The sequence below is a fragment of the Dermacentor variabilis genome, chromosome 1, assembly GCF_050947875.1.
Source record: "Dermacentor variabilis isolate Ectoservices chromosome 1, ASM5094787v1, whole genome shotgun sequence".
NCBI classification, from domain to species: domain Eukaryota; kingdom Metazoa; phylum Arthropoda; class Arachnida; order Ixodida; family Ixodidae; genus Dermacentor; species Dermacentor variabilis.
In genome coordinates this window covers 167,405,898-167,477,986 of record NC_134568.1, presented here as the reverse complement: position 1 = coordinate 167,477,986, position 72,089 = coordinate 167,405,898, and positions in this window count along the sequence as shown.

The window sequence follows — 72,089 nt, the reverse complement described above, 5'->3', positions numbered from 1 at the left end:
GGGTTCCAATTAACATCGGCGATTTTACTAATAAATGAAGTTTTGTCGATATGTTTTCTTTTAACATGCATGACCTGAATATTCAAATTGCAATTTATACGCGCGAATATTGGATAATGAAGAGTTAATGAAACTTCAATGACACCAGATCCAAGAGTGATCATGAGGTTCGACAATGCGTGGTCAATTAGTGTATTCGGACCATTAATATCCCACCGAGTAGGCACAGTTACAAGTGATTTGAGGCCATGCCCGTTCAAGGTATCTGTATAAGCAGTGTATGATGAACTGTGAACATCTAAAAGGCCAATATTGATGTCACCCATAATAATGATGCTTTTACGTTCTAGCGATAGCCGGTGCAAAACATGGTTTAGTTCTAAACAAAAATCATTATTGAATGACGAAGGCGATCGATAAATAGAACGAACCATCAAATCTTTGGCGTCAATATCGAGAAATGATGCATTCAGCTCAATCCACACTGATTCTCAATTTATTTTATTAATTGTAAACTCCCGATGTCTGGAATATTCTAACTCTGATGAAATGAAAACACCTGCGCCGCCATGACTGCTGTCACTCCGGTGACAGTGTTCTGGTGTATAAGATGAAAAAGAGTACGAGTTGTTATCGGCTTCGCTGAGCCAGGTTTCACTAACACATATGATCGAGAAGTGGTGTTGACACGATGATAGGAAATTATAAATGTCATCAAAATGTTTCGGTAAGCTGCGTGCATTATACGAGGAATCGACAAGGAGGTTTAAGATAAGAATGTAGTTCGGAAGGTGTAAAGTATGAAGCCCTAAGGGGTCTGTTGAGTATTGATTGATATTATAGACGGGATTCAGGTTCAGAGATAACAGAGAGGTCTGCTTCACAGTTAATGCGGTCAACTTGGCTGTCTTCGGACTTGCGTGCATTGATACGCCTATTCTTAGTCCAGAGGAAGCGCCATCCTTTTTCTTTGTTGAGCGCTAAGGCCTGCGCAAACAGCCTCTTGTTGTCAGGCGTAAGGTGTTCGTTAAGGAAGATGGCCCCCGCGTTCTCTCTAGTGAAACCAAGACTGCCGGTATCCATCCTGGTCTTGCGAGCCATTGCCAGAAAATTGTTTTGTTTTAGCGCGAAAGCGAAACCTGGCAATTGTATTTTGATGACCTGATTTAGTGGGCACCACGATGGCCTATCTCGATCTCTACCGGAGCAAGAGATAATGCCGCCTTATCGGCAATGGCAGTTACAATAGAAATGCAGTCTTCATCCTTTCTAAATAGTATTCCTTTGATCTCAACATTATTGAATGTGTAATATTGTTCCATCTCGGCTAGCCTTGTTTTGAGGGCTTCATTTTCTGATTTCAGAGCCTTGTTTGGTGCCGATAACTCAGCTTGCTGGGTACGCGTGTTGTCGACAATTTCATTTAGCATAGCCAGACTGCCATCCATGCCAGAAACTTGGGTACTCAGGGGGCTGTTATCCAGTCCAGCTTCCTTCAGCTTCCCTTTCACTTTGGGAACAAGTTTCTCGACCAGCTTTTGTAGTCTATCTTGAAATTGTGCCTCGAGATCATCGAGTCGCTTGGCCAACTCAGCATTGGTAGGCATAACGGAAGAGCAACTTGGAAAACGATAGAGTAAGAAACGCCAATACAGCAGCAGCAGTTGCGCTCACAAATACTCATATGCTATCTCCAGGGGAAAATTAGTACCAACCCGTGAAACGTGGAAGAATGGTTTAGCAAGCGCCCGCTTGGACCGCAACCGCTGCCGCTTTGATGCCGGTGTCCATCCGACGGAAGCTTTTACGGCCACAAATGGTCTGGCGCAGGCGCTCTGGATGCGATCCCGTCGCCACGTAGCGGAGCTTGGCCACACCTGCAGGAGCAGCGTTCACATCCAGGTGCGGTATGGCTTAACAAACAGCTTCGCCAGCAGATGATAGCCCAGGGCTGTAGAATTTCTGTGAAACGTGGAAGAATGGTTTAGCAAGCGCACACTTGGACCGCAACCGCTGCCGCTTTGCCCAACTTAACGAATGCAGTGAAGGGCATCCCGTGCTGTACCTCAGTCGAAAAGTGACACCGCGAGAAGAGGTGTTTAACACCGCGGGGAAATAGTGTTTGTGCATAGTACAGGCCACTCAAATGCTAGGATGCTATATTCAAGGCACGAAATTCACGGTCGAGAGCGACCATTGCCCTCTTGCATGGCTGAAGGAAATGTCAGAAAAAAACGGGAGACTGCTGAGATGAGTCCAGGTTTGTAAGAATACAACTTCGAGGTCAAGTGTAGGAAAGGGAGCCAGAATGAGGAGGCAGACGGTCTCAGCAGGGGATTTTAAGCAACGAGTCCAGGTTATTTTTAACGTGTTTTGTACGTATCGCTAGCGATGTTTTTTTTAGATACGCAACTTATTTCTGTCTTGCTGAGAGCTGACCACGACAAAAAAAAGAGAGAGCGACAGAGAGAGGGTTAGACCTTTGAAAAGCGATGCGAAGATAATAGCGTCCGGTAGGTGTGTCACTGGGGCATGCCGACCGGTGTGTGTATGTGTGTCTGTGTATTCCCAAGTAGAAGGACACAACGAAGCGAGGGTTGGGCCCTGAAGCTGCAGTGTGACACCAGCCATCACTCCTGTAATAATCCGCAAGGTCGCGACCGAATATCGACGCTTCGGGCTACCGGACAGCTGGCCACCTTCATGTCGACTCACTTGGCGGTGGAGGAGTCTGTTACGTCTCAACACGGCCAAGGGAATTAAGTAGTCGTTTGCCGTGACGCAACCCCACCCAAACATTAGTGCCTACGAAGAAGTCAACGCAGCGTTGGCACCGACTACTCACGGCTCCACAAAAGCTCCCCCCCCCCTCGTCCTACCGCTACTGACAGCCTGAATGAATTATAAGAAGACCAACGTCGAACGCTACCGTGGGAACTGTTTAGACCTTGGATTTTCATGTTGCTATACGGAGAGGCAAAGCAGAAGAGTGGGTCTAAAAATTAATATGCAGAAAACTAAAGTAATGCTTAACAGTCTCGGGAGAGAACAGCAATTTACAATAGGCAGCGAGGCACTGGAAGTCGTATGGGAATACATCTACTTAGGGCAGGTAGTGACGGCGGATCCGGATCATGAGACGGAAATAATCAGAAGAATAAGAATGGGCTGGAGTGCGTTTGGCAGGCATTCCCAAATCATGAACAGCAGGTTGCCGTTATCCCTCAAGAGAAAAGTATATAATAGCTGTGTCTTACCAGTACTCACTTACGGGGCAGAAACCTGGAGGCTTACGAAAAGGGTTCTACTCAAATTGAGGACGACACAACGAGCTATGGAAAGAAGAATGATAGGTGTAACGTTAAGGGATAAGAAAAGAGCAGATTGGGTGAGGGAACAAACGGGAGTTAATGACATCTTAGTTGAAATCAAGAAAAAGAAATGGGCATGGGCAGGACATGTAATGAGGAGGAAAGATAACCGATGGTCATTAAGGGTTACGGACTGGATCCCAAGGGAAGGGAAGCGTAGCAGGGGGCGACAGAAAGTCAGGTGGGCGGATGAGATTAAGAAGTTTGCAGGGACGGCATGGCCACAATTAGTACATGACCGGGGTTGTTGGAGAAGTATGGGAGAGGCCTTTGCCCTGCAGTGGGCGTAACCAGGCTGATGATGATGATACGGTCACCTATTCTATTGGAGGTGGGAGTGCTGCGGAACGATGCAATATCATGGCGGGGTATTGTAACCGATTCGGCGATTGTGATTGGCCACGATACAGTCATCAGATTCCTTAGTCGAGTCGCCTAGGGAAGACGAGGGTATTAAAGGCGGAGACATTTGTGCAGTGGGGCTGACACGTCTTGATGTGAAATCAGACGTTTAACATGCTCCTGCATAGGGTAGGCTTCTGTAACTGGAGCCGTGTCCATAATGTAAAATAAACCCTTTTTTCCTTCATTCCTACTATTGGACGTATTCGTCGGTGGGTTTGGTGGATTCCTACCTCTAACTCGGAAAAACACTTTTATGTAGCATGTATTGAGCAACGGGAAGCTGTAGCAGAAGTTTTTCATGCTGCTCTACAATTTTCCCATTGGTACTTCTAGCCCACCCACAATATTTGAGAAGTTGATTAATTAATGAAGAGGAATTACCTAATTAAGCGGAATGAAAAAAAAATATTTTGAGTTTCTACAAGTGACGGCAAACAACATTACCTTGGTTCCGTTCATCTACGTAGCCTGCGCCTACCTAAATTAGCTGGGAGTGCCTTTATATATATATATATATATATATATATATATATATATATATATATATATATATATATATATATATATATATATATATATATATATATATAAAGGCACTCCCAGCTAATTTTAGCCAGAGTTGAAAGGTAGGCGTAGGCCACGTAGCTGAACGGAACCAAGGTAACGTTGTGCTATATATATATATATATATATACAAACATACATACACACACACCAACGGTGCAACCTCACTTACCAGCACAACGGCCGCTTTCGTCATTCCAGCGAAGCAGAGTACAGTTAAAAATGTCATACATGACTGCATCTACAGCGTCACAACTTGCAGCCATTTGTGCCGGCATAAATCACCTTTTCTGGAGGGCCCGTTTTCTGGAGTTCTCCAAGTGCCTTTGATTGCCGAGTGCATAGGCTGAACCACTTGCAACGGCTACATCTGCCGTCTAGCTTTCCCTGCGGCGAAGCAACGCTACTGGGTCGCTTGTGGCTTGGGGTGACATTTACGAATGGTCACTCCTATATCGTATGCGAATAGCCGATAGACCGACGTGCGACTCCTGTAGGTGCGAGGAAACAATCAAACACTTATTGCGTATCTGTCCTCGCTACAACGTCCACAGCCTCTTTCTCCGGACAACTTCAAACCGACTAGACTCGCAACCGTTCTCTGAGTCAAAGATACTTGGACCGTGGGCACATTCATCACTGGAACAAAAAGCGATTCGCGCACTAGCACACTACTTGAACTGTACCGGTTTGAGAGACCGCTTATAATGCTCCTTTGAATCTTCCCACGTGCACTGAGCGCTCACTCTCCCTATTGCCCTTTTTACTCTTCCGCAGTGTGGGATAGCAGTCCAGATGCTCGTCTTGTTAACCTCCCTGCATTTCCTCTCGTTGCTTGCTTTCACTCTCTCTCTCTCTCAAATAAATACAACCAATAACTTCCCCTATGCTTTCAGACGTTCTATTTTCTGTTTCCTCGTGCAGATATCACGAAACAGGTAAATATAACAGGCTTGACAAACTAATGACCGGCCGGGTAAATCTAGATTCTAATTTTTGACAATGGCACAACGGGAATGGTTTAAAATGAAACCTACAGAGGAACTTAACATGGCTTGAGTACTAATAGACAGTGAATGAGTGTTGCGGCCTCACGTTGATGAAGCATGTTCTAATTTAAACCAAAGAAGTATTTCATACAACAATAATTTTGAATCAGCTGAGAACAATAGCAGTCTATTGTACAGTTAGCGTTATTTGTGATATACTGAAGATGAATTTTCCAAGAAATGCTTACTGATATGCAGAGACCAAGGTATTATATGAAAATGATCACTTTTGTTAGGTAAACATTGTTCAGAGCGTAAATATATGGTATGGCATGTGAATTGTGAAGGGTAGTTCTCATTGCTTTTCATGTGGTAATATTTACTTTCCTCGAGCAGTTGTCACACAAAGAGCGACAGAGAGACAGAAATAGAAAGGCATGGAGGTTAACCAGGTCGCACCTGGTCCGCTGCCCTACACTGCGAGAGGAGGAAGAAAAGAACGAAAGAAAGGGAAATTAAAGGATTAAAACAACGAATAACACTTAATGTGCACCGCTGTGTGCACACATAACAACATTCACCACGCAGTCAATGGCGGTCGCAGATAGCGGTCGTCTTCACGAAGTTCCACCAAGAGTAGATGTTAAAATGAAACTGAGGAGCGGACTGGTCCATGGGCGTCAGAATTTCCGGGCCGATGACACATTCGTTAACGACTAGAGTAAACTAATTTTCTGAGTTAAGTGGTTAATGTAAAGCTGAAAAAAATTACTCGCCATCCCGGCCCTGCGAAAGTGCATGTTCAGCGAAGCTGTTAAAAACAGATACTACAACTGCTGAGGGGGGTATGAAATGCTTGCGCTCGGCTTCTCTAGTGCGGGCAGCCTCATCCTGCCGGGTTCGTCGCTTGTGGTGAGACTCTACAGCAAGACCATTCGTGTCCTCCCTGACTTGGTGTTTCCACTGAACCTCTTGATAACGAAGTCAATCAATTTTGGCAGCATGCCACCGCTGGTCGCATTGCTGTTTCTTTTCCCTTGGTCGCTCCTCGTATTCACGCTGCTCCTCGAAAGTCCTAACTAAGCGTTGCCTACCCATGGCGGTGCTGCAACAACAATGAAATCAGTCGCTGGGCTAGTTCTTTGATATATGATAGGCTAGTGACGTCACTTCCCACGTCGCAAGCTGCCGTCGCCTCGGCAGCTTGCGCAACCATAAAGGCGCGCATATGGTCCGGCGTTTTTGCCACGCGAGCAAGCGTCGCTTGCGGCCAGTCACGCTACGCCGCTTGAAGTGCGCCAGCCAAAGTGCCATCCCCTCTAACTTCGACGCACGCGCTGTCGGCTGCTCTCTTCGGAGTATGCACAAAACGACCCCGAACCAGCGGACCGCTTTGAACAGCGAACGAGCACAGTGAGGAAGAGCGAATGCGAGCGAATGCGGAGCTTTGCGGGCGATGAAAGACGTCCCCGAATCCGCGTCAGCCGCGGTGCCGGTCGAGTGGGGGAAAGAAAAAACCCAGAAAGCTCGGCTCCTTCCGTGGCAGCGGCGGCGCCGGCCGAGTGAGGGAGGAAAACACAAAAGCCAGAAAGCTCGACTTCGCGCATAGCGTTCGCTGCAAGCGTTTCCCAGTAAAGATTACGGTTGCGTAAGCTGCACTTATCCAGCTTTTATGGACACGAGGGTTGAGCGCGCGTGAGTGCCACCACGTGGCGTACTGACCTTAAACTTTTCAAACTTCCCGCGGTGACGCTGTGTTGATGCCAACAAAACAAAAATTAAATAATTAAAATCTATCCCTGCGTATTGAACTTTGCCACAATGCTTGTCCCGCCGGCGTTATGACTGTTCTTGATGAAGCGTAGCCACTCGTCACCTGGAAATGACTTGTTATCCTAAGAATGTTTAGTCGAAACGAGTGATGATTGATTCTGGGCTGTTGTTGCGGTTCTTCTTTTTTCTTTTCCTTTTTTTCCTTTTTGATGCTACGAAGTAAACAAGCTAGGGTAACTGTCAGAAGCACTCCGTGGCAGCCTTTCTTCAGTCGGCGCACATTCTTAAGGTCCGAACATCGCAGAGCGTCTACGAAAGACGTCGTCGTGGACGGCTTTTGATTTTGACCTATCGATTTCGTTAAGGTGCCCCCAATCATTTCCCTAGCGGCTTTGCTATCCGCATTCATGGGCTACCGCAGCAGCTCCGAATCGAGATGTACTTAAGCATTAAGACATATACATGGATATGTTGGTTTTGCACCTTGACGCAAAAGTCACGACACAAGAATTGTGCAAACTGTCTCTGTATCATCGTCCGTTAGCATGCTATGGCCTAAGCTGCTCGCAATATTACGTCACATTTACTGGCCACCGTGCCAGCTACATCCTTGCGTATGACATATGCAGTACTTGCAGTTAATTCCCAAAGCAGTCGTCTCCTGTCACGGTTATCCCCGTGCGTGAAGGAAGACTGCAATTTAAAACTATTGTGCAGTAATATATGTGAGATTTGCCTGTTTTCCATATTGTCTACCATGTTGCCGTTTCGATTTCATATATATAGCCGCAATGTAGACTAGCAAGCGTCGAACGCCATAAACGCTACCCACATACTCAAAGACCTAGCGCTGTTGCGACGCCTGTTATTCGAACCTCGACCGGCGTTACTGTGGGTAGCGTGGCGTTGTTGGCAGGCTGCAGGCGTCTGGCCGACCATGGCGACCAGGCAGGGGCGAGACGATTCCTAGTGCGAAACTTGCACTGTTTCTTCTATGGTTCTATGGACATAAAAGAAGAGAATAATCATCAAAATACATTGCGGGGCCGCTCAAATAGGCCCACTGAAATCGTAGGCGGGATTTTGCTAACGTCAATGTCACGTGACATGTACTTAGTCTGGTCGTTGATGGGCGACTGCTCCCTCTCTCCTAGGCGACGTTGCACGTGCTTACCTCGGCTAGCGGCAACCCGTAGGTCCAGTTTGGTTCGCGGAAAGGAGTCTCCCCTTGAGTCGCACAGTTCGCGGAAGGCGGCCCTCCCTCCTGTCACGCACACACAAAAAGGGCCCGAAATCACTGCGGTGAGCCCGCCACACCGACAACCACTCGAGACACCCATAGCAAAATAGCAAAATAGGGATCCATCCTCCGTTTCGATTAGACATGGTCTTTCGATCATTCTTTTTGCACGGGGTGTTACACGCCAACCGTAACAGCGCACATCTCCTGACACTTACTTGTATGCAAGAGTTGTGCGACTGCCAAGACATCCTTAACAAATGGTACATGATAAATTATGGGGTTTTATGTGCCAAAATCACGATCTCAATGTGAGGTACGCCGTAGTGGGGAATTCCGGAACAGTTTGGACCTCTTGGGGTTCTTTAACGTGCGCCTAATCCTAAGTACACAGGCGTTTTCGCATTTCACCTCCATCGAAATAAGGCTGCTGTGGCTGCGATTCGATCCCGCGACCTCGCGATTAACAGTCGAACTCCATGAAAACTAAGCAACGACGGCGGGTAAGGAATGTTGGCAGTTTGAGGAAGGTGACAGTCGGCACGTGAGACAATGTGTTCTCAACCTCGTTGCCCGAGAATCGAAGAATGACACCGTAGCATGCACTGTATTTATAGTGATGGAGTGCCCGTCCAGTATTTCAGACCCGACTCACCCTGTAACGACTGACGACCAGGCATCTCGCTTATACGTGCCGTCGCCTGACAGCTGCCGGGCGTTGGCGTCTGCCGCAGGACCTATGTACTTGACCTGTCCTCTACACTTTCCGACATTTTCGCCTCATTTCGGAACATCGGGTTTCAGCTCAACTGGCTCAACTGCTTCAACAGCCAATTTATTTGTGCCAAAATGTGGCCATTCTGTCAACGTTATGGTTTCTCATTTTTAGGTCTTCTTTTACATTTAAGGTAATGCTGTCCTGAGATTTACAGAGGTTTCACCTTTCAAAATGCCCGCATTTTGTCGGCCTAGCTCTGTTAATATTTTGGAGAATTTTTAATAGACGTTGAAACCATCGCGCGGCCCCCTTACCACGCTGCACAAAAAGTTAATTTATTTTCCTGATGTCTTGTGCAAGCTTCTGCCTTCTTGCCGTTCTTCAACCTCCTGATTTCCCTGTCACTTGTATCCCATTTTGACGACTACGATTCTACGGAAGTTGGCGATGATGTAATGGCCGTGGTATTGAAGCCGTTTAGGTCAATTCTACCATGGACACAACAGACACTTTTGCTGACTGCGAATGAAAATATTGCATTAATGAGCGCATTCTGAAGCATATGAATTCATAATCTAAAAAATTATGTGCGGATCCTACACACTGCGCGAATCTATGTGGGCCAAGCTTTTTGTGTTGTTTGTGTTGATTGACGTTATATTAGCGGTAATGCTGGCTACGAATATATGATTTCTTCAGCGTATAGGGCAATACGAGAGTAGTGAGTTGATGGCAAAATGTTACGTTTTGTGCACTACTGCTCTTTGTTTGTGTATTACACACATACAGCGAGCCCTGTTTGCTTGGGGCGGTGTTACGCGCCGTTGTTTGTAAGCGGTGAAAGGGTTGAGCATTGTCACTTCTTCAAATGGCACATTGGATAGAGGCAGACGTATTGGCAGAATTATGGTGCTCCACGTGCCAAAACACTGTCGGATTATGAGGCACGCCGTAGTGGCGTACTCCGGATTAACTTAGATACCCTGGTGTTCTTTAACGTGCCCCTTAATCAAAGTGTACGACCGTTTTTGTATTTCGCTCACTTATAAATTCGGCTCCCAGCGGCGGGGATCGAACTCGTCAGCTCGAGCAATGACATAGCCATAAAGCTACCACGGTGGGCCCGTAAGTGTTGATTTGATGTGCGACCACTTCAGTAGTGTTACCTATACCCAACGGTAATTGATTGCGGCTTTGCGTCTGCGCGCCAAGCGTCAGTAGTCCACATGACAAATTTGCATGGTGTTTATTTTTTAGAAATAGCAGCAACGTAGAGCACAGTGCCTTCCCTTTGTCTGCAACAGCTGTCGTGTCTATAGTAGTAGAGTTTCGTAATCGTCTCACGTCGCATTTTTCCTCTACCGTCCTTCCCCCCTCTATGAGAACTGCGAGCGAAGAATGGTAAGGCTGTTATTCACTCGTTTCGCAAATAGCCCAGTTCTACTCTCCGCCTCTTCTCCCTGCTCCCTCTATACCATTCTGTCTGTCCTCTCTTCAGGATTTTCATGCTAGAATAAGGGTAAGCGCTGCAGTTTCTGAAGTGCTTTTTGCGGTGTTCACAGATAATTACAGCTCTCAAGAGGCTAATGTCACGACGCCCAGGGAGTTTCAGAGGGCACTGTGCACTGGTCATGTGATAGAAAGGTCCAAACGAGTTTCTTGCATGGCCTTGCCACTTTTCCACTCTCCTTCCATGTATATGCACGCTCTGATCCCTCCCGACACGGCGTGCAAGACAACAGCACTAGTGGAAAAGTCGAAGGAAGAAGGAAAGAAAGATTCACTTTAACAAAGTTGTCTTTATTTGTTGGCGTACAGTGGCGTGTCGTCGTGGCGTCAATGCGTCCTTTGCGGGATGTCTAAGCAGCGAGATCCAGCTGGCCGACCTGCCCATTAGAATTTCTGGCTTCAGGAGCAACCTTAGCCTGTTAAGACGCGAATGGTACATCCAGTTTGCTACAGACATGCAGAACTGTTCTTTTAGCTTGTTCATTATTTGCACGCTCCACAGCTATACTGTGGGAGTACTTCCTTTTCACTACACTGCATTGGCAAGTGAAATTGTTTTCGAATTATATTCTCTAATAATGTTGTATTCTTCTTATTATTGCCATACGTAATCTACACAGAGTACTCAGGCATCCTATAATGAAATGCTTCCAATTTTTGCCTGATTACGCCCACCATTGTAATGTTAGCAATATTTCTAGCAATATATTGCTAGCGATTCCTCTACCAATATCGCCGCCAATGGCTTCACGCGCTCCCTTAGGCGCCGGCGGGGACTGGCACTCGAGAAGTTTAAGTATATAACCTCCTTGCATAAAAACGACAGCATGGTTGCTAATATATTGTTGGCTTGGATATGTTTGGCCCCAGGCCCAAGACGGCACGCTGTCTTCTAACGCATTCTTATGTTTGCGTTCGCGTCTCATTCTTGAAGGGAAGCGCACCGTAACATGCTGCAATGGTTCTTGCGTTGAGCGTATGTAAGGCGAGAAACGCTCTTCTAAAATGTCTGTTCTCTAAGTTGTGCAGTATTCCCTCTATAACCAGAGACACGAGTATGGCAACCGTTACCGCAAGCGTGACGGTATGGTCGTAACCTGTCGCAACAGCGCAGTTGTAATCCACAGACCCTGCCACTACGGAATACGCGGCAAGGTATGACCGATGAATAAGTAATTGCCAAAATTGGTATACAGTAAATGTTTGAATTGCTACAAAGGAAACCCATACGGGTTACAGTAAACGTAGGAATTGCTACAAAGGAAACCCATACGGGTTTCTCGAAAGAAAAGCCTCAGCGTTTAAGAAAAATTCATCCTGGTCCGGGACTCGAACCCGGGACCACCGCCTTTTCGGGGCAGCCGCTCTACCATCTGAGCTAACCAGGCGGCTAGCAGATGGCAGGGCGAAGTCGAATTTGTCGACAACACGAAGCAAAGGCAATGACAAAGCAATGACAAAGCAATGACAAAGCAATGACAAAGCAATGACAATGACAAGCAACCACAACGGGTTTCCTTTGTAGCAATTGCTACGAACGGGTGGATGTCTGATTTTCCCTTTATTCATTACTTCTCTCCACCTTGCGGGTTTCCGCAGAACTGCTACGTCAAACATTTGCCTTTGCTTCGTGTTGTCGACAAATTCGACTGAAGGCGCAATGTCCAGAATTCCTGAGTTTGTCAAGGCTATAAGGCACTATAGTATTTTTGTGTGACGTAACACAAGGACATGCGCATGCTTGTTATCATGTTGTCCAAGAAATAAAATCTGTTAATAAAAGCGATGACTTCAAAAATAAGCAACCCATTAGTACGTTTTAGGAAGCAAAAACGGACAATATAGTATTTGAAGAACACTCCTGAAAAGACCAAAACTGAAACCAAATCTTCTGTTTCGGCCATCTGGCGGGGGACTGCCGAACCGAGTCGTACGTGGCGTTAAGAGAAAGAGAGCTATCCCGCAGCACAGCATCGAACCGCTGCCAGCATGACGCGCAGCGATAGGTGGGAGCGATTAAACAACTTGGCCCCCGCTTCCAACGTTTCTACAAGTGATACGCGTGGGTTTTTATAGATACCACGTTAACTTGCGCGACTGTATTTCAAAAATCGCTTTTGGGAACAGTGTTACGCCAGGTGTAGAGAGTCGAGATAGACATTAATCGAAAGCTGAATCCTCGGACTACATACGCTGCAGCGACTTTTACGATAAACGCCGTAGTTTTATCACACGTGCTGTTTGTGTCTCAAAAATCGAGCACAAATTTTGGTCGTTTCCATAGGCTTCCATTGCTGAATGTTTAACCGCTCTAGGAACAGAATTCTTGCCACAGCGTGATCACTGCATTTGGCTCGTGCGGATTGTCTTCAGGAACATGTCTGTCACCTTCCTTTTTCAATAATCGACCTGCAGCTTTTGTTATTCGCGAAAATCCGCTCGTTCTATTGAAAACGCGCTAGCTTCGTGCCGGGGTCGCTTGGGGGGCTAGTTGTCCAGAAAATGTGGATATAGTTGGCCGGGAAGCGGCAACTGTGTGGCCAGTCTACATGGTATAGCGCCGCACGTCGCGGCTCTGCCAGCCGGTGCGGTCATCGATGCGATGCCTCAATATACCGCGAAATGAGAACACGTGTAAACTGTGCTGAAATTTCGCATTAGGCAGTATTGCAACTGTGAGTAAATTTTTTATTCGCGCAATGCATTGTGGGTCGGCTAGGTTGGCGCGACCAACACACGAATGGAGCAAAAGCCATCTCGACGTCGGGCACGTCGGAGTGCTATTCTCGGCAGCGCGATGTAGCGTTTTTGCGTGCGCATTGCATTGCGCGACGAGAAAAATGCCCGCCGATTACTATACTCCCTAATGTGAAATTTGAGTGCAGTTCTATGCGTGAAAGAATAATGCATGTCATAATTTTTTATTATAATCATATAGGTAGACGGTTTACATTAGGAAGAGAATGGTGTGGGTAAAGCGTGGCTGGCACAGACAAAATGTATTGTGCAGCAAGTTGCAAACGGAGCGATATACGGCGCGACTGCCTCGCTAAACGGAAGACCGCGAGAGCCAGCCCGTAGGTGACGTGCGGGCGCGATTTAAAACCAGCCGCCGCCGAGAGACCTCCGCTCAGGAAGCGCTTTGTTTCCATATATCGTATCGGCGGCCGCGCTCACCGGATGCCTTATCGATGGCCCCATCGGTGAACAGACGACGGTGCGCTACTCTGGCGCGATGTCGTAGCGGTCGTCGCTGAAAGCCCGTGTTGCGCAGCACTACGCTTTTCTTCTAACACTTTCGCCGCACCCTCCTTCTCCGCTTTCCGACTCTAGCTCTCTTCGCTGTAACTGTCTTTCATAATCCGCTGCGCCCCGGGTTCGCTCTTTCATCCTTCGCTGTGCTCGTTCGCTCGGTTACGCCGAGGGACGCCGACGCTCAAAGCAGGAATGGGTGCCTAAGAGCTGCGCTCTAAAACATGTATGACACACCTGATTAAATCAGGCCGGCTAGGTGGCTGTTTGTCACCGTCCCGTTTCAAAGGGGATGCCAATAAATCCTCCTCCTCTTCTTCATCATGATTTTCATTAGCACCGTAGCGAGCCACTTGTCTTCCGGTGTGATTCGCGCCGTGTACCGTCGATACGTGTACACTGTATTGCAGTTGCATATTATTACACCAGGTGGCATGCTATGTAGCAGTTACATAGGTAGTGGTACAATGCAAATAAGGAAAGCTTGAGGAAGAAGAATAAACAGATTTATGCACAAATGCTAGGATGTAAAACATATATAGCATACCTGATTTAATCGAGCAGACTAGGTGACTGTTTGTCACCGCCCCGTTTCAAATGGAATGCCAATAAATCATTACCATCACCATTAGCATCGAACCATGCCACTTGTCACATTATGTGACCTGCGCACCACGTAGCGTCGATACGTGCGAGCTTTGCATTATAGCTGCGTTATATTATATCATGTGTCCTGACGTGTTGCAGTCGCATGGAGTAGTTTCATGCTACATGTAGAGGGCCGTTTTTTTTCAACCTCCGATCGCTCCGTGCAGGCGCTACGCGGGCAGCAGAAAGCGGACATCCGCTGTAGACAACTGCGCAGCTCTCGCACTACACACTCCGCCATTGTTGACATTCAGGCGCCAGTCGGCATTGTGCTACAGCCACGTAAACATGGCTGCCATTATTGTTGCTCCCGCCAAGTGTGAATTGCGAAGTGTTACTCGTTTTCTACAGGCTGAAGGCCTTGGTGCTGCAGAAATCCATCGGAGAATGAGTCGAGTGTATGGAGAGAACTTCATGAGTGATGGTGTTGTGCGTGAATGTGCGAAATTTTAAAACTGGACGTAATGATGTGCATGATGAAGGGGGCCAAGGACGCAAATCTGTCGTTTCAGATGACCTGGTTCAACGAGTTGACAGAATGGTTAAAGAAAACCGCAGATTCACCATTACTGCTTTATCTACGGAATTTCCCGAAGTTTCAAGGCCTGTTTTGTGCTCTATTGTTACTGAACGGTTACGCTACAAAAAACTTTGTGCGCGTTGGGTCCCAAAAATGTTGACGGACGGCCACAAAACTCGACGAATGGCGTCAGCTTTGGAGTTCCTTGAGCGTTATCAGGATGAAGGAGACAACCTTTTGAAATCAATCGTGACTGGGGATGAAACCTGGATTCAATACGACACACCGGAAACAAAACGACAATCACAAGAATGGATGCATTCAAATTCACCAAACAAACCAAAGAAATTCAAAAAAACCTTCAACAACAGAAAGACCATGGCTACTGTGTTTTGGGATCAACAAGGTGTGTTGCTAGTGGAGTTTATGGAGCCCGGAACCACAATCACTGCAGCTGTTTATTGTGAAACTTTACGACGTTTGCGTAGAGCCATTCAGAACAAACGAAGAGGAAAGCTGACCGCTGGAGTTGTTCTGATCCATGACAATGCCCGTCCACACACTCCTGGTTGACAATGCTGTCCACACACTCAACGGCTTCTCGAACAATTTGGATGGGACATTTTCGATCATCCGCCATACAGTCCAGACTTAGCACCCTGTGACTTTCATCTTTTTCCTGGACTGAAGACGTGGCTTGGTGGGAAGCGCTTTCAAACCAATGGCGACCTTCAAACCAACGTCAAGGACTACTTGAATTCATTGGCGGCAACTTTTTTTGAACAGGATATTGCAAAGCTTGTCCACAGACATGACAAATGCCTCAATCTCTTCGGTGATTATGTCGAAAAGTAGCCGTAACTGTACTAATATTTTGGTAATAAAATTATTGTTTTAGATGAACTTGTCTTTTATTTATAGCCTATCGGAGGTTGCAAGAAAAACGGCCCTGAACCTGGTTAATTCAAGCAGGCTAGGCGACCATCTGTCAGCGCTCGGTTTCAAAGGGTATGTCAATAAATTATGATCATCAACAACAACAGCACCGCATCGTGCCACTGGTAAAGGGATGTGACGTGCGCACCGCGTAGACTGGATAGGTGTGTTACTCCGGTACACTTTAGGCGCCTCCTCGCAAGGTACGAACCGCTGCTGAAGAAGCGAATCGTAGACTTACAAGCGCGGCTGCAACCAGGCAACGTCCGGCTCAGGAGACCGCTGTGCAGAGAGCGGCACACAGCACAGCTTGTAGTCGACGGCGGGAGGACAGTTCCGATTGTTCTCGTGAAAACCACGCGAAGAGTTTTCGCCGCGAAGACTCTCTAGTGCATGCTGCCGAAAACTCAGCTCCTATGGAGCCACTGCTCCAGGTTGCGCTGTGACTGTACTGTGTGTACCACGCAGCCCTGTGACTTTTTTTATTTATGTGTATCTACAAAAGCTATTGCGACTTCGCAGCAATTTTCCTTTCCCGTCCTGATAAACCTACCTGGGACCTTCTCTGTGATATTTTAGTGGTATCTAGCTGACTTCCTTCAATATATCATTTTCAGGGAGTCAAATATTGCACGCTGAAGTTTCACTTCTTCTTGGATGAGCCATTTGAGGTCAGGACATTCAACCAGGCTGTCCTCCAAATTTGCGACTTCCGTCTTGAGAAATAAGTATCTCTTTAAAGTTAGGTTTGGAGTACGTCCTTTCGCATATGTATATAAATGTACGGAACTTATACGTGCGATCGCTGCAGACATGAGGAGATTATCGATCATATATTTTGAGCCACAGCCCACTGCAAGGTGGAAAGACACAGTCGCTGTCGACAGTGCTCAACATTTTGGTCCTACGTAGGCACAGAACATTTTACAACACCGGCCCAACCATCGCCAAATGACAATTAAGGCAACGGAAGCGCTGGTTCACATAGTGCTGCGAAGCAGCCAGTTTGTGGGGCTACAAACACGCCCTAAAGACGCGGATACAGTCCGGCGCAATACGGACGCGTGCCATGCGCGGTACAGTTATAGGCTACGCCGGAGCAAAGTGGACGCCTGTACAGTCTAACATCACCGCGCAACCAGCGTGACTGGCGCCATTCGGCGTGCATCGGCATGGCCAACGCGGCAATTGAGCATTTCCTATGTCACGCCAGAGCCGCTAGACCAGAGTGCACCAAGCGCTAGTTTGGCGCAACGAGGTTATATATACTAAGGGTTCTGAAGTTGGAAGCCGCTGCGGTCGCCTACGGCAGCGAGTGTAGCCACTGGCGGCCATATTGCAGGGGGCAAAAGAGGACGGGCCAGCCATATAAGTGGAGTACGGCGGAAGACGGGCGGCGTTCCAGTGCGCTTCGGTTCCACGATCAAAAACCGCACAACAAAATTTGTTTATCTTTCATAAGACGGAGGAAGAAGAACAAAAAAAAAGCCACAATGGTTTGTCGGCATCGGCTACCATATTTTGGGGAAGTTTCCGAATGGATTTTTTGCTTATGGATGCCCAATTTCATCGCCGACGGATGTGTGAAGTGAGCTACAACTGGATACCAGACTGTTGCCAGTGAGTGGACTTTCTCAAATTTTACGGCTTTTTTTTTACGTGGACAATGCCCCTGGTGAACCATTAATGTTTGTGGCGGGAAATCGCTCTTCCCTCTTCCCATGGCATACACTGTGTAAGGGGAGGAACTCCTCCCCCCAACAATTTTCTATGTGATTCGGGCTGGCAATTAGCGGGGCAAAGGCGCCATTTGACCAAATCGTTGAAAGACAGCCACAGCAATGGTGCTCACCCTACGACTAGGCCTAGCGCGGCGCCCGGGCAGAACAATCGTGGCAGGACCGGAGCAGGTGTCAGGAGCCACATTAAGGCTGCTTCACATGCTGCGACTGTAACGACGAAAATCGGTGCAATCGCCCCCGTCGCAATGAAATTTTTAGAGGGCCCATTTCACATTATTGCGATTTCAACAATGCGACTGGTGCGACGCCCAGGGTTGCTTACTGCCAGGTTTCGGGGCTTATTGTAATAAATAAGACGTTTACATTATATTATTGTGGACTTTTATTTATTAGGAGCAAGTAATATGCGTGTTTTATGATTCTAAAACGTGTTGAAGTTAAGATTTGGTTCGGAGTGCGCAACAGTGGTTTCTGAAGTTCGGTGCGACATGGTGCACGTAAACAGCTGTTCGCAGCTGGTTCAGCTTCAGTTTCTACACGTGTTCTGTGGTTCAGCCATGGTTCAGAGCTATGTGTTGTCTTATCTGCCTTCTATGACCCTCTCGTTCTGCCTGCGCTACAACAATCTAGAACATGACCTATCGGCAAGTTCATATAGCTACCCTCACCGCATATGCAGTATTCGGAATTCGGCTGCCACGAAGTCGTCGTGACAGCTCAACAAGATTCTCGCGCTACCCCTGCTTGGCGTCAGGTTCTGGATAAAGGATGTGTGCATATTGATCGTGATTACACGTATGCGGTGCCTGCTCCTAGCCATATTCTTGCGCCAAACGACACAACAAGCACGAACCCGAAAGCCCGCGTGTGCCCCTGAACGAAGCCGCAAATGGTCGATGTGATTACTGGACGTGGAATGAAAATTGTGTTGTGAAATTCAACCTTAGCGTCTGGTTCGTCCATCGCCGCGCGTGGGCTGTGCATATATATATGGGAGTCCTCTCTAAATATCTTAAAAGGCGCAAAAGCGGATGCATCAAATGTTTTGGATGCATCAAATGTTTTGAGCAGTTACCGTCACTTTTGTAGAAACCTGTACGTTGTAACATAGCATTCTAAAAGATACGCTTCTCATCTACTTTGTTGTTCTGTGTCTCCCGCTGGTAGTATACTCTGAACTTTTAACAAGAATACCATATCAATACGCGCGATCAATAATGCCAGATCGTAGGCGCACGGCAGGCGCACTTGCCGTAGGGTTTTTCACCTTTCTGCTCAGCCTTGCACGCCGCTCACGGTTAGCCCGTTTTGTGGAAAAAAATATTATTATATTATTAATGTTATGAGATATTGTAGTTTCTTCACTGTAATTTAGAGCAATCTATATTTCTTAAGCTAGTCATGCATTTTACCTGTATTAGGTCAACATTGTTAGGAAATGCTTGTGGGAGTCATTTCAAACTAGATTGCTCAGCCAGAGAAAGCACGAATGAAAGTCTCAATGTTTATTCCAGTTTGGTATCCCTAAACAGATTATAGTGGCAGAATTTTATGCCTGCTTGCATTGTCTGCAATTCAATGTTCAGAGCTGGAACAACTGATTCCTTTTCTTGCTGTCGAAAAGCTGCTTCAATGTCGATAGCAAGCTATAATTATTCATTTCGAAAGCCTTTAGCAATGACTATATCTCTAAGCTTATCAATGTGTTTTTGTTCCACTAACACAATTCAGTATTCTTTCTCCCTCTCATTGACAGCCATGGCATGAAACTGTTCACTTTCATAAATATCAGGATGCAAACATTCCGGAGCTTGTCCTGAGCATTTGTCTGCATCCTATAGTGTGCATGTTTGTATCAAGTTCTGGTGTTGCAATCGCAGTGATCTAAGCATATTTTTATATTGCAACAAACGAACTTATTCAACATTGTTTTCAAATCTACAATGTGGCCATGCAGTAACGACCACAATAATAAGCAAAACAAAACTGCAAATTCAATGTACGTGTCGGAATCTATGCGAAGTGAAGTTTTTGTGAAGTCGTCAATTAAATGCTGTTAAAGTACCTGCGATATATAAAGTTTGCCTTATTTTCAACAATCCAACATGTCATCTTTGCAAGGTTTGCTTATGCACCGCGTAGGTCACAACCTTAATGTCGTGTAATCTTAATGCACTATACTGTTCACAAATTATACCGAAATGCAAACGGCAGTTAATGTAGATGCACACGGCGACACATCAACACAGTGACGTTTGTTGAGCAAGGAATGGTGCGAGGTGTATGCAGATGAATGAATGACATGTGCTTATGTACATATTTGTTTATATACCTCGCAGGCTGCAAGGGTGGAGTATATGCGAGGCGGAATAAAAAAGTAATTACAAAAGGAAGAAGGGCACGACATTAAGAAAAAACCACCAAAAAAAGCAGTGCCAATACAATGCACCAACTAGCCCAACGTGTTTTACTGGCACAACATTGCACAATGCTTAACAAACAATACACAAAAAATGACTGCCTGTGCACCCTGTGCAGATGGTAAAGAAGCGAAACTGAAACGTTCGGCCCCTGTGTTTATCACTGGGTTTTTCTAACCCTTTCTATATTATTGGTTATGTCTGTGTTTCTTAATGAGGTTACGCACACATTTGGCTTGGGTTTATCACATTGTTTATTTGGAAAGCAACACATCGCACTTTGCAAGATCACCTTCCTAGAAAGTACAATGAGTGGTTCATTGTGTTAATCCAGCGGGTCCATCAAAGTCTCTCTGAATTATGTTACGCATTTGTGTTTTGTAATGCGTTAATCATAGTATTTATGACTCGGTTATGCACTGTGCTTACCTAGTGACACACCGGGGCTGCACATTTCATTTAATTAAATACAGGGACACATTCTTGAACCTATTGGGAAGTCGGAGAGATACTGCTGCACGTGCGCTCTGCTGCTAGAGGGAAGCAACGTCACTATCTGTCTAGCCAATGACCCTTACACCTTTGCTGCGAGGTAATTATGACATCATGATCTTGTCTTAGCCCCCTCCCCCTCTGTGTCCCTTCCCTGCAATAATACGTAGATAAATGCATGTTTTAAATGCATAAGCATTTCTATGTCTACCCAACAAGAAATTTCTCTGTCCATGATGCAAGACGAATGCAATGGCTCACATGCCCATAAACAATGGCTCATACCCCTACACTAGGGCTTTTTTGATCGGACCATGAGTGTTTTGACTAGGCATATACAGCTTCACTGTAAAAACAATGAACAGCTTTCTGCTAGAGACCAAGACGATCATTTGGCGTACTCACAAATGAAAGTTTTTTGAACATGCCGAGTAAATGCTGGTTGACAAGCAATAAATCGCAGTTACACAAAAAGCAGAAGAAGAAAAAACTGATGTGTGTCCATACAGATCCCAACAGAAAACGCATCCATCTCTGAAAGTGTAACACAGGCCATGCTGACAAAATTCTTCCAGCGTCTTTGTATCTACAGCTTCCATAATTTCTCTAGGTAGCCGATCTCCGCAGAATGCTAGCTTCTTCCTTGTACATTGCACTCTCGACATCTGAGCGTGCATTGTAGACGGAGAAGCTAGGATTCTGTGCAGATCGGCTGCCTAGAGAAATTACGGAAGCTGTAGATCTCAAAATGCTGGGAGAATCTTGTCAGCATGGCCTCCGTTAGAAATGCATGCATTTCCTGTCAGGAAACACACATTAATTTTTTCTTCTCCTTTTTGTGCATGTTTGGTTTATTGCTTGTCAGCAAGCATTTACTCGGTGTGTACATTAAATCTTGGTTGTTATGTCATCTCGGTTTTCTTGTTCGGCCCGTGTTCTCTGGTGCCATTTGCAGCCAGGCTATTCATGGTGTTTTTTTAGAATGCAACAAGTCATTTTAATGGCCCTTATGATGCTTCTGTGTACCTTATACAATCCTTTATTAGGCCAATGTAGCAAGAATGTATAGTGTGAAGCAGTAAGAACAGGGTACGCTAACTTATAATTAAAAGGGTTATTGTGAAGATGCAGTGATCTATAAAGGTACAGCAACAAAACCTGACAAAAATTAGTACTTCATGAAAGCAAACATAACAGTGAGAAAGGGAGAAAATACATATAAATATACAAGTCCAGGGAAGAAAACGTTGTGATCACCAAGTGCGCATGTGGCTACCTTTCAAGAAACTTTTTTTTAATGGCATGGAACTGGAAGAATGTGCTTGCATAAACAAGCTGTCAGTCTGTCAATTGGAATAACAACAGTGTTTCTTGAAAGGTGCTGGCATGCAGGATAGGAAATTGTAATGATTATTTTCCTGCACTTGAAATTTTTTTCTATTTTCTTTCTGTAGCATTTTTATTTATGTTTAGCTGCATCAAGCATCAATTTTGATCTAGCCTTCAAAGATGTCTTTCTTTTGCTGGGGAAAACACGGGGAAGGCGGGAGATGGAAATTCAAGACGATGAGCAAAACGAGAACAAGGAGAAAGCAGGAGACAACGTTTCGATAAGTGGACCTTGAAGAAGACAAGTCCACTTGTCGAAACGTTGGCTCCTGCTTTCACCTTGTGCTCGTTTTGCTCATCGTCTCTTTTTTTTCTGGTAATTTGTATAACTCGCCATATTTTTACAATGAACCTCAGTTGAAAGTTAGTCCTCATACATCTCTAGTTTCAGCCTGTTGATACTGCTTCATGCTATGCCCCCTTGCAACATTTGTTTGTGTGTGTGTGTGTGTGTGTGTGTGTGTGTGTGTGTGTGTGTGTGTGTGTGTGTGTGTGTGTGTGTGTGTGTGTGTGTGTGTGTGTGTGTGTGTGTGTGTGTGTGTGTGTGTGTGTGTGTGTGTGTGCGTGTGCGCGCACATGTGGGTTTGGATGTGAAGTCGGGCCTTTGGGCGGAGGGATCACTCTTCTCCTGTGCAGCCTCATGAATTCATTAAGTATAGTGCAACAGAAATACGATGGACAAGAACGAAGTGAACACACGTACGGAGCGCTTCGTTCTTGTCCGTTGTCGATCTGTTGCGCTTTAGTTAATAATGAATACACACCAACCCGTCCAGTCTTCAGTTATAATGTCGGGCTTATAAGCTCGCTTGTGTCCTGGAATATCTTCATAGCTATGTATCCTGTAATTTAATTTCTGGCCATGCGCTTGCAAGTCACGTGTCAATCTCCTGATTTTCCCGACAATCTCGTGTGATGTGCAGGCCCAGACAGTTTCTGGAGAATCCGTGCAGGTGTGCGGGGTGTTGTTCAGGGTATAATCTGCACTACAAGTTCTGCTTTGATTGCTTTCAGTTCAGCTTTTCTAGGAGTATGATGACCTGAAATGGTACTCACTTATATGGGTGCCTGATGTTTGCTTGCATCTTCATGATTAGCAACCTCCTCTATGTATTTGGCAGTTGCATATAGTCCCCTGGCCTAATTGTTTGCCCCCATATTGCACGGTATGGGCCTGTTGTGTTTCAAGTTCAGGTGCTCCCGAGGTTGTTTCTGAAGGGAGAGGTAGTCGCCTTTGCATCTCATATGCTAGCTGGTATAGTATCTTGGGACCAGGTTCTGAGCTCTTGAGGTGGAGCTCGGAGCTCTTGAGTTGCAGGCTGCAACTCTACTCTGTCTATAGGTGCTTGTTCGTTTGCTCTTTCTCATAGAGGTCTTCAAGCATGGTAAAGTCACGAAGACCTGTTATTACCCACTGCCTGTATTCGATGAGTTGTCTTTTTTGTGTGCTGCTGGCAATTTATACCGTACAATACATTGGAAACAAGTACAGCATCTGCGCTTTTCCATAGTATCCACTCGCCCACACCCCATGATTTCAAGATTATTCTTTTCACTAAGTGTAGAATGTGCGTCCAGGCATGACATAATTGTTTCACCAACGTGCTGGATCTGCCGTCATGGTCTTACACTAGCTGAGGATTTGTGGACGTTCACTTGCGGAAATGTTTCTCCAGCTATTGGGATCACAATGTGCAATCTGGAGTAGTTCTTCAGTGTAGTCTTTTTTCCGACGTCGATGTAAGCTGACTTATGAGAAAGCGAGAGGCCAGACTGGCCAAGAAAGTGTGCAGTGTTGTCGAGGGCTTGTTGCATCGTTCTTGATTTCTGTATAATGCAGCTTTCCCATATATTGTAGTACACCATAGGCTGTAGTATTTCTTGTAGTATGTCTGTGTTGTTGGTGTAGGTGGGCCAAATGTACCTCCAACTCTCACCTGGAATTTTTTGCCTTTCAAAAAGTTACTGTTTAACTTAAGTGCTCTACCAGAAATTTTTTGCTCATCGTTCCTCTTATTAGAGTAGCATGAGGTACTGCTGTTAAAAGCCTCTTCACGGTCTTTATTCTTTCATAAGTGGTATTACACAATGCCCTGCAATAAAGTTTCTGCTGCTTATGGCCCGCTCATATCTGCCAGAAGGGACAACTCTTGAAAGAGGTTTTCTTTGTGCTATGTGTACGACGTAGTATGAGCATTCATGTCTTGACATTTATACATCTCTAGAACCAGCTTCCTCACACAGTACTTGGTATACCTGATTATGCTTATTTGTGCAGTGCTGTTGAACAATACATATTGATACAATGAATGTTAAGACACTCGAATTACCATGAAAGATTGTTGTTTTACAATTGTGCCCTTTGCTTTCGATTGGTGTAAGATTTTGCATAAGCATGCCCTTCTATGCAATAGTATATGGAAGCTTAAGGGTTCAATAAAGGTGATGAACTAAATCCAAGTGCAAGAGCTTTGTTTTACCTATGACTCCAATCGAAATGTAACTTCCATGGCTGGCAACTCAACCCCTCGCCTTGTGCTAGCAGCTGAATAGTATAGCCACAGTGGCAGGTGAATAAATTGAAGAACAATATTTTTGTCCATAGATATTTTTGTTGCCTGTATGCAAGTAAAATTGTGAATAAATTTGTCATTGCAAAAAGCAGTTTGTGGTCCTTTATTGAATAAACCACATATTGTGTATAGTTGAAATGCAGAAATTTGTTCTGAAATCGTCGGGTGATACGTTCTTGCAAGTGGCATGGTATTTCATTACTTATATAGTAATCACAGCCGATATCGTTATATGGGTTTACACACTAATATATGTGATCACAAACTTATTAGAAATATGTAAGGCATGAATGTTTCTGCACACTTGATCAGCTGTGAACGTGCAAGAACTGCTTGTACTTAAATGATTCAAAGTTTCACAGGAAGGGGGATGCAACTGACTGACTTCACTGCACAGTTTTGATTTACTTTTCTTTAACGTGTCGTTTTCTACTGTTTTATCCCCACAAGAACAGGCTGCTTGCCTGCTTTTCGCATTGTTGCACGAGTTTACAAGACGGTGCAGGAGGGTACGTTGTCACTGTTCCACTATAGCAAGCGAATAATTTACTTAATTTACTAGCTGTAGAGTTAATTACCTTTCAAAGCACATGTTAATACAGGTACTGTAAGGATACAAAGTCCGCAACAGAGTCAACGTTTATTGCTTTCTATGCAAGAAAAAGAAATTCTGCAGACAACAGGTGCAAATTAACGTGCATGTAATATTCGAAAACAAATTACCGACGCTGTTTATTCAAGCCACGGATTTAAAGCTATTGTACAAAATTCATTACGATAGCCTACACTTCTGCCCTGTCAAATTTAATAAGTGAGGTAAGATAACCTTTCAAGATGCATCGGGAAATTCACGCTTGAAAACCAAAAATGCTACTGAACGGTACCGCGTTCAGCACAACGTTGAAACTTCGGGTACTTTGCTGTCTTGTCATTTGCCTTTACCAATAGTGAAATAATTCAAGCTGCTCCGTAAGCTCGATTTTCGCATGCTACTCGAGAAAAGAAAATTGTGACGACCTCGTCGTGTGGTGGGGATCGAACACCTACTGACATAGTGCTGACAACTCGCAAAGGCGCACGAAGCAAACGTAAAAATGCACTTCATTTACTGTGTGTCGTGTCAACAAACACATAGATGTCAGAGAATGGAATCCGCTGTACAAGTATTTTTTTATTCTCTCTTCGCGTACGTACCGAATTCGGCAATCTACGTCTCCGCGCATTGCACTTGTGGTGCGAGACGCCATGTTCCATAACAAACCGGCGAAATAGCTCCATGATATCTGTCCGCGCAATTTCGACGAAAACTTGCACCGATCGCTGTGACGGTGTGACTCTGCGACCAACCGGTTGGTCGCAGCCGAAAACCGGAGGGTCGGCACTGCGACTGCGGTTTTCATCGCAAACTACGAAATCGCTCTTCCGGTGCGACGAAAATTGCATCATGTGAAACAGGCTTTGTTCGTGATGGAATAATGTTACCGCTTCCCAGGGAGGTCATCAAGATTGTGGTTACAGTGAGGGGTCGCCTGAATATCTCCAAAATAGATCCGACTGTGGTGGCTAATGCAATCAAATCCGCCGCTTCCATCAAGGATCCGAAGCGTGAAGCGGACGCGATCTGTCCGACCTTTCAACAGAATATCGTTGTGGTCAGCACCCGCTACGAGGATAATGCAACCAAGTATTTCTGGATCAAGAATATTTTGGTGGCGGGTCGACTGCGTGAAATATCGGCATACCGCACGGCACCATACGCAACTTGCGAAGGAGTAATACAAGACGTTGCCCGTTGTGACGGGCAAGAGGTGTTGCAGCGCAAGATTATTAATGCAAGAAACCCCCTGGCGCTGGCAGCCAAGAGGATCAAGGACGCAAGTGCCCTGATAATTGCCTTTGAAGGGTACCGGGTACCCAACTACGCCGGGTAGGATCGGGTAGGACAATGCATTGGTCAGTTGTACTTTATATCCTATGCAGATCTACATCTGCTACGTTTGCGGAAGGCTCAGTCATCGTGCCGGCGTATGTCCGACGCCCAACGAAGCCATATGCACCGGATGAAAAGCCTCGAACCCAGACTGGCTGCAGCAATGCATGCCTAAATGCAAGTTCTGCAGCGAGAGCCATCTAGCGGCAGGGAAAGAATGCAGAGAGCGTTTTCAAATCCCATGCGTCGATCGATGTCGCCGAACAAAACGAGCCAGAGCCGAAAGCAGCCGGATGAGAAGCCCTACACCGGATTAACGCGATGACGAGTGGCAGTTCCCAGAGCTTGACCAGCATCGCCCCCAGCAACCAGCCTCCGTGGGAGGTCGCTGCCGCTCGAGATCGCGCCTAGGAGTCGCCACCATTCCATGAGTTTATCCCGGAGCCATTCCCGTGGTCGCTCCTGAGAAGATCTGCTTCCACGGTTCGCTTCGAGCGCAGGAGCCGATCCAGGTCCAGATCCAGCGCCAGGGGATGCCAGCAACAGCAAGTCATCTACAAGGAGGGCCGCCCCACTTGGGCAGATCGGGTCCGTGGAGGACCATCGCAGGCGATGTCGAGGTCGCTGCCAGAGTGTGATGATAATTTGGAAAAATCTAGAGATTAGAGCGCGATAACGCGGTCATGAGAGGGAACATTAATAGGCTAATGGCTGAGATAGCGAGATTCAGGGCGCTAGGAACCCACAGCCGACCGCTACCGCCAACGCGGAAATCCTAGGAGTCCCAATGGCCGAGAGTAGCAACGGGTCGCGACCCCCAAGTAGAAGGCAATAGCTTGTGATCAGGAGAACGTGTCATGTATGGCTAATTTAGAGGTGCGCGAGATGTTAACCACTCTCAGAGAAGGTATGAAACAGTTACGTGATAGGATCACTGAGATGCAAAGCAAGATGATGACGTTAGAAGCAAACACCAACCAGCGGTTGGCCAAAATGGAATCGTTTCTCGAGTTTGTTGTGGGCCAGGTAGCGCCACCGGACCCACCGATGCGTCTTTCTGACCCAGCAGCTAGTAATGTAACCACAATTCTAGCCCCACCAAGGATCGGTGCCCAGCTCGTAAGAGATGGCTTCGCCCCTTTAGACATTCCGAATTTGGCAGTGGAACTGTAGGGGCTTCTCTAGGAAGAAAGCTCCCCTACAACAATATCTACGCAGCTGTGAAAGGAAGCCCCAGATTATCCTATTACAGGAAACTCTCTTGCCTGGCGTCTCGATGATTGGGTTTCAACCGGTCTCCGTGCAGTCGGGGGAGGGGGGTATGCACTCTCGTCAGTAACAAACTCACTCATGTAACACATGATCTCAAAATGGCTGGTGGTAACATCGAGTATGTCATAGTAGAGATCATACCTGGTCGGGTCAACCAAGGCAGCATATATGTTCTTAACTTTTATAGTAATCCTAACGACAGAAGGTGGCGATTTGAGACTCTACTCCGCTAGGCCATAGAACTGGCCGGCTCTAGCCCTCTTATTGTCGCAGGGGACGTTAACGCCCCGTTCCCGCTTCAATGTCCGGGGTTATAAATATAATACCAACAAGGGTAAGCACCTCTGGCAGAATGCCAAGGATCTGGACCTGACGCTGATCCCTGACCTTAACTTTCAGCCCCAAATTGGAATATCCATGGGTAGAGACTCTAATCCTGATCTCACCTTTGTCAAGAACGTGACTGAGGTCAAATGGAAAAACTTGGCTGAGCACCTCGGTAGTGACCATTATATCTGTGAGGCCCAGCTTCCTATCATGGTTAAAAACAGCGCAAGTTCTTGCACACAGACTGGGATAAAATCCGCGAGCTTCGGGAGGAGAGGCCTCCCTCGGATTCCCGACCTACCATAGAGCAATGGATGGGTTCGTTCCAAGAGGTCGTTCGGCGTGCAACCTCCAAGGTCTGCACTGACCTTCCTGTTGAGAAAATGGACAGCAGGTTAGGCCATCTGTGAGAGGTCAAAGAGTCCATACTAAACAGATAGAAGAGTCAGTGACTTATCTGAGATTAAAAAACACATTAAGGAGCATTCCATAACCCTCTCTATACAGCAGATGTACGAGGTTTTCAAATCCACAGATGGCCAGATGCGTGATGGTAGAACTTGGAACTTGCATAAGCACCTGCTTAACAAGACTAATACTAAGTCTCTTCAAAGTCTAATCAAACGTGTGATTCGCTGATGATATTGCCTTGCTTAGTAACTCCGGGGACCAATTGCAATGCATGCTCACTGACCTGGAGAGGCAAAGCCGAAGGGTGGGTATAAAACTTAATCTTCAGGAAACTGAAGTAATCTTTAACAGTCTCGGAATGGAACACCAGTTTACGATAGGTAGCGATGCACTGGGAGTGTTAAGGGAATACATCTACTTTGGGCAGGAGTGACCGCGGATCCGGATCATGCGACTGAAATAATCAGAATAAGAATGGGCTGGGGTGCGTTTGGCGGGCCTTCTCAGATCATGAACAGCAGGTTGCAATTATCCCTCAAGATAAAAGTGTATAACAGCTGTGTCTTACCAGTACTCACGTACGGGGCAGAAACCTGGAGGGTTACGAAAATTGTTCTACTTAAATTGAGGACGACACAACGAGCTATGGAAAGAAGAATGATGGGTGTAACGTTAAGGGGGATCCGAAGAGAGCAGATTGGGTGAGGGAACAACGCGAGTTAGTTACCCACTTAGTTGAAATCAAGAAAAAGAAATGGGGGGTGGGCATGGGCAGGACATGTAATGAGGGGGGAAGATAACCGAAGCTCATTAAGGGTTACAGACTAGATTCCAAGAGAAGGGAAGCGTAGCAGGGGGCGGCGAAAGTTAGGTGGGCGGATGAGATTAAGAAGTTTTCAGGGACATGGCCACAATTGGCACATGACCGGGGTAGTTGGAGAAGTATGGGAGAGGCCTTTGCCATGCATTGGGCGTTGCCAGGATGATGATGATGATTATGATGATGATGATGAATCAAAGGCATGTCATTGGTAGAACCATACATGAGGACGTGCGAGTGACCTCCGAGGATAAGTTAATCCATACGCATGCTGACGAACATCTCCCAGTCGGCTGAGGGCGGTGTGCCATGCATCCCGATTACCAGGGCATGGATAATTCCTTCCTGGATGCGGAGTTTGACATTGAGGAGATTGGTAGGGCTCTACATGGGCTCAACAGCAGATCTGCACCGAGATCGGATGGTACCTCCAACAAGACGTTGCCAAATCTGGATGATACATCAATTGCATACCTCACAGAGGAAATTAATGAAATTTGGAGTAATGGAACCGTTCCATTGTCTTGGAAAACTGCTCTCGCAGTTCTTATCACCAAACCTGGCAAAACACCTAGCGTTGACAACTTAAGGCCCATCTCGCTTACGTCCTGTGTTGGTAAGGTAGCGGAGCATGCGGTCCTCAGTTGACTCTCCACGTTCTTGGAGAATAACGACATTTACCCCCATAGTATGATAGGATTCAGAGCGGGCCTTTACACACAAGATAGTATGAAACTATTTAAGCATCAAATCATAAACAACAACTATAGCGACACTCGGGTCATTTTGGGACTTGACCTTGAGAAGGCCTTCGATAACGTTCTACATTCGCATATCCTAGCTTTGATATCTCGGCTCAATGTAGGTGAGAAATTTTAACAACTACGTCAGATCGTTCCTTGCAGATAGGAAGGCTACCCTCCGGGTGGCCGATCTCGAATCACAACAAGGCGGCGGTCATTTCCCCTCTTTATTCAATATATAGCCTTAGCAGAAGCTAAGCTTCTCTAGCTTCTCGAGATTGAAGGCATCAAACATACCATGCATGCTGATGATATCACTATATGGTGCATAGGAGGCAATGATGGGCATAGACAATATCGAAACCTATCTCGAATCCACCGGTCTCAGATGCTCCCCTTTGAAGTCTGAACTCCTACTGTATAGCACCAAGAAACGCGGTCCAAGGCTCAAAGGTTGGACATCGTGAAAAGACACAGACATCAACCTATATACTAGAAACGGTTGCCGGATGCCCAGAGTCCATTCAATCAAGGTCTTGGGCATGATCGTTGAGTCAGGGGGTACAAAGGGCCAGCCTATAGGCGAGCTGATTGCTAAAACTGAAAGCGCCATTCGTTTAGACTAAAGGGTATCATATCGGCATCGTGGACTCAATGAGGATAACCTCATTCGACTAATGCATGCATTTTTTCTGTGCCGCTTTACATACGTGGCAGCCATGCATCAATGGAAACGGTCAGACCCGGTATAAATTGAATAGACAGCCTAGGGAGATTATTATCTAGGTTCTCAGGTTATCCGTACACACTTGTACAGAGCACTTAATGCAGCTTGGCATCCACAGTACTTCGGAAGCCATTGCAGAGGCCCAGGAGCGCGCACAGCTAACTCGCCTCACTACAACTAAGGCAGGCAGATCCATCTTGCAGGAACTCGGACAACACCCCGATAGAGTAGCGGAGGAGTTTCCTGACGTTCGTCTGTCGCTTCGTGAGAACATTACGGTCGCGCCCATACCTAGGAACATGCACCCCGATCATAATCACGGTACAAGGATAGCAAGGGCAACCAACCTCCTTAGGCAAATGCACAGTGATGAGCGACAGGTCAGCTTTGGGGATACGTCTCTTGTAAGGGCCGTCGGGCGTTCTCCATTGTCGCTGTCGATGGTCGGCAAGGAATCACCAATGCTGCCTCGGTTCGGACCAGGGGTTCAGAAGTTGCTGAACAAATGGATATTGCACTAGCCCTGCTGGATAGCTAGCGGAATGTTATCGCTAGCGATTCAAGGTGTGCAGTGAGAGCATTTGGAAAAGGAACCGTTTCCAAACAGGCCCTCAGACTTCTTGAGGGCAAGGAAATGACGCACCCTTTCATTTATTGGTTTCCCACACATCAGTGCCATATAGTGAGTGCTCCTCCCAACCTCAGCGGGTCGGGTGACGGGGCAGCACGCGAACTTGCCCACCGCGCTACCCCCGACCAATCGGAAGACGACTCCCCAGAGAACATGGGCACGCCCTCCACCTACAACGAGATTACTAAACACTACTATCTCAGCCGTAGAACCTACTTCGTTCCTCATCCACGGCTCAATAGAGCTCAAGCACTAACGCTCCGTCTATCAACGGGTACGTATCCCAATCCATCGCTCTTACGTACAACCTAGCCGGATACGTACACCAATGGTACTTGCCGCGATTCCATAGAAATAGTCACGTTATAACACATGCTCTGGCGGTGTGCCCGGTCAAGCTCTATCATGTATAACAGCTCGGACAGATAGACGGCGGTTCTCCGCAGCCCTCATCTGGCTGACCAACTCTGGGCTGTCAAACAGGCCCACGATGTGGCCGAGAGGCTTGGCCTTCCGGTTCCCACGTGGGAGCGCCCTGCTTCGTGATGATTCACGATCTGTAACACCTCAATAAAGTTTTACCGTACCATACCAACTTTCATAAGTATTGTACTTCTGAGGACGCAATTTATTTACAGTAATATATGATAATACGTCTATGTTTAGTGTGTATGAAAGCGTTTTAATGATTAGCTACTTTTTGTACAAATAGCAAATATAACGTTTTTTTTCACTGTATTGAAAAAATTTATATACCAGCTGCGTCGCTAGACTCTACGGTGTTTTAATGCGGCTTTGCGTCTGCACGCCTGCATCTGTTGTGCCCTTGAGAAATTTGCATGGCGTTTATTTATTCGATTTGCCCGCAATAGCTACTTCCTTGAATTCTCACGTCATATTTGCCCTTCTCTGCCCTCTCCTCCTCTATAAGAATTGCGAGAGTGGCAAGGCTGTGTGAAGTAGGGCCGGCACGAGTGCGCCAGTGCTGCCGATTCTCTGCCTTGTCTCCGCCTCCTCTCTATAGTTCAATCTGCGTCCGCTCTGGACTTTCACGTTAGTAGCTAAGCGTTGCAGTTTCTGCAACACATTTGAGAGGGCGTCACGGACGATTACAACCGTCAAGAGGCTAATACAGCGACACCCAAGGAGCTCCAGAGGGGATTGTGCGCATTCCACGCCATGGAAAGGTTCAAACGACTTCCTGGCTTGGACTTTCCTCTCTTCTACGCTCCTGTTATGTATATATACACGGTCTGAACCACCCCCGACACGGCGTGCAAAACAACAGCAGGAGCAGCAGTGGAGAGGTAGACGGAAAAGGCACAGAAAACTTCGTTTTAAAATGCGTGCTCTCCCAGAAGAAGATCCATGACTTCTGTAGAACACCTCTAACAGGACTACAGCAGAAGCCCTCCATTACCTGCATAAATATAAATTAATTAATTCAGAATCCAAGTAAACACATTGGGCCCCTCTTCCCCATAAGCAGTCTCTCCAACGAAACACTGTTCGTATGATTGTGAGATAACATTAAATTTTGCACGTCAGAATTTGTACTAACCTCTCCGAAGCGGTGGGTGTCTGATGGTGGGGATCGAACCACGCACATACCGAAGCCGAGCTGGGTATGTCACTCTATGTCAATACTAGCTTAGAGCAGCGCATATAATGCGGAAAGTAGCTCAAGATTTCGACGCTCATAAATGGCTCCCTTCAAGCGGCCTGCTGCGTTTGCGGCCTATCTTATGCGGCTCTTGCATATGCGGCCTGCATTTAAACGGCCCCATCCGTTGCAGAGAACGGCCGCTTGGAAAACGGCACGCATAACGCCAAATCTTTATGCGGTATTTCAGATCAAATCTACCCGGCTTTCTGAGGGGTTCAAATTTATGCGGCTCTAGATTATGCGTCGCAATCGGCATATTTTGTGAATTTTTTTTGATAGACAGATCCCACCCAGATTCGTTTAGTGCGCGCTTTCATACACATTACTCAAAACCACATTATAGGAAATGGGTAGCACTCATCACACAAGCATGGAGACACAGAATACTTAAAAATTAACACACTTATGATCGAACCCGGGTACATTGCGGGACAATCGAACACTGTAACCATTAGACCACATGACCAAGCGGAGACGAAGGACTCGCATAACTATTTGGGCACACATTTGTGCTTCCGGGGCTGCCGTTTTATATCAATTGGTCATCGTCGGCGATCATGTGTGGTATACATATAGTTTGAATAACTGTTGCTGATGCTTATGTGGTTGGGAGCAAAAGATGCATTTAAATCAGTAGCAGTATACGACTACCGCTTTAAACAGCTGTCATGTGCGGCGGAAAGGCCAAAAGGGGTAAAATTACTGAGCATGGGAGCTGTGCGAAAAGAAAAACTGCTTCGCCAGGAGATTGTTGTTCTTCAATGTTTTGTCTTTATTCGCTACGCTGGGGATTGTTCACTACAGTCACTGTTTAACCGGGAACTTGTCTTTGTCTGAGAAACTTTTAACCTCGTTCACAAGTTCAGTCAAATATGATCTGCTGCCAACATACACACCTTCAACTATAGGTAACTGCACTTGCTTCAGAGTTGCGCTGCTTCGACGCTATAACGGCAATGCGGCTCCGCTACTCTAAGACGTCGAATACGCGGGCAGAATTTTTCCGGCACGTCTCAGTTTGTTGAGACGACAAATGTTTCTATTCACTTCCGCTGGCCGAAACAGGGATGACCCGTCCGTAAGACTGACAGATATAGCTTTTGTGAGCACGAGAAATATACTCTAGAACCGTGCCTTTTATGCCGCGCCACTGTAGTTATAGATACAGTGTTTAATTTGAAGAAGCAAGGCGCGTCACCATCTCCGTTCGTGAGTCTACCATAACTGTATTTCCAATATCGCAAGCTTCGCTGCTTTGCGCACGCTAGCTTGTTTTTACCTATTTACTTGCCGGGCGCATGTGACGTTGCCACTAGCTACCATGGCCATACCTGCAGCATAACTTTTTCTTGGGTGAGGTGGCGTTTGCTGAACGACATGGTAAGTGACCCGGTTTGCGGGAAAACCTACGTCGAGCAGACCGGGCACTGCGTGAATGACCGAATGAGGGAACACGCAAACAACTTAAAACAGGACACGAGCGCCCATCTCTCTGCGCATTGCAGATCTTGCTGTTGTAAGCCACGTTTTTCTGAGGTGAGAATTCTAGGTAGGAGTAGAGATAAAACTGCTCAGGAACTGCTAGAGGCATATCACATTCGTATCATATTACTGGTCAAGCAAGTGTTAGTCAAACATCTGTTTCGTGATATCATGCGGAAAGGAAATTGTTATGTTTAACGCAAACAAGATGACCTGTCGATTGCTGTTTGCTTCCCCCTAATGTCGAGATTGTGCGCGGCATATATGTAGCAAGCTTTGCGCCTAATAAACAGTTGTTAGTGTAGCGGCTCCTGTCTTTTCTTTTCTCTTCTGTCTGTCACTTACATGCTTCCTTTTCCTGTTTCTTGCGCTACCATACTATGCCGTTCAGCATACCTGCAGTGCCGTCGAGGTTTAAAATAAGGAAGAGAGAAAACACCAATGGAGGCATGGTTACGGAATTTAGATTGTGGGACTTAGCATCCCGAGAGTGCTGTGCATTACGATGGACGCAGTAATGGAGAGCTCCGGAAAAATTGAGACTACCTGGGGTTATTTAGCTTGCACCCAAAGGATGACACAAGCGTTATCGCATTTCCGTCGGAATGCGACAGTCGGGGCCGAAGTGCTAAAGCCACCGGGTTACCGCGGCGACTGCAGTCAAAATAATGAATCTGCAGCTGTTTGAAAATCTATAACGAGGCGCGGTTTTGCCGGAGCATCGAAGCTGATAACGGCTCCATTCCTGCTCTTCCAAGTCGATGGCTGCGACGGAAAGTAAACCAGGAATAAACGCGATTTGCCCATTGTGTCTTGTGCTACATTTGTATGATCAGCACCACCTCAATGAGCACTTTCTGCTATCTGGAATGCAAGCAATTCTACATGCGAAAGATGAACCGTATTCATGCACGAACTACTTTTAGTTATGTCAATATATAAAAAAATGCGTCGACTCTATTAAAGTGGATGCGCTGTATTAAGAGGGCACGACGTTATTGTGCTGTGTATCACGGAAAGGAAGGTGTACCAGGCAGTGGTTGCAAGCAGGCGAGATGCACTGTGCGCTTGTGTACCTAATTATCACCAAGGAGAGATTGAACTCCGATTGAGGTATCGTGTACATTAGTTGAGTGCCTCTGTCTTCGTTATAGCAACCGTACCCATATACAGTTATTAAGAGCATAAGCTTTTATCTTATTACCTTAAGTATGCTTTAGCGGAATGTCAACTTCATCTGTGTGCAAAATCTGAAAGCATGAGGTACAATCGTCTCATACATGTTCATGCAGACATAATCACAGTACATATTTTTCAAAGGAAAATGATTTACTTACAATACAACAAAGTGTAAAGCATATTTTCACTGCAGCTCTTAAGACAGAATGAGGGCTTGTATACGAAGTTCTCACAGTAGTAAGTAAAGGACAAACTGTAACAGGAAATACAAAAGCAGGTAGGCAGTGTTCACGTCTACAGCTTTGAAAATGTGAAACAAGCATTACGCATCTATTTGCATGAACTTTATGTCGTTCTGACCAACAAAATTTGGGCCTCTCAGTTCATCGCCTCATTAAAAAAGTTTTGTTGATTGACAAAATTATGTAAAATAGCAGATAAGTACAATATCAAGAACACAACACACATACGTTTCAAACTTAGTGAAAGGTCACATTCTTTATGGATAGGTTATCTAATGAGGAACTTCGACGGTGAAGTGCTTGCAGCTAATGAAAAGATAGCTGTCCATGACTAGCATGAAAAAAGAAAGAATGGAAGTGCTGCAAGAAAATGCATGTATTTGAATTGAATAGCTCTTCTGGGAGCCAAGCAACATAACTTTTTTGTCCAAGGGAGCACACTCCATACACATGTCGCAGTGTTTGGTTGAACGCAGAGAGATGCAAGGGGAGTTTTTAATCTTTACATTGCCAATATGAGAAAGAAAAAGCCTTTTCAAATATGAATTTTATTTTTAAATAATTTCTTCGTCATCACAAACACATCTGATATCCTTCGTATACGTTCAGAATTATTTGTCCTGATGACTCCTGGACTTGTAGTCGATCGTCGTACCTACAAGCAAAAAAAATTGCCCTCAATGTTAGACAATTCAGAAGCTTTCCCCTTGGCCCTGTTAGGGCTATGTTTTGTTCAATAGTTGTTCAAAGCCAATATACTCGTGCTCTTGCTCGAAACAGGTCTCAATCCGTATACTTCTGAGACGGCTAGATAACGATCCGAGGTCTCTTAACTAACTGCCCTGATCCTGGCGGCTAGAAAAGCAATCTCGACTGTTGCTTAAGTGCACATTGTTAGGGGAGCGAGCCATTCTCCAGACTGTGCTCAACATGCTTGCGTTACCCTGCTACTTGACATGTGGGCTGTTGCTATACTGCGCTGCATCGCATTGATGTGCATACATTCTTTTCCTTTTTATTTTAAATCTCGGCTCTCCTGTTTTACTTCCTTCCCTTCATACGCTTTCTCCAGCACAGAGTAGGTCACTTGTATTTATACTGGCTAACCTGTCTATCTTCCTATCTTTCTTACTCCTTCCTCCAAAAACACGTACCAGGATTTAAAACTGACCTAATGTGAAGGGTGCAAAAACGACGATGGGCAAACTAGTCTAGCTAGTCTAGTAAATGTAGTCAAGCTAGCCAAACAAAACATTGCTAACAAGTGCCTGCTGAACGTTTTCAAGAAGTCTTGTCCGCACCGAGCTGCAAAGAATTTTCTTAAGCAGATTGAACGACTAATAGAGGCAGGCTACCCACAACTTCTGCGTGTTTCTGTAGCAGAAAAATTCCTGAAGAAATCGCAAACCCGCCAACTGGCCCAGGAGCCACCTCGCGGAAACGAAAAGGCAGCCGTCACACCTTACATACAACGCATGTCGCACAACTTGAAGATTGCCAAGCGAACTAACGTAAAGGTGTTGTTTTCTGCCCCGTGCAACCTTTCAACGATCTGCAGAATGACTACTCCTTTTTTTCGCAAGGCGCCAACTTCTGTCACAAATCACAAAAATAAATACGTCGATTGTCAGGCAGCAGTCGTATTGGAAATTAATTTGTCCTGTGGTATAAGGTAGGTGGGCGAAACTGAGCAATAACTGAATAAGAGGCCGAGGCAACATCCATACAATGTTAGAAATGGGAGAGAGGGTCACTTGGCAATTCATCGTACAGATTGCAAGATTAAGCCAAATTTTCACGCCTGCCAGTAACCGTGACAAATGTGTTTGATTAGTAATTGAGAAATAAAGGATCATTGAGGCAGGTGATAGGTGCGTGAGTGTTGAATCAACGTCATGATCGCAAAAAGGAACTGCTTTACCTGAAGGTGAATGTGCCCAGATGAACTGTGATAGTTCTCCTTGTATACCATAGCGGCATTTTTTTCCTCATTGAACATTCTTGGAAGTAAATAAGGCGCCTTGTGTGTGTGTTTCTCTCTTTGTCCGTCGTCAGCTCCGCGCCTTTCAGATCAGGTCATTCTCAACCAACACGCTCAGCTATCCATCCTAACATTATAAAACTAGGTCGCGATGATTTACTACAGCAAACTGAGCATTCTGTATCAGACACATCACATTTGCATAAATCATAAGAGATCGTGATCGACATGCGAATGTGTCCGACCTTTCAAGTTACAGCACTGTATTTGAAATTTCACTGGCATTATTAGCACCGAAGTCCATCCCCTATACTTAATCTGAATGCAGCAAGCGCGAACGTAAACAGAGTATTCGAGTCATGACAATAGGCGAACACACGTAAAAATAAATGAATAAATAATTGGGTTTTACGTGCCAAAACCACTTTATCATTGTGACACATGCCGTAGTGGGGGCTCAGGAAATTTGGACAACCTGGGGGTTCTTTAACGTGCACCTAAATCTAAAACGCATTTCGCCCCCATTGAAGTGCGGCCGCCGTGGCCAGGATTCGATCGCGCGAACTCGTGCTCAGCAGCCCAACACCGTAGCCATTAAGCAACCACGGTGGGTTATGAACACATGTAATGGCCTGGGCAAGAAACTAAAGCGAGCAAAATACGCTCAGTCGCCTTCTCAACGTTCTGAACAAACACATTTCAAATATACTTGTCCGCTAGGCAAACAAATCAGTAGTGGCGTAATTTACGATGTTGATGAGACCATTGTCGACTCCGATCTGTCTATCTTAATCAAGCCAGCTACAGAAAACGCCATCATCACAAACGCGTTTCGTCTCGGCACGTTACGGTGTGTCAAAATCGTATTTAAAGGCGAATCCCTACCATCGCATGTAAAAGTGGGCCACTTCCGACACGCAGTTCGCCCCTTCATACCAAAACCGCTGCAGTGCTGGAAGTGCATGAAGTTTGGATATGTGAGTAGTGCGTGCAAGAACACTATCGTCTGTTCTCGCTGCACTGGGCCCCACACCACTAACACGTGCGAAGCCAGTGTGCTGAAGTGCACAAACTGCAGCAGCCCTCACGATGCCTCCTCGAAGATATGCCCTTTAATTCGCAAGCAAATGGCAATATTGAGGAAAATGGTTGGAGACCACTCGTCTCACCGAGAAGCAGCAACATCCATCAGGCGGCGAAGATCGCGTCGCCGACGTCGATCACGAACCTCCAAAGCCTCTGCAGAGCGCCAGCCACGCACACTGCCACCCACTCTTCCGCCCAGGCAAAGCGCAGTCAGCTCAAAGGACAAAGATGCAACGAACAGCCCTGCTGCTGACGCGTGGCCTGCACTCCCGAGGCTACATACTCCTACTGAGCGAAATCAGTCGTCTACAGCAAGGGACACTTCGACTGTTCCTGATAAACTGACGGACCAAGATCAGCAAATTGTTGTCATGATCAGCTCTCTGATGAGTGCTATTCGTGTTCTTCTGGACAAGATACAGACACCAACAGCTCGAAGTGCGTTGCAAGTGCTGGATGCTATCAATCCGGTTCTAGCGAGCCTTCAGAAGTCCAGTGCTTGAGAAATTCTACAGCAGAACCATGGCTCATCGACAGCAACATCGATCGTTCCGGGATGATGTCAGAAGTGCCTCCATATTCCAATGGAATGCGAGAGGCCTAAGGTCACGTATTTCTGATTTTCGACAGTTCCTGTTTGACTACCACTTTCCTATGCTGGTAATCTGTGAACCGAACTTATCAGCATCCATAAGACTATCAGGATATGAACATTTTGTTTCAACAACCTGTGTCCGTCGTAGTAAGGTTCTGGTTTACATTCGCAAGGCCCTAACGTATTTTTCGCAACCCGTAGCGCCATACGACGGTAACCCATACGTCTGTGTTAGTGTGAGAAAGAAGAGGCTGTCTTTAACTATTATTGGCGTCTACCTATCCCCAACAAGTCAGTTTTACAGCAAAAGACTAGAAGATATGGCTACTACTCCCGGTCCTTGGATAATAACAGGGGACTTCAACGCTCACCACCATATATGGGGAAGCTCCAGGATAAATTCGAGGGGCAGGTCATTATTATCCTTTGCATCAGGCCACAACCTGTGTCTTCTAAATGACGGAAGTCCGACATTTCTGCGAGGAACAACGTACAGTAGCTGCCTTGACTTCACTTTGGTGTCACGTTGGCGGACTTCGAGCGTGCAGTGGTTCACTGATATTGAAACCCATGGAAGTGATCATATTCCGACCTATGTGAGAATCGATGGTCTAGACGCCGCATTACCGGATGTATCTCGCCAAATCGATTGGTCAGCCTTTCAAGATCGAGTAGACGACACCTGCAAGAAACATATCGCACGCAGATTAGAAGACATAATTGCAGACGCAATGCAAGATTGCACGCGTTGCTTCACACATTCGAAAAAGCGTACAGAGAATGACATTGAATTGGAATCACTTCGTACAATACGTCGCCGTGCTGAAAGGAGGTACAGGCGCACAAAGTCGATTCTTGACCTCAGAGAAGCTCGGCGCATGCAAAAGAAGATAAGACGCCGAATGGATAAGCTAGCGGATCAAAGATGGAAATGCTTTTGCGAGTCACGAGACCCCCGCAAGCCATTGTCCCGTGTTTGGCGTACCCTACGAGGTCTTTGCTCAAAACCCCAGCAACGACACCCTTTTAACGCCCTCGCTCTCTATCAAAACCGCCGTGAGATAGCTGTTGCAGAGGAATTTTGCGCGCAAATCGCCGGCGGCACAGCTTCAGTCCCTGACATGGCTTTAAGCGACATCCCCGGTCCACGAGATACCAGTATGGACGCTCCATTCTCTATGGAAGTGTTAGAAGCTGCTATGGCGCTCTGTAGGTGTTCGTCTTCACCAGGGCCCGATGGCATCACATGTACTGCTTTGCGCCACCTAAGCCCAGAAGCACGAAGAGAACTCCTCAGCCTTTTTAATAGTTCATGGCAAGATGGTGTCGTCCCACAGGAGTGGAAACGCAGCCACCTGGTACCGCTACTAAAAGCAGGAAATTCGCCGCTCGAACTGGCATCGTATCGGCCTATAGCACTTGCCAGCTGCATCGGGAAACTCATGGAACGCATGATCCTCATGCGTCTCGAATGGTACCTAGAACACCACAAGATTTACCCTGATTCTCTGGCGGGATTTCGACGAGGCCGTTCATCGACTGACAGTGTCATCGATTTAGTGTCATCTGTGGAACAGCAAAAATCTTGGAAACGATTATCAGTAGAGCTCTTTCGGGACGTGAAAGGCGGTTACGGCAACGTTTGCCATCAACCCATTCTAGACGCACTTTTGACAATTGAACTAGGAGGGCGAGTATATCGATGGATCAGAAACTACTTGGCACAAAGGTCCTTGTTCGTACGTACTGAAGATGGTCCGACTACCGACCACTACATATGCCGAGGAGTTCCCCAAGGTGGGGTTCTAAGCCCTATTCTTTTCAACCTCGCGCTTCTTGGGCTGGCCGAATCACTACCGGAAACAGTGAGTGTCTCAATCTACGCCGACGACATCTGCATCTGGTCATCAGCGGTCACTCGTCTGCAGGTTCGCGCAAGGCTGCAGAAAGCAGCAACACAGGCGTCTCACTATCTTCACACACAAGGGCTTACCATCTCAACAAAAAAATGTGCGTTAGTCGCTTTTACACGAAAACCAATGTCTCGTTATCCAGTATGCATTAATGGCCAGCCTATCTCCTACAAGAGAAACCATCGGTTTTTGGGTGTCATTGTGGACGGGGACCTGTCTTAGAGCCCTCATGTTGCCCACTTGAAGAAGCTCACATCTATTGTTCATGTCTTCAAGTTTATCGCCGGGAAAACATGGGGATCGTCAGTAGGCTCCATGCTACAGTTATATCGAGCACTTTTTATCGGATTGCTACGTTATAGTTCTCGCGTGCTTGCTAAAACATGCAAGTCAAATCTTCGAGAACTACAGAGCGTGCAAGCACAGGCACTACGCGTTTGCCTAGGTCTTCCGCGTAGCGCCTCAACAGCAGGAACCAGTATAATGGCTCGAGACCATCCGATCACGACTTACATTAGCATCGACACGCTTAGGGCCCATGTTCGTCATGTTTCACGCATGCAATCAAGCTCTCTTACCTGCCTGCCAGAACGACGACCACAGGCGCCCTTCTCCAACGAGGTCAGCATCCATCGTGCCTGTCTACCGTCGGGCTTCACACCCTGAGCACGTTCAACCTCAGCTTTGCGGTGTTTAAAACAACCTCAAGTGCGTCTCACGGTTCCAGGGATAAGAAAGAAGACCGACCTGCCTACTTTGGCCCTGAAGCAAGCAGCTATGGATTGTTTGAACACTTTCTACTTTGATCGAGTCCACAAATATACGGATGGTTCTTCCACCCAGACCAGCTCCACCGGCGGGGTGGTTATACCATCACGATAAATTTGCGTCCGATACAAGATTTCTCACATGACAACATCGACCAGATCGGAGCTTGTTGCCCTCCGAGGTGCCGTTGATTACATTAACAACCAACCCGCTAATCGGTGGGCAATATTCTGCGATTCGAAGGCGGCCTTACAATGTCTTCTGTCATCTCTTCGTGACGGATCGTGTGAACAACTAGGGTCGGAGATACGAGAAATGCACCATCGTATGATAGCGAAAGGACCCGACGTCGTGTTTCAGTGGCTAGCTGGCCCATTGCGGTATCTCCGGCAACGACCTCGCTGACGAAGCTGCTAGGAAAGCACACGAAGGAGTATCCCTTGTTTCTGTACCTTTATCGCGGACCGACGCACCCCAACACCTAAGCAAGGTAGCACACCGTGTGACATAAGAGAAGTGGCCCACACCTGAATTCACCCAAGAACGATTGCATTCCCTCGACACCTCTATGCAACTGCGGCTGTTACCAGGGCTTCTACGGAATGAGGAAATAATGCTGTGCCGCTTACGCTTGGGCGTCGCATTCACCAATGCATATACGTTTCTGATTGGAATGACTGATAGCGCCGACTGTAATGCCTGTGGTGCCGAGGAAACTATAGAACATCTACTGTGCTACTGCCCATCTTTTCAAAACGAAAGACATGACCTCTGCACAGCTTTCAATCAGCTAGATAGAACACCGTTCACCTTGAAGAAGATCTTGGGACCATGGCCTCGCATATCGCAGCTACAAAAGGACACAAAAGCTCTGCTGCGATATTTGAAGGCTACTGGATTGAATCAGCGTCTGTGATCTGGACTGAGCGACCGAACGATATACCCAGTAGACTTTCTTTTCTTCTTTTAATCTTTCCGTCCCCTTTTGCCTTTCCCCAGTGTAGGGTAGCCAACCGGGCTCATCATCATCATCATCATCATCATCATCAGCCTGGTATCGCCCACTGCAGTGCAAAGGCCTCTCCCATACTTCTCCAACAACCGCGGTCATGTACTAATTGTGGCCATGCCATGCCTGCAAACTTCTTAATCTCATCCGCCCACCTAACTTTCTGCCGCCCCCTGCTACGCTTCCCTTCCCTTCCCTTGGGATCCAGTCCGTAACCCTTAATGACCATCGGTTATCTTCCCTCTTCATTACATGTTCTGCCCATGCCCATTTCTTTCTCTTGATTTCAACTAAGATGTCATTAACTCGCGTTTGTTCCCTCTGCTCTTTTCTTATCCCTTAACGTTACACCTATCATTCTTCTTTCCATAGCTCGTTGCGCCGTCCTCAATTTGAGTAGAACCCTTTTCGTAAGCCTCCAGGTTTCTGCCCCGTAGGTGAGTACTGGTAAGACACAGCTATTATATACTTTTCTCTTGAAGGATAATGGCAACCTGCTGTTCATGATCTGAGAATGCCTGTCGAACGCACCCCAGCCCATTCTTATTCTTCTGTATATTTCCGTCTCATGATCCGGATCCGCCGTCACTACCTGCCCTAAGTAGATGTATTCCCTTGCGACTTGCAGTGCCTCGCTGCCTATTGTAAATTGCTGTTCTCTTCCGAGACTGTTAAGCATTACTTTAGTTTTCTGCAGATTAATTTTTAGACCCACTCTTCTGCTTCGCCTCTCCAGGTCAGTCAGCATGCATTGCAATTGGTCCCCTGAGTTACTAAGCAAGGCAATATCATCAGCGAATCGCAAGTTACTAAGGTATTCTCCATTAACTTTTATCCCCAATTCTTCCCAATCCAGGTACTCTGAATAACTCCTGTAAACACGCTGTGAATAGCATTGGAGATATCGTATCTCCCTGCCTGACGCCTTTCTTCATTGGGATTTTGTTGCTCAGTCCTGGTTAACCTCCCTACCTTTCCTTTATCATTTGCTCTCTCTCTCTCTCTCTCCTAGTCACATTTCTTCAGACTTGCAGGTAACAACTAATTGGTCCACATTGGCACTCAGGGACACTCATTTATGTCCCTTGCATTTACTGGCATTCCGCCGCACTTGCGTTCATTTACACTCGCCTAAACGAACTCAGTGACTTCCCACTCCTGGGAAATCAGCAGAAATGACAGAGAGGGCTCTTGAATATATGTCTAACTGAAGTGATATCGCAGCATCTGCAAAGGCTTCAATATCATCCGCATGCGAGCAATAATGCAAACGTTTAATTGTCTCTTTCTGCACCTCACTCCACTTTTGTGCTGGCAAAATATTGGCCTTTTCTTGGTGTGCTTCATAATAAGCATATGGTCTTTGCGCCTTGCAATGAACAGCCATTCTGGGCCTGATTTTCGCTTACCGGTCATGTGATCTAGTCTACAGGGTGTTTCAGCTAACTTGGGCCAAGTATTAAAAAAAGAAACATAGGCGCTATGCGTGTCCAATCGCCGCAGTATTGTTCTGAGCCATATAGAGCACGTCATGGTATCTTTATTCAATCCGCCACCCTGGCTGATTAACAAAGCTTACTTAACTTCTTAAAAGTTAACTCTAGCGAAAGATCTTCAATATAAAAGTTGTAGCACTTTTTCTGAAACATCGAATTATTTCATCTGTGCTAATATTACTGCACTGTAATTTTTTTCCAGCCTTTCTTTAAAGTGCGCGAAATTTTAAAAATACCACGTGACAGCCGGCTAACGCGCCGCGGTTTTAGTGTCCTCAAATGTCAGTTGAACGAATTAGCAAAGGCTGCTTCGGCGCACAGAGATCGATTGAACATAATAATATTTCGGGTTTTACGTGCCAAAACCACTTTCTGATTATGAGGCACGCCGTAGTGAAGGACTCCGGAAATTTTGACCACCTGGGGTTCTTTAACGTGCACCTAAATCTAAGCACACGGGTGTTTTCGCATTTCGCCTCCATCGAAATGCTGGCGCCGTGGCCGGGATTCCATCCCGCGACCTCGTGCTCAGCAGTCCAACACCATAGCCACTGAGCAACCACGGCGGGTATCGATTGAATAGGCTGCCGGTAACTGGGATTGTCTGCGATGGACCGAAGGCAGCATGGTTATTATCTCCGTTATCGCCACGCCGTCAGACTCGCCCCTCCATCGGGTTTTGTCAATGATCCGAAAAAAAAGAAAAAAATGTTTGTGCACGTCAAATGCCGCTTTAGGTCCCATATCAAATTCACACGTGGCGGCCGCCTTTTCGTTGAAAAATTTCTTTCTTGAAACGGTACGCCCTATTTTTCACTTCAAGTCCATCGCGGTAACAGACAGCCTGTCAATCGACCTCTGTGCGCGGAGCAGCCTTTGCTAATTCGTTCAGCTTACATTTGACGGCACTAAAAGCGCGGTGCGTTAGCCAACAGTCGCGTGGTTGTTTTAAAATTTCGCGCACTTTAAAGAAACGCTCGAAAAAAATTTAACTGGGCAGTAATCATAGCACAGATGAAATGATTCGATGTTTCAGAACAAGCGCTATAACATTTGTATTGAAGATCTTTCGCTAGAGTTAACTTTTAAGAAATTAAGTAAGCTTTGTTAATCACCCACGCTGGCGGATTGAATAAAGATATGACGTGCTCTATAGGGGCTCAGAAAAATACTGCGGCAATTGGGCACGCATAGCGCCTATGTTTCGTTTTTTAATACTTTTTGTGATAATTTGAGAAACAAAACCTAATAAAAAATGTCTTATTAAAGCCTATCTTGGGACTAGTGGGTACCTAATAGCCGAAAATCAACACAACATAGCAGTCACTAGACAAGAAAAATGTGCGACTTGTTGATCTCTTTTTTGGGGGTTCTTTCGTAGTTTTTTAGCAAGGCAGCGCTGCTTTCTGACAACATTATGAAACGACGCAAGTACTGAAATACACAGGTTTTTTCAGTCTGCAATAACACTTGAAACTGCTAGCTCGACATGAGATGTCGCGTCGTTGAAATTTTGCCAGTGGCATATAGCTTCGGCACTTTTACAACTAATAAGTGCAGTGATCCTGTCCAAGAGATATTGTGGCAAATTCTGCTTCTAGGGCAAACCGACACTTCGGTGCTGTGAGTCGTTGGAGTTCAATGATTATTCTTGCGTCAAGCACGCTTCGAGCTAAATTGGGCTTTTAATTCCAGTGAACTCGAAGCATTGAACAGGAAAGCCAAAAACCCACGCAAATTCACACATCACACAGAGGAAAGTGCCTAACACTTTAGAAAACTGTTTAAAATAAAGCCGTCCTTCGACAAACTTAAACAATGCAATGCAATGAATTGATTTCGCAAAGTCCATAAAGGGATAAAAAAACGGGAGATTTCATAGGCTTAGTAGCGGCGCAATAAAACGCAAGCCCTTGTGAAAATCTGCGCATGAAATTTCAACAAAAGGACACCTGGCTACGCGGGAAAAAAATATCGCCAGAAATATTGCAATTTGAAAAAACCAGAACAGAACTACACCTGCAGCTATATATATACTTACCATGCCAAAACTTCAATGCGCGTCTCCGCATTATTATTACACGTTCAGATGTTTAGTCACCGAGATTGGTTATCTGCGGCCTCATAATAATGCAATGGAAGAAATTAACCATTTGGTAGCGTGAGAAGCAAAAATCAACCTACCGAATCGTCACTGGTGCGCAGCTGTACAGCACACATTCCAGGGCTCGACGATCCAGCGCACATGGAAGCTCACCGCTGCTGATTGTCGCCCTGTGGCCGTCGCACGGGTCGCACTGCCACGAGTTGTCGAAGTTGCAACGGCTTCTTGCAAGTTACGGTAACATCGATAGAAATGATCACTGAAATCACCGAGAGCGTTCATCCACGCGGGCAGATGTCTTCACAACGCGGACACAGTCGCATAACGTCACCGGTACTATGAGGATAATTGCCACCGACAACAATCGGCTCGTTGGCCAACCAGCTCACGCTATGTTTTTGCTCCTTCCCGGTCACGACTTTACAATTGCTAGTAAGTACAACGGGGCGTGGCACTTTCGGAGGCGCCGTACGTTTGTGCGCATGCGCGAGAAAGAGCGGGCGCGAGAGAGATATCTGGGGGCTTTTGCTCCTTGAATATGTGACTCTGCCTATGAACTACGAAGTTCCTTAGCGCCCGTTGTATGCGTTTGTCCCTAGGCGCGCCGGGATTGCGCAGTGGGGTCGAGTTTGTTTAGGCTCGGACGCTTGCTGCCGGCGTGGTGAAACAGGTGAAGCAGCTTGCACTGGCGCCCCATCTGGCGACCGCTGTGTCGGACAGACTGTCTCGCACCTATGGCGCTCGTGCTAAGTCAGTCGTGCTGGATCATAGCTTTCTCGCGCATTACGGCAATGCACCTTGAAAATAACAACAGAGATGTTTCCGTGGGACTAGTAGCGACCGTAGTAGAGGCCGGGCCGCCTATCTTCAAAATCTAGAAGGCAGAGCGTCTTAACAACCGCGGTTCAAGGCAAGTGGCTGAAAGGCCGCCGGTGAGGCTTGATGCAACTGCTATAAGAACACGTCACGCTACCCTAACGCCTTCTACGCTAGCCTAACCTAACCTAACCGTAACCTAACCAGATGTGGCCGAGAAGGAAAGATAATAAGCCTCATGGCGTAAGCGCGGTGAGAATACGACGCGCCACCGTAACGTCTTTTACGCTAACCTAACCTAAGCTAACCTAAACTAACGTGGGCAAGACACAAAGCTAATAATCGTCACGGCGGGATGGCAGACAGTGGCGTTCAACAGTGGTTGCTAAGGCGCTGTGCGCTTATTTCGCTCAAGGAGGACCACTCAAAAATGCTCCTGAAAAGTGGCGTACAGCAGCATACGAAAAGCCTGCCAAGAGGTAAGATATTGCTCCAGGAGAGCAGGCCGGGCCTCTACTACGGCGCCTGGAGCTCCCCCAGAAACATCAGTGATGCTTTTTTTTTTAATATAGACCACCGTAATGGGCAAGAATAGCTTAATCCTGCATGACTTGCTCAGCACCAGCGCCGCAGGCGCGAGAAAGTCTGTCCGACGTACCTTCAGATACAGCTATCACGAAATGGTGCGTCCGTACCCACTGCCTCACCGCGCGGGCAGCCAGCGTCGGAGCACAAACGAACTAGACCCCACTCCGCAATGCCGGCACGCCTAGGGGACAAACGCATACAAAACGAGCAATGAAACTTCTACGTAGTGCCCAGGCAAAGGTAGATATTAACGCGATAGCGTTAAGGAGCTCGTTGAAGAGAAGTTTATTTCAACAAGCTTAATCAGAAAAATACATGTGCACTTGATGTACAGAGAAAAACATCAACGACAATGTCACATTACATCAACAGCTAGGGCACATTACGCTGAAACAACAAACATTGATATTTCATACAAGTCTGGCAGGTGTTGTTACCTGCCGGGAATTAAGGTGTCAGTAAGGTAATAGCTGCGCAGTAATGAACCCATTGCGGTGTTTTATGAAGCGTGTCTACCATTTCCGCAAAAACTGGTCTTCGTTTAGGTTGATCAAGTCCACGCAAGCCTGTTCATACATGTCTTTGCGCAAGCGGAGTAATAAGGGGTACATCGCTCTCTTTGGCCGTCCCTGTGTCGCCGGAGCACCTTTTTGTCGACACAGAATGAATGCTCCCGCGCACAACAAGACAACTTCGAAGAGTGTTCGCGGTTGCGTTCTCTGATCCCTGCGTACACCGAACATGCGAAACAGTAAGTACCAAAATGTTTTTGCAACAGTACAATCAAAGAGGGCCTGAAGTAACATTTCTTTCTGTCTGCACTGAGGTCAGTGGTTATTGGAAGACAGTTCCCACGCTACAGTGCGGTTTCGCGTAGACAAAACGCGACAACACCCCCCCCCCCCCCCCCGAATTATTTTCGTGCTGTCATGCATTGCAGACCAAAACAACCCCCGGAGTTGGAAATCATTCTCCATTTTGTCTAGAATGTCTTTTCTTACGCTCGAAAAGACATTCCAGCGCGGACATTGCAAACTAGGGCTGGTTCGCAGCAACGCCCATGCACCGGAAGTCACATAATGCAAGGAGCCCCATCCGAGTACACAGTGTCGAGGGCGTTTTGATGGCGAGCGGGCACGTCGCGGCATCTCGCGGAGGCCGTCTAATCTACGGAGCGCATCGATTTCAATTCGGAAATTTTGTGGATATCAACTTCTCATAAACTTTCGATGTTAAAGATGCATTGACATTTCCAAACTCATGCTTTAGATTTTCAATTCCGGAGCTTTGTGAGTTTAATGTTGTCATAAAAATTTGACGCCAAAGCTGCTTTACCTTTTCTTCAGTCGTACAGCAGGCCGTACAATCAGACAAGCCAAATCAACACACTATCAGACAAGTTGACAAAGCACGCAGCGAGGTCCGATGAGACGAAGCATTGTGGGGGTTCATTTGTGCCGTCATGTCACAGAAAAAAAAAATATCAATATTTTTTTCACCTGCGCTAAACCATCCATGTCAAGACACTAAAGCCAGCAAAGGTAACTACGTTTACATACATTTTTCTACTTTTACTTTTATTCGCGAGGACACATTGAGCCTCTTCAATTTCCTTGTTCTCGCTACCCGCGGCCTGTCACAGCCACCCAGAGCGCATGCGTTTTTCTCGTGTTGCCCTGACCACGGCACCACGCACTTGGGCAGGGTTGCCAGATGGTCGCAACAAAGAATAGCAAAATGATCTCAAGCTGTAGCCCAAAAACAGCCAGACTAAATTGCTCGTGCACAAAAAATAGCCGAAAACATAGCCAAAACCTTTTTATGATGTTCTGCAGCTGGCTTATAGATGGTGCAAATGCTGTCGAAATCTCACCGCGCCATTTCCCGTCTCTAAAATTACCTCCCCTGCATGCGACCAGCAGAAAACTGGCCTCAAGATCCGCGTAAGGAATTCTAGTCAGAGCTGCCACTCAGACGTGGATTTGGAGACAACTTATTGTTACAATGAACCGAATGATTTCTTTTCCGATTGATTATTGATATTTACTGAGCCATGCTCTGAGCTAACTTTAGTTCAGGCCTTGCTTTACCCAAGGCATTTTTCCATAAGACTCGGGCATTATGATGCCAGCTGCGACCTCGAGGATCAGATTTGGCTGGTCAGGATTGAGTACCCAAGAGGTAGCCCAAACTCAAGGCATTAAAAGAGGAATGCCTTTCCTATAGGCTTGATTTATAAAATAAACTTGTTATTTCTCTTCCGGTCTCTCTCTCCTTCTCTCTCAACTTATTCGAAAGCAGCTCGACGCTGAGTGAGGAAAGGCTGCTGCTTGGAAACACACTGGACTCTGGAGAAAACTTGAATCCTTCTCGCATTTTCCTCGTGCAAAGAAGGGGCAGTTGTAACTGCAATTTGCCTTTGAGTGGGAACAAACAGAATGGCCTGCTGGCCTATAACAGAAGAGGTGAATTAAAGTTTATGGTTTTAATTGCCACTGGATAACGGCGCTGGCAATAATCCATGGGGTATAAGTATTGAAAAGAGTATAACTGCGCAACATTGTAACAGGGATTCGCTGGCAATATTAGGACAATACGAAAACGAGTACGCAAGTTGCTCTGATTAAAGGCATGAATGCATTACGAAACTCCGGGGGAGGGCTGGGTAGCTTACTGTTAGTGCGACTTGAAAGTTTTCTTTTTCATAACAGCTCGATAATACGCGTGAGCAAAGTACACTGTATTGAATAGTAAGAGGAACAAAAAGGAATTACAATGGCCAGAAACTACGTGCATATAAAAAGTAAGTCATAATCGCAATTACTCGTACCCACATATTTTAAAGGGAAAAACATTGTCGCAGGAGCATGGTATGAAAATCGACAAGTTATCCTGATGTTGGCAAGGCAATCATTCACCGACCTTTGGAGAGCAATTGGCTTGCCAGCTTCATTGTGGACGAGCATTCCATTCATATATTTACAGAGTTTATCAATGTAATAATATGAAACGTTCAGAAAGTATCATAACACAATCGCAACTTTCACGTAATACAAAGGTGCTTGACTAAAACAACGAACTAAAAAAAAACATTGCGTAGATTCCCAGTTGACACTTCTCACGCTGGGGATTTACGCAAACGGATTAAATATACAATATAGTCCCATTAGAGCGAACGCTCACTGCCGCTTGGAGTATATAGAACTGCAGAGTTGAAACGCGACAGAAACTGTACATCAGGCTGAAAATCTTTGCAGCAGTCACGACTCTTTCCCAGCACCAAACTTAAAGCAGTGTCTCATTCGACATGTGGTTTCTCAGATCATCTTTTGTCAACGAAACCTGGCTGAACAACACGCTTTCGACGGCTGCTTTCGAAACAGGCAGTGCAAATAGAGAGAAAGGAAGCTGAGACAACAGGGGGGCATTAAATTTCCGGCAGTGTTTTTTGCATTCCTGATGATAGCCCACAACTTGTTTATGCTTGGTGATACTAGAGCAGAATATTTCGTTTTCATCGACAGTGGAGACAGCGCTTCTCTGAGCATGTACTGTGCGCGTCACCCTTGTCTAGAGTGCGCGAACGGCGGCCGATGGGGCTCGCCGCAGCCAGCCAGCGACGTCTCACGGTAGTAGCTGGACCCGAGATTAGATGCGTCGGCCGCAGCGTGCCCAGACACTTCTTATCAAGAGCCCAGCAGCTACCGTTAAGGCCCAAGCACACGCGGCTACAGTGTACTAGAACAGTTCTAGTACACTGTAACGCGGCTAATCGTGCGCGTCTGGCTACGCGTCACGCGTACACCTGTCCTACGCGTCCAGAGAGGGGAAACGCGCAGCCAGCGCGCGCGTCAGGGAGGCCTTGATCTTAGACGTCGCTGGCTGCCTCCGAAGCGCCCCGGCGGCCGCCGTTCTCACGCTCTACAAAAGGGTGACGCGCACTGTAGATAAAGGATCGAACCATCACGTTTCTCGTTTAAAGCGACTTGCGCATTTTTGCGTAGAGTTACCGGGCAAATAAATAATGCGGTGGTTTGCAGGTAAACCAAGAGTTATGCTTCGAGGAACCCCTGATAAACATTGAAGGACCACGGGTAAAAATGACGCGTAACGACATGCATACGTATACTTGAGCTATTCTATATGTCCACATATTAGTTTGCTGTATAGCAGCTGACAGGGAACACGTACTGGAAAGCTGTCAGCCCCACTGTTTTTTTTTTACTGAATCACATGTGAACCGGCCACCGATGGTGCCGAACCCGAAACAAAAAGAAGATAGCTTAGCGCTGGAATGACGTATAAAGAAGGCAGCCATGACTTATTGCAATCCCCTCAGTGCCGACATTGCCTAAAAACACAGCCTTCGAGATTGTCTGTATAACTTCGTAGTAGCAATGAGCTTTGGCTTTTCATCAACAGGCACTCCTGAATTTTGCCAGTGTTGACGTGGTCCTCGGGACACAGAAGTCATTAAGACAAAATAGCCCAAATATAGCCATGAAGCCAACTCGGAAAATTCGAAGCCAAACCGCATAAAAAGTACCCCAATTCGGCTACTAATAGCCCAATCTGGCAACCCTGCACTTCGGTGCACGCTCGTTTTTGTCTGACCGAGTGGATTTTTGTCTGGCCGAATGGTTTTTTGCCTGAAAGAGTTTTAGACGCTTTCTGGCTAGCAGACGAGTAAAAGAAACAATGGTCGCTCGCCGCCATCACTGTTGATGGCAGCGACCGATGAAGGTGGCTCCGTCTTCAGTGCACAAGGGAAAAAAACAGGGAGGAAGTGCGCCACCTTCCGCCGCGCGCGATACATCGGGGGGAGTGGAGGGAGGGGGGGGGAAGCTTAGGATCCTCTGAATCTGTGATTACCCAAGATATTTATTTGCTTTCTTTCACGCATTATATACAGTGAATTTTCCTTAGATATGTAGATTTATTGGAGAGACACACGTACATTTAAATACCTTGTTGCGAAGTTTTGTGTATACGTGTAGTGAACTTTGTTTCCAGTGACACTTTTCTTTACCAGTTTTTCAAGCTGCATGTTCTAATTTCTAATGGACGAGGGTAAGTCAAATGCAAGTGAGCAACCCACCCCGCTCAATAATGGTTCGGTTCATTATCTGCGAGGCATGCGCGTAGCACACAGGCATCTCTTATTTACAAAAGTGACACGCAAGTGTGAGGTTAAATGTGTAAGGCTCTCAAACACTAGGCTGACCATGGTTGCGCGACATAATGGACGCTCCAAAAGTTGAACAGCGTGGTGTCGTGAGGTTTTCGACAGCCGAAGTTGTTTCCCAAAAAGAAATTGGTCGCCGCATGGCGGCCGTGTACATTGAACATTGCAGTTCATTGGCCACTGTGAAACATTGGAGCAAACGATTCAAAGAAGGATGTGAAAGTTGCAAAGAGAATTCAAGACCGGGCAAAGCCACCTTGCAATCCCCCCTAACGTATAATTGCAAAGGTTTATGAGCTGATTAGACAAGAACGGAAGATAAGCATTGATGAACTGTCAGAGCTTGTGAACATCAGTCACGGTTCTGTTCACACCATAATTCCTGAACATTTCGGCTATCGGCTCTCGTGTGCGCAATGAATGCCCAAGAATTTGAACGACCGCCAGAAGACGGAGAGGTGCAGCGCTGCCTTGACTCATGTGATCCGGTATCACAATGACGGTGATAACTTATTTTCTTCAATTGACACCGGGGACGGATCATGGTGCCACTATTAAGAGGCTGAAACACTATGACAATGCTTACCGTGGAAACATTCGAATTCACCACCCAAAAAGAAAGCAAAGGCCGTCATTTCCGCCTAAAACATTTCATTGACTTTTTTTTTCGATCATCAAGGGCCATTACTGATGGAATTTGCTAAACCTGGAGAGACTATCAATCGTTACCGACATTGTGAAACGCCGGATCGGCTGCATGTCACAATCAAAGGCAAATGACGTGGAAAATTGACGAATGGGGCCATCTTGCTCCACGACAATGCCCGTCCCCACGTCGTTGATGTTGTTAACACAAAACTGGCAAAGTTCAAGTGGGAAACGCTGCAACATCCGCCATACAGCCCAGACCTGTCGCATTCCAACTTCCACAATTTTGTTCAGTTGAACAAAGAGCGCAAGGGAACCAGATTCGTGTCGGACGATAGCGTGAAGGAGTCAGTTACACACATTTTGAAGCAGCAATCCAAGGAGTTTTATGAGACGGGAATCACGCGAATATTTAGTCAGTGGGACAAATGTCTCAATGCTCATGGAGACTATTTTCAATAATGTAACCCGTATGTCACATATTCGCATTGGCTCACTTTCATTTGACTCGCCGTCGTATATTTTGCATAACTCCTGCTTTTTGTATGTGCTCTCTGTTGCGACTACAGTTATGGTGCAATTACTGACAATACACGAACGGTGACAGCTGCTCCCGCGCAATACACTGGAACGAAGGACAGCGTCATTGAGATTTTTCCCTGGCCGCTGCACATGTACAAAAATGTAACCGAGGTTCTTGAATGACAAAGTTTAGTTAAAATATCTGTCCTCAACTAGTTCATTTCATGGCTTTTACATTTTTTTTCATATCAGCGGCACGCACTGTTTTGCTGGTTTCGAACTGATATAGTTCTAAAGTACGTGTGACATTTTTTTTTACTTATTGAATACACAAAAACCATGGAAGCATAGCTATGAGTTATTTCTGGCACAATTTTTGGGGACACACCAATATACTCTTTTATGAAAAAATACATATTTTACTTGTCTTGATATTGCGTAGTGTTCTAGAATTCGTTTGCAGCATCTTAGACAATGGCAATGCTGTTGTTATTCATGTATTTGGTACCTCGACAAACTATATGCCGCCCCCCCGAACGAAATTTCTGGCTACGCCACTGGTCAAGTGCTCTATTGCTAGTAATTTGCACAGCTCTGTTGCCGGTCTGTCAACTTTGCTTTTATGCTTCTATTCCTGATCAAAAGAGCTTCATGGACGTTCCTAGGAAATAGTCTACAAGTTTCCTGCCTGGTTATTCAGGATTGTTCACAAGGTCATAAAAATCTAGCAATGCGAGGACGCAGCTCATTGTTCTGATACACGGGATGCTAAATCCAACCAGGTTCGTTGGAAGCCAAAGTAGCGGATGTGCCACTAATTCTGCTTTGGCTTACCAGAGGAAAGAACCACCGAGTGTAGCTAGCCTCTGTGAAACCTTGCGCAGTGGGCGCGCTATGTGTGCGACGTAGTAAAAAGCAGCACAAATGCGGTATTTTATTATGTAGCTGCACTCGGCTGGCGTCAACGAGAACTTTGATGCCACTGACAGCTTCTTTTTTTGCCCTCTTACACAGGTCCGACCACGTGTCCTGTGCCACTTCGCCAGACGTGAGCAAAACTATTCCCAGGACCCACTCATACCCGCTACCCACTCAACTTGTCCGTCAAGGGCAGATGTAAAGTTGTCAAAGGTCGTCGTCTTACATTTATCTCTATTCAAAAGGGCTGCGGGTAAATAAGAGTAATGGTTAAGTAATCGTAAGAAGGCATAGTAGCCGTATTCATTACGTAAAAAGAGGGACACGTCGTCTGCATATGCAGATACCTTATCTCTCCTTGGCCTGGCAAGGAAATGTCACGTATTGCAGGGCAGTGAAATGCGGCGCACCAAAGGGTCAAGATATACAATGAACAGGTGAGGGCTCAATAAACACCCTTGTCTAAGGCCACGCGTGACCGGCAAAAAAATCGCTCAGGCAACAGTTGTCGAGCAGCTTGGCCGATAAGCCCGAGTACAAGAGGCTGATCTCATCTACGAATTCGGCAGGAAAACCGAATGCCTCCAGCACGCCAAATAGATACCGATTCTCAACACGATCGAAAGCTCTCTCTTGGTCCAGCGAAAGGAAGCATCCTGGAATTTGTGTCCTTGAAGCGAAGGTAAAAACATCCCTTGTCAATGCTAGAGACGAAAAAATTTATCGGCCTGGTACACTACACATCTGCGTCTGGCTGATTATGTCTATAAGAGCACCACTCTTCGCTAGTATTGACGAAACTATCTTGTAGTCCGCGTTTAATAGCGTAATCGGCCGCCGAGAACGCGGGTAGGAGGCTTGGCCGCCTGACTTGGGGAGGAGAACCATCTGGCGATCGCAGAAAGAATCTGGCCGAGTGCCACCTGATATGAAATTAGTAACCATGGACAAAAGCGCTTCTTTCACGGCATCGAAAAATCGCACGTAAAACTGGATTGGTATGCCGTCTGGGCCGGGCGCAGAGGAGCCATTCATGTCTTTTATTACTGCTCGAAGCTCTTCGAGTGCCGCTGGCTCGCACAGGTGCTGTGCTACGTTGTCTGATACTTGGGGCAGAGATCGACAGAATTCCCTCAGTCTTTCGCCGTAATTATTCCTGCACCAACTGCCTTCATCGGCAGTAAACACCTCGCTGACATACTGTTTAAAGACTGTGCAAATGTCTGACGAGCGGTCACTGCGAGTGCCATTCGGAAGCGCGATAGGAGGGATTCGGGTAGAGCTTTTTTTCCTCTGTCGAGCCCGTTCGTCTGTACCGGAGCATGGCTGGGTAAGACAGAGGGTTACCCTGGGTGGCAGCCTGACTGGCAGCTCTAGACGATAGTCGGAATAAAGTTTCGTACTTGGCTTTCAGCAAGCCGAGATAGTCTTGCATTGCAAACGTAATCGTGTTTGCATTGAAGGCGATTCGCATCCACCTAAGTACTTCATTTATTTCGCGCGTGATTGGCATTTTTCGATCGCGTCCTGCTCAGATGAGTAGCGGGCGCCACGCCGCCTTCAAGTCATCCAAAGAGCGGTGCTCTGCGTCGTGCTCGCACAAAGCTACCAAAGCAGCGCCTATAGCAGCGACGCTCTCGGTATCTGTAAGTAGACTGACGTCCATTCGCCATAAATCGCATTTTATGGCGGTCTCGCCGAGGTCCTGATGCAGGGACAAAGGGTGATGATCGGAAATGCCAGGTGTAGCCGTGGGAAAAACAAGAATTTCGCAGCTTTCGAGATAGCAGCTAAGTTCAGGGGGGAAAAGAAATTTATCTAGCCTGCTTGCTGACCAGCCTTTTTCCCTAGTTAGCCCGAATTCGTCATCGTGTAACTGCACTCACGCATCGGAGAGACGAAACTGTTGGGCAAGCCGGCATAATAAACGATCGTTTTCCTCGATAGTGACGGGACCGTCCAGGTCCGCGAGTCACGGCCCTTAGGCAACAGTTGAAATCACCGACTATGAATGTCGGGTAAGGCTCGAACGTATGCGTGTCAAGTGATTCGAAAAATTCCTTTGAATTGGAGTGGCTTGCGGGTGCATATAGCACTAGTGCCCTAACCCACTCGTGTTCAACAGAAAATCGGCTGCTAACGTGTGGCAGTCTAAACTGTACATACAGTGCGCTCCCTTCCTAAAACAAGGGTTTAAAAACACTACTCCCATGCGACAAGACACAGCGTTTGTGAGAGAAAAAAAAGACTTCAACAGCAAAATGGGTCTTAAGGTTTGACACATCAAGGCATGTCCGGAAATTATATTCTTGCAGTAAAAGCACGTCGACGCCCCGTGCTCGCGCGAAGTGCAGCACCTCTCTCTGTTTGTCGATGGAGCGGAACCCTTGAACGTTCTGAGAGTTTATATGCCTTATCGCCATGATGCAAGCGAGAAGCGTCGCCATGTTTACAGGCCTAGTTAAAGGGCTCCACCCACGCCGGAACCCGATGCGCGCAAGTGTTTCGGAGCTTTAGATTCGTTCTCTTTAAGCGAACTGTTCGGATCAGTTTGTTTCGCTCGCTGTCTTTATCTCCTGCTTATCTGTGTCCATTGCTTCTGCCATAAAGAATACGTTGGCTGCTTGATTTACTCGATCCTTTAACGAGTCCATGATTCGGGGCATACCGAATCCGCTTGATTGGGCAAGTACCGTATCTCGTGTGGTTCCAGGCGTCGGCGTCTGCCGTAGCTGGATGCGGTGGCCACGGCCTCTCGGTGACGCGGCATGTCGGCGAACTCGTCGGCTTGCATGTCGACTTCGTGCTCTGTGAAGTTCGCTGACTCGTCGATTATGAGTTGTGGAGAAGAGGGCGTGTCGCTTGAGCTTGCCTCGGTGGCGCTGACTTCGGTAGTTCTCTTCTCAGAAGGGGGCAGTGGTGGGAACTATTCATCTTCCGGGCTGTCTGTAGCCTCCGATGAAGACAGGAGTTTGGAACGTTCGTCGCGGCAGTGTTCTTTAGACGAAGCCTCTACATCGGGGTCCCGGTCGCCTATGAGTTGTTCTTTGGGGAGCTCATGATGCTCTTCTTGGTCGCCGTCTTCTTCTTTGTTGGTGGCAGGGGTGTTAGTGTTTGCGGCTACCGCGGCATAAGATCTGGGCAAGAAGCAGTCCGCTGTGACATGGTTCCCGGCAGAGCGGCGACAAGGATACGTGCACTTGGCGGTCTCGTGACCGGAGACTTCGCACCTTTCGCAACGTGGTGTCTCGCAAGCCTCTCCTAGGTGTCCTTCCGACCTACACCGTGAGCACACCTTCTGAATTCCCCGGTAGTCGAACATTATGCGATGGCCTTGTATTGACATAAAATTTGGCGCAGGCTTCGCCATTTCCATGCGAATCACCCTTACGCCGGTGCTGATTTTGGGTCTTCCTTTGAACTGTGATTCTTGAATTGCAAGAACTTTTCCACAAGGAGACAGGACTGCTGCAAATGCGGCGTCTCCCATGTACGGGGGGACCTGGAAGGCAGAAATGTAGGGGACTCGTGGTCCGACTTGGGCGACTGGGACCTAGCCACCATTCAGAACGAAGGAGCCCCTGGACGATAGTTTGACAGCGGCTGCTGCGGACGCGACAGCTGCGATGAACTTTACTCCTCCCTGGTGTCGGAGGGCCTCAAGGCCTCCTGACCCTACGGTTTCTTCGATGGCATCGATTATTTCATCGGCGCTGCTGCCCGTTGGTGCGCTGAAGCTGAAGCAGTGCGCCTTAGGTGGGGGTTCACGGAACGCCATCTTTGTTGAGTTGGATGGCTGGCGTCCCGCCTTGGCTTCCACGGCGGGACGGTTGGCGCCTGGGCGCTGCTCACGTAGGTCTATCGCTCGAAACTCCCGCTTATCGCACGCGAGCGGGTGCTTATCGCTGGACAAAACTTCCGTCACAGATAATCCGGCATCGGACGCCGTTTCCGCAAAAAGATTTTCCAACCACCCATACCCATGCCCTCCATGTGGCGCAAGGAACTTAGTGAACTAATTGTATTCTCAATATAAAATACGTAGACAAATTGTAAAGTATGACTTACACATGACCTACAGACATGAAAGCTGTCGGATTGTAATTTGAATATAGGAGAAAACGCAATTATATTACGCAAAAAGTCATACAAACCCCTTTTCTAGCGTTTCTACAATTCATAGTCCACCGACGGCATCTGCCACTTCCGAGCGCCGGCTTGTGGATATTTCGGAGTCCGCTTTTTGAAACTCGCCTTTGAAATTCGCTTCTTTGAGTCGCCTGCGCCGCATCGCAGCGCAGGCGAGTCAGGGAGGCAGAGATAATCTTATGGTTGGCGGCAATGGAAAAGAAACCTGCCACTACTTGTAACTGTACCTGTAATTGTACCTGTAACTACTTAAGAGGAAGACACAATCATGAAAGAAACAATTTGTGATAATTTAAAAAGAAGCTCATTACTTTTCGAAGCGAGATCAGCGTGATTTAGAACACGCACTTATAAAGCGAGATATAAGAAGGAAGAAGAAGCATGCGCTGTCTACGGTAAAGCTAGGGAAACAATGGAGCATTTTTTATTTGAATGTGAAGATATCTGCCCAGCGGTCGATTCAGGAATCACTGGTATCCTTGAAGCCCTTGGGTTCAGCGAGAGCAGGGGGAAGTAAACGTATTTACAATAGAGATTAGTAAGTCGGTTGCTGGAAGAAAAGTAGTGAAACGACAAACAACAAGGGCGTACAAAAACGAAGTTCACAATAGGGGTTCAGAAACTTTACTTATGGGAATTCATCGTGTTTTTTTTTCTTTATTTCTCTTTTTTTCTTCTTTAACATAGGTAGGCAATAAAGCAACAAGAGCTTTATGGGGATGCTCATAACATCCATCCATCCATCGCGGTCACGCAAGAGGCCGCGTTTCTACCAGGAAGCCTGCCTTCGTGCGTAGCGTTCGCCTCGAGCATTTCTTGGTAAACATTACTATTACATACGCTGCAGTTGCCGAGAAGCGTGAGAAGCAGTCAGGAATCTTTGAATATTATCGCGTTCCACTTTTAAAGGTGAAGCTTAAGCGTCCTCCAAATTTTTCAGTGAGCAAAGGGCCCTAGATTTTCTCTCTTGCACAGGCTCTAAGTCGCGCCTATGCAGAAACGCCGGGGCCTCAGAAAGTGCCACGCCCCGCTGTACTTACTAGAAATTGGGAAAATGCTTCCCGGCCAGCTCAGTTTTACTTGCTCCTCCGCCATATAGGCCATATACGCACAGAAGCTACGACTTCTTTCTTAGTCGATTCGTTCTCTCCTATTGCACTTCGGTTTTCTTTCTCCCTCACCGCTTCTCCTTCATTGCTCCTTGCAGCTTTTGCTTTGTATCGCTTTCTCAATGCTTCGGCGTGCTGTTTAAGCGTCAAATTTGCACGGCTGCATAGAAACGTTGCGTTTGCTCATTGGCCGCATACAGCCGTGAGTAGTGGGCCGGCCACATTTTGTCACGCATGATCTCGCTTGAAAGAACGCTATATGCGGTGGTCTGGGCTGAACTGAGAACATACCGCTTATACAGAGGACGTTGTGTATGCAGTACTTGACTAAGAGTGTATTCACTGGGCCACGGCTGCGGTAAAGGAGGTTTGAGCCGCTCTCATTGCCCCAATTTCCCGAGTGGCGCCCCAAATGCACCTATTGCGGTGGAGACGCCTTCGGGTTGGGGGCAAACACCCCTTTCCAAGCATTGAGGTCCCAGAATGGCCGAGCACCGGGACGGGGAGTGCGCCTGTACCTATTTTACCGGTAGGCACCCGATGGCAGCATTTGCCTCCCACAGCCGCGGCGGATGCTCTTCAACAGGGCCGTCTGTGGTTTGACAGACAAGACTCTCAGAGACAACTCGTAAATCTCTATTGAACCACATTTCTAGATGTGAACCTCCACAAGTAGCCGAGCATCAGACCAGGGTGCATCTCTACCCTTTAGAAAAATTCGGCGAGTATTCCGGCGGCTCCGAAATTTGAACTCAGTACCATTCGCAAACGAGGCGGATGCTCTACCGCTAGGGCACTGCTGTGATTAACGATAAAGGCGCAAGAAAAGAGTTGAAAATATTCTACATAATAGCGTAACTGTATTTGTGTGTGTAATCTGAATTTTTTCTTTTGCAGAACTCGAGTGTCTTATGCTGGAATATCATACACTCCTTTAGTAATCGGTGAACCTTTTAACCCATTCTAAACGCAAGGATAGCACACAGTTGCTACACTAGTTTGAGCACTGGTCGGTGAAACGAAATAGAAACACATGAAAACCAGAAATAAGAATTTTTTCACATTTTCGGTAATTTCTTTTGGCAGAAATCTCCGTGACTTCTATTGTAGCCGGTGAAATAAACGCCGCTAGACTTTCGCGGCAGCGAGGCACTTCTCAACCAAAACGCCCCTGTAAAACGGCCGTGCTATCGCTGGTTGTTTCCCTGTTCACAGGTTTCCGGCACCACCACTAAATTATTTTAGCCTCTCCTCTCTCTCCTCTTTTTGGGAAAACTGCTGCCAACGTACTCGCTACGCCAGAAAGCACGACGTCTGGGGGGTGAAATGCGGCCGAACATTATCGTTACCGAAGTTCCCCTGCCTTCTGTGGCGTGCGTTGTTGCTACTCCAGCCGTTGTTTTCCACGGCCTCCGCCCGAGATGCCTAACCTCGAACCGCTCCGGTGCGTTGCAGAATTTTCGAACTGGCTGAAGAGCCTCGCCTTCCCCTCAAACACGCATTCTTAACGTTGCATAATTAAAAGTACGACCACATCTTTCACGTAAACGAGAAGATCGTTCTGTGAAAGGCTTAATGCGTCTGCTATGTGGGGAAAGTATCAAGGAAGGAAGACACTCTTAGTTCTATCTTCCCCCTTTTTCTTCTTTCTTTTTTTAGCCTTGAGACGCCTGCTTAATGAAGACAGAGTATACACGTTTCATGAGCTTTCAGAACTTTGTTAATTAATGTCAAAACGAGACGTGAAAGCAATATAACTTTGCGATGGGCTTCGCATCTTTCTCACGTTTGAGCACGTCTGGGCTTGTGAACCGCCGCAGATTAGGAAAGAAAAATGTTCTTTGTTTGAGGTATTCATAAGCTTACCTAAGAGCTAGGCCTCTTGTCTGATCAGAAATATAATTAGTCAAACTGCGCTTGTGTAATATACGGCTCACACAGAGAGGGTGAAAGAGACGAAGAAGAAAGCTAGGCTGGGGAGTTAATCAATTCAGTGCCCGGTTCGCTATCCTACTCTTGGGAAAGAAGAAAGGGGGAAATAGATAAGGAAAAGGAAAGATACGCAGGCCAGAAGCAGTCCGTATGAACCCGCTCACAGAGGATTCTTTAGTGACCGGCGGTCCCATAGTTCAGTAGCAGATAGGGCTGTTTTATCCTTGTGCACGAAAGTTTGCTTAGCGAAGGTCCCAAGATCTTTTCGCCCTAGAGCGGTCTGTCGTGCCCGTGGCTGAAACTAGCTCACAAAGCTAATCGTTGAGATTGGAATGATGGGCAGGGGCAGAGACGGTGTTCTATCGTTTCGTCGCGCCCGTAAGACCATATGTGGTACTGTTGGCCATTCCTATTAGCAAAAAAAGGCATTCGTAAATGCGACAAACACGCGCGACAAAATAAAGTTGTTTTGAGATGGGAAAGGCGTGGCGGCACGCGAATTCTCAATTTCACAGGATTCACACTAGCGGACAAATCGCTTAGTTAGTCTGCAGGCGATAGTGACGTGGCACAACTGCAACGAATCACTATGCTAGCAGATCCTCTGCCTTCTCCTTTTGTGCAGAGTGATTTAGCGGCCACGAACCACGTCATGCTCGTCCATGGAGAGAATCAGGGATCCATCTCGTGATGCTTTTCAGTTAATATTCAATTGAATGCAAGTGGGAGTTGCTGAAGCGTATAGCAAGCGAATAAAATTGCCGCGCAGCTTTGTTCTCAACCGTGCTATAGGCACCCGCAGGTCTTATAGATGAACCAATGGCACATCTGCACGTTCCCCGTCTTTGTCGACAATGACGGAGTGGCTCGGCAACCGTTCAAATATGATGCCATGTCCGTTCTAGAGCGCTTCGAAGTAACATGAATCATGACACAAGGAAAATTACAGCGTTTGTAGTACTGGGGCGCTATAACGTAAAACTATTCCAAACTTTTCTATTCCGATTCTGCTATCAGCCCTCCACGATTTGTCAAAAACTTTTTTCGACCACCCCCACTTCACCTGTCTGTCACGCGACGTCACGAAAACCGCGATACCTCCCCATCTTATATGATGTGTACACGCTGATTATGCATGATGTGACAGAAAAAAAGAAAAACAGTTATTTCTGATTCGACCCCTTTTCGCCATTAGCCCTCGGCTATTTGTAAAAAGTTTTCTGGCTGCACCCACTTCACCTGCCTGTCACGCAACGTCACAAAACCGCAAGAACTCACCGCGTCAAAGTGACGTGTACGCGATAAAGATGCATTAATATGCCGAACAAAACTGAATTTTCTTCGGAATAGCCGCAGGATGCCCCGTTCCGAAAAGAATAGAAGATGGCTACCGCCGATCGCTCAGACGCTGGCTACTCGCACCTGCCGGACAGCATGGGTGTATTTGCGAATAATAAAACTTCTTGCGTGGCCGTGTAACGTTTCCGAGCACTTTCGGCACGTTTACCCCCTGATTCTGCCAACTCTTCTTTGCTGAGGGTCCGTTTTAGCGTCAGTCTTGAGCTTCCGTTGCATGCCGCTGCGATTTTCGACCAGCCACCGCAAGCTAAGTAAGGGAAAGCCGACCAATCGTAGACGCCGGCACCACCCTCTTCATCCGGTTATCGACTTTCTGTGCAGTGGCTCGGCCCCATCGAATCCCTCTCTACTTGAGCGTTCTCCTCGCCTCTTGTCAGCCAATTAGATACGACAAGCCGCTCAGTGTAGGCAATGTTATTCGTTTTTCAAGCAAACAAAAGTGACCTCCTATGAATGAGGAGAGCGTTTGATAGGTCTGTTCAGACAACCCTGCGGGTGACCGTCCGGTGCTTGCGTTGGTGATTACGCAAATTTGACGTCAGGAGATTGGAATAGAAACATATTGGAATAGTTTTACGTTATAGGGCCCCTGATTTGTAATCGCGAGAAATGGCGTCAAACTGAATCTCATCACAACTTCAGTGCGCGGTAACCTGTGCTCCTTTTGCTTCAAGTAATGGTTGAACGCATGCTTGGTACCTGAAGCAGATCTAGGACAGTGGTGGTCGAGCACACAAAACATTCGCACCCGCCGTGGTTGCTCAATGGCTATGATGTTCGGCTGCTGAACGCGAGGTCGTGGGATGAAATCCCGGCCACAGCGGCCGCATTTCGATGGGGGCGAAATGCGAAAACACCTGTGTACTTAGATTTAGGTGCACGTTAAAGAGCCCCAGGTGGGCGAAATTTCCAGAGTCCTCCACTACGGCGTGCTTTTCTTGCTTATTATTAAAAAAACATACCCAACACACACACACACACACACACACACACACACACACACACACACACACACATATATATATATCAGTGCCCGTGGCCACCCGCAATTCGCGTTACAGGGATACCCGAGCCGGCCTTTTCGCTGCACCCGCGAGGCCACTACCTCCCCCTCACACACACACACACACGCACACACGTCAGCTTTAAGGCTAGAAGCATGTTGCCCAGCGGTTTTGAGTTTTCAACGCACCGTGGCGTAGCCTGGCAGCAAGTGAGCTTCGTGCATTGAGTTACGCTGAAACACGAAGCTAAACCCATGTCACTCGTTCTGTTTAAGCGTTCAGGCTCAATTATAGTGTCCTTCTATGATTGTTCAGTGACTGTTAAGCATTCGCTGGAAGCTGCCGGTGTCCTAGCTTATTCAAAGGGCCCTATTCGTGGCCTAACCATTTCAAAGGTGGCTACAAACAAAGCCGTCAAGTTTCTGAAACCGTCGCTCTGGCTTTTTTTTTCATAGAAAGCTGCAGCGCGCAACAACTTACAAGTTCTCACGTGAGTTTCCGATCACTAGTGAAACGGCATAGGGTCAATAAGCGAATGTTCGTTGAACGACACACGCTGTTTGCGAAATTAGACTTCATATATTACATGCGAAGCAAACCAGCTGAGAGAGACATCGTTTAATGGTATATGGAAACCTTAGCATATCGGCAAGCTTGAGATGATATTCGAGGAGAGATCACTGATGTGGCACCAACGGCCAACTACAACATGCAGTAAGGGGCGTCTAGATCAAAACTTGTGACCGAGCCGTCACGTCATATGAGCCGCAAGAAGACGAATGGAGTAAAGCGACAAAATTTGCAGCCTCACCGTTCTCGGTTTAAACTATCTTTTCACACGTAAGTACATAGGCTATACAGAAACTCAGTCATGCGGTTTACCGATGGACATAGTAGGGAATTATATTTGCTCCCGAAAGATGCTCGTGGCCAACCGCCAAACAACAGACACCCCCCCCCCCCAGCCTCTGCAAATACCGCCGATAGTCCAGAAGGTCGGACTGTCTGCGTACGCTATAGCCCTTGACTTCCTCCTTTTATTGGTTTCATCCCTTAATATGTATGTATGTATGTATGTATGTATGTATGTATGTATGTATGTATGTATGTATGCATGTATGTACGTACGTACGTACGCATGCATGTGTGTATATATATATATATATATATATATATATACATATATATATATATATATATATATATATATATATATATATATATATATATATATATATATATTCTAAAAACAGTTTACGCGCTTTATGGCGCATCTTTGTCTTACCAAGATAATCGCCATCTACCTGCGTGCCTTTCTTTAACGCTGCGCACCTCCGCATTACGCGTGTGTTGCACTACTAATTGTGCTACAGCGACGCCTATCAATTCATCCACTATATTGGGGCTAGCGCCACTCAGAGCCATGGTGAACGGATGTGGAACATCCTTTATTGCCCTATGGCGTCACGTAACACGTGAGCTTAGGAGAGCAGGCACATGACTAAAAAACCACCGTGTGGTGCGTAATGACATCATGGCTCCCAAATTCGATGGCCTCGCTATGATTGAAAGAGAGAAGTAGAAAAAGCGTGGCACTTGGTTTTGTTAATCATGACGGCATAAAATATGTAAATAATAAAGTAACACGTGAACTTATTAACACGTGCACATAAAGTAACACATAAACTTATGAGACCTGGCAAGTGGCTGAAAACCCTCGCTTGCTAACTAATGGCATCATGGCTGGCAAATTAGAAATTCTCGCTAATTATGAATGAACGAGAGAAGAAGAGAAAGCATGGGGCTTTATTTTGTGAATTCATAGTTTGTTCATGCATAGTTTTTTGTTACGAAATCCTGTAGCATAAGAGCTGCTTTGTGAGTGCGGTTCTGATATTTTTCAGAACTTATTTACATATTTTCGTACCTCTGCTCGAGCAGCATACCTCGTTTACAAGGCATGAGCGTGAAAACTGATCACCAATGCTACTGAAGTGTATCGCTTAAACGCTGCGTTCCACACACAAACAGCATAACCCGAGTACAAATCTGTGTGCGTGTCACCTACATGAATTAGCGCTCGCGGGAACCCACTTTCCTATTACCAAAACGCGGGGAAATGTGCTGCTAATAACACTGTTCCCGAGCGTTAACAGCGCGATTTAGAGCTCTTCGAACCGTTGTGGTTGCCAGGAGAGAGGTTCGCCGCTGCGCAGTGTTCTAGCTATTGCCTTGCACTAGCAGACTTAGTGCGCGGCAACCCGAGAGAGCTCTCGATTAGTGTCGTTCTCGTCCACACGCCGCATCGGTTAAGCGCAACGCATGAACGCGCCTGCGATTTGGCCCAGGCGACCGCTCTATATAGCGTAATTCCGCCTGCGTAGACCACTGTGCACGGCATTGCGTTTTTGTGCGTTTGCAAAAGTTTGTTGCCACACTTGCTGAAGTGGGCAGCAAAGCTCAAGACCTCGGCGTTAAAGCTAGGTAATGAACCTTTCCCGCGTTTGTGAAGAAATGTCGGTCAGGTTCCGTAATAACGCTCAAACTGATTCTATACATGACATCAATAATTTTTCGGATGTTAGTTCATGTTGACTTTAGTTTAGTCTCGTACGCTGCTGTTGGCGGTTCCGAGCAGCTTTGAGGACCTCGGTTGCGGCTCTGACCTCGCTCCGTGAAGTTTAGCAAGCAGCTACGCTATTGAGCATTGTTATAGCAGAGGCGGTGCTCTTTATTTATTTACTTTTCTGCTTTTTTTTTTGGGGGGGGGGGCGTGGAAGGAAGGAAAGGGGTTGTTCACTGTACGCTGACAAAGTTTAGCTCTTCGGGCACACATCTCTAACGTGTACGTAATTTTCTCGTGAAAGCAGCTGAATCAGTATAAAGGATTGATTGGCGACATATACGTTAACACTGAAGACACATCACGCTCACATCAAATCAGCCAAAGAACCGTGAAATCTTAGAAAAGTTCGGGAAAATGCAGCAACTTATTCATTTGCTAACTCCTACTATGTGTAACTGATTCATACTAACATATTGGTAGCTTGAGAACACCCATAATCACCCATCGCGGTTAGCTGCCAAGGTATTGCGCTGCTAAGCACGAGGTCACCATATCAAATCCTGACCGCGGCGGCCCCATTTAGATGCGAGCCATATGCAAAAACGTCCTTGTCCCGTACACTGGGGCACGTTAAATATCCCCTGGTGGACAAAATTAATCCGGAGTTCCCATTGCGCCGTGCCTCAAAATGAAATCACGAGCTTGGCACGTAAAACATAAACATTGATTAGAAAACTGCTAATCGATGTTCTTCTTCAGTCAGTATAATAACAGCCCGATCCAACGCGCGGTCTATTATTCGACGTGATGACAATTTCGAGGAACTATTGTCCCTGACAAGCCATTCTTCAGTGGCACGAGCTCTGAGTGTCACTATTGTTTCTTGAGCAGCACTTCTGGTTCACTTACTGAGAAGACCAGGGAGGAAATTCGTAATAATTAAGAAAAAAATGTAAAAACAGTAGTACAGCACAAAATTCATGGCTTTCATTATAGATATGATATCAGAGCATAAGTTTAGCTACAGGTTGAGTTATTGAAGTGTCTGAATTAATTAGGAATCCCTGAGACGACCACGGATGAAATTCAAAGTAAGAAAAGGAAAGAAAGAGTACCGCATAAAATTCATGGGTTTCATTATAGATATGATATCAGCGGGTAAAGTTAGTTACTAGAGTCTAGACTAATTAGGAGTCGCTATGGCCACCGGGGACGAAATTAAATATAAATAAAAAAGAATAGAAAAATACAGTACAGTACAAAATTCATAGGTTTCGCTAAATATATAATATTATAGGATACGTTTAGTTACAAGTTGAGTCACTGAAGTGTCTGGAATAATTGGAATTAATTAGGAATAAGTGATTACCGCACGCCAAAGCGCAGAATCATAGGCCTTAGAGACCCGCCACGTGAGCACGACTTTGGCGATATTTCGGGAAACGCAAAGTAGAAAGAGGAAGTAATGACGTCACTAAGAACGTCACACACAAAATGGTGGCATGATATTTAACCGGCTAGTTAGTGGAAAACAGCTGCCGCCGAGTTCGCTTCATGCGTGGCGTTCGCCTAAAGTTAATCTAAAGAACACCAATGCCGAGGTGCGAGTGCCACTAACAGACACCTATGTCAAAGATTAGGGTCGCCAACCATTTTTTTTATGATGCCCAGCCAGCACTCTTGTGCCCCTTTGTTGAACATATCATTGTAGGCAACTTGTTCGAGAAATAAATTGCGCCACTTCCTGTATAGGTGCAAAACACATATGGGCTCACTCTTTCGGTTGCGACAATGAGTTACTTACCTTATGTTAAAACTGCTCCGAGGTTCTTCGTGTTTTTCTCTTTGTTCGAACGGAAACTTGAGTTCGTGGGCAGCTACGAGTTTTCTGTTGAAGTACATGTGAAACGCAAAAATATTCTTATTAGAGCACCACCTAAATGATTCGAGCGAAGTGTCTTACAAATCGAAAATGAGGGTGTATTCTATCAACTGTATCAACAGTAACTTTATTTAGGGCTTCTAACAAACAAGCCTTTGCAATAATTGTCTACCAACAATTCCTAGACATTCTCTTGAAACTACTATAACAAAAAAGTGAGTATTTAGGAAGCTCAGTTTTGTCAACAGTTCTGATGAATTGCTTGCCTACAGCAACGTTGCTTCGGTGTATAAACGTGCTAAGCAAAGTGCGTATTTCACTACATCACTGTCACATCCCCGTTGACTGAAAATACTAGAAAAGGTTTCAAATGCTGTTACTCATCAAGGGACAGCACAATATCACTACTGCATAGTGACTGTACTCCGTTTTCACTATATCCAAATACCACTGACGGATAAATGAACTGTTTTCGGTACAGTTTCTCCATTTCATTTAAAAATTATGTCTTCTGGACAATAATTGTGTTATCTTTATCCAGTATACTGTGATTTATGTAGCTGTCATGCATTTGAATCACAATTTTTCAATATATTCATAATGTAGCATTCACGGCATTACTTGAAACATCTTGAACACATAGCCGTAATATTATTTTGCCTAAATGGTTTCTCAGCCTTAGATTCCACCAGTGTAGCCCCTGACTGGAAGGTAGACAAGGTGTTGCTTCTGTTTAAATGCGGTAATGCGATAATGCGCAATGATCACTAAACGACAGACCCGTTCATTAATTAGTGCCACTCTTAAAACCTTTGGACATGTCATTTATCCACAACTGGTTCGTTTTTCTTCATAGCAACATTGCTTTCGTAACCAGCATTCCTGCCAAATGCTACTAGTCATCTTTAGTGATAATATTTTTGTCTTAATAGATAAAGAATTTGGAAATCGACAGTGTATCTTTAGATTTTTCTAAGGCGTTTGGTCCTGTCTCACACCAATCTCGGTTGATATGTAAACTTAATATTGACAAGACTGTACTCGCATGTATTGAAAATTACATGCTTTGGAACTCATGTTCGTAACAGCTCAAGAATGTGGAATTTACCTATCTCGTGAGGCTTGGCCTTCCGATCCCGACGTGGGAGCGGCCCGCTTAGTGATTAATTATCACTACTTGCAGGACCAAATAAAGTTTCCCTTCCTTCCTTGTCGATTGCGCTGCGTCGCAGGGATTTGTTCTTGGGGTCCCTTTTATACGTAATATACATGAATGATTTAACTGACGCTAGTAATTCTCAAATTAAATCTATTACCGATGACTGCGTAATATCAAGAATAATTTCTTCTTCTCGCATCGCCTTACTTCAAACTAATCAAAATATTTTCCATTCCGTATACGAAGTCGCATACGCCGCTAAAACTTAACAAACCTAAGATAATGACAATTTCACGTAAGGCCGATTCAGCTAACACGTGCAAATACGCGAATAATGGCGATGCGTTTGGAAAGGCAGCCTGATACAGTGAACTCGAGATTCTTATTACAGTGGAGCTTTACAAAGGAAAAAGCATGTTGAGCACTTTCCTAGCTGCGGAACCGCTCGCTCATTTGTGAAAAAATTCCTGCATGGCACCAACATCACTACAGCTCCTGCTTTATAGAACTCGGATCCGTTAAAAAACTTGAATACGGTGGCCCCGTGTTAGATCCCAGTAATAATTTTCTCAACGATATATTAGAGTCTGTCCGAAATTTCACTTGTCCCTTCATCCTGGATGCTAATTTTTTTATATCAAACGTCTCTTCAAGAAACTAGCCCTCAACCGGCGTTTTAGTTCGTTACCAGGTTGAGTACGGTTGGCTACTCCATTCCTTCTTCACCCGCTGAGTAGCTTTATGAAGTACATCTAAGAACTCAAACCCCTTGCCTTCCTTTTATAGCCACAATTATTAATTGAGCTCACCTTGATGACCAATTGGTATTTTGCTCTCTTCTGTGTCGCAACACCTACTTTTTTTCCTTTGTACTCCTCTCTGCATTTACTGTTACGCACTCCTTTTATATGACCACTTGCATCTATGGTAACAAAAGCAAGTGGTAAGAAGCAAGCCCTCGCGCATTGAAGATATGGAAGCAGAGAAACAGACGAATAAATTAATATAAAAAATGAAAAGAAGATTTTCACAAATCTGTCAGTCTGCATCAAAAACAGATATCCCTATTCTGTAAACTGCATCTGTTAGAGCGTATGACGCTGGTGAATTGATGCATCAGTTCCCAACCTACGCGAAGCAGTTACAATGTTTATGAGTGTTTTAAAATTCTCCTGTTTAAAATTAGCGATATAACTTAGAATACTCAATAATATATTCATTCTGTCCCGTTTAGATGCTCCAATCATTTACCTTTACAGAATCGGCATAGCGTCGTTTACTGCTGATTTAATTAAAAGGTTGTAAACATCATGCTTGTGTTTTTCGATT